Here is a 72,089-nt window from a genome sequence, read left to right as displayed (position 1 = left end):
AGGTGTCGCGATGATTCACATCATACTGATGACGATGATAATGAACAAATAGTATTAAGACCTAGAACGAACGATGAACAGATACGTACATTAATAAGAGATCAACTACAAATGTTGATGGCCACGAGTGAAAATACACCTGTCAGCCTAGAACGTCTCATAAACGAACAAAATGAATGGTTAGAAATGTCTACGGATGATAATGAAAACGATCAGATAGGACATGGTTCAGTTAGCCGGACAAATGACGATACTTTGGAGCGTAATATGGAGCTGAGTGATGATGAAATTCGTAGGTTGGTAACAGAAGGAGGTAATGTAGAAGACTATATCATAACGCCGCGTCGAAGATTTAATGGCGTAGAAATTCAAAGAACCCTAAATTTCAGGGAGATTACGGCAACTACTGATCTGGCGGCATATAACATCTTGCTACACAATGCGTTAAATGAAATTGTATCGTTATCCAGATCGCTGGCTGGCGAGAGCGGATATATTAATGTGTCTCTATCGGGGGAGAGTCTTTCAGCCCCCATTAACGCTGTTTTAACGCCTGATAATAACCACAATCCGGATTTATTCATAGGTCAAATCGAAAATTCTATGCAAAGTAATGAATCTGTGTGCAATGATGATCAACTGACTCTTAAAGTGTCTATCGTAAGAGATAAACAGGGCGGAGGACGTAGGAAATTATCAGATTTGGTTCATAATGAAGTCATAAGAAGGAATAAAATGAACTTATTCTGTCCTGTAAATGTCGAAGACAATATGTGCTTTAGTTACTGTTTAGCACACTTCATGAATCCTAATTCCACTGATCAGGAATTGAGAAAAATAGGGGCCAATATACACAGAGATGCGGGGTACACTCCACAAAGGATGATAGGTTTTAATGATATATCTGTTTTTGAACAGCTCTTGGGTGTGAAAATAGTTGTCTTTCATAGGGATTGGTCTGGAAATTTAGAAGTGCATAAAAACTATGATGCACTACATTCAAAGACTGCTCATCTATATATTCACGAAGACCATTATTATCTTATAAAAAATTTGAAAGCCTTCCTAGGATCCAATTACGTATGCTTATTCTGCTATAAAGGGTTTGATGACCTAAGACTTCATACATGCAGGTACGCGTGCAATGTGTGTAACAGCTCGGATTGTCACTCCTATCCCAAGAGTTATAGACAATGCGCAGAATGTCTCAGATATTGTAAATCTAACTTCTGTTACGACGCGCATAAACAATCACACATATCAGGTGGAAAATCACAGTGTGATGTTATAAAATATTGTGACAAATGCTGTAGATTGTACCGTTTAACAAATAAGAACAAAAAACACAAGTGTGCATCCTCTAAATGCCTACATTGCAGGGAAACTTTGGTGGAAGGCGCCGAGCACATGTGTTTCATTCAGCCTATCAAATTGGATGAACATGATGATAAGTATGTGTATTATGACCTTGAAACTATGCACATAGATGGAAAACACGTACCAAACTACGCATGTGCTATAACGCACAGCGGAGATGAGTTCATAGCAGAAGGCACAAATTGTGTGGAGCTTATGATTAAGCATTTTAGACGACCAAAATATGCTAATTACACGTTTATTGCACACAATGCCTCTGGATTCGACGCTCATATACTGTTGGAATATTTTACCGGTGTAGGTCTAGTACCAAAAATTATAATGCAGGGCTGTAAAATCATTTTCATGTATGACTCTGCTTTTAAACAGCGTTACATAGACAGCTTCAGCTTCCTCCCGATGGGGCTGGCTAAAACTACCTCTGCGTTTGACCTCGACGTAGGTGAAAAAGGGTTCTTTCCCCATCACTTCAACAGACCTGAGAATGTGAATTATGTGGGTCCGTATCCTTCTAAACATTTCTACGGATATAACACGATGAGTAACTCCGATCGCGAGAGATTTGATGAGTGGTATAATTCTTTACAAAACAAAATTTTCGATTTCAGACGAGAACTAGGATTTTACTGCCGGAATGACGTAATTATCCTGCGACAGGCGTGTATGAAGTTCAGAGACGAGTTCATGAATTGCGCACAGATTGATCCTTTCAAATGTACGACACTGGCAGGAACTTGTATGAAAGTCTTTAAGACGAACTACCTATGCAAAGATACTTTGGCATTAACACATAACAAAGCGTACATTAATCAGTTCAAGACGTACTCCAATGCGTCTATACAATGGTTAGAGTACATCAAAGAAAGTCGTGATGTTGAGGTCCGTCACGCACTGAATTATGGTGAAGTTCAGTTTGGTCCATTCCATCTCGATGGATATTATGAAAATAATAACCATAAAGTGGCATTAGAATATTTAGGGTGTTTTTTTCACGCACATTATTGTAAATTTAAACCCGATGATGTCCATCCTCTGCATAAAGTGACATTCGAAAATCTCAGGCGACAGACTGAAAACAGGCTTCAAACACTGCGCGACGTGTATTCCTTGGATGTAGTTTCAATCTGGGAATGTGAATGGGAGCGAGCGAAAAAAGACGATCCGTCAGTTATGAAATTTATGGAAAAATATGAAGCGCCCGAAAGACTGAAACCACGAGACGCATTGTTTGGGGAAAGTACAAACGCATTAAAGGTATATCACAAAATCACAGAGGATCAGAAAATTCATTATTACGATTTTACTTCCTTATACCCCCACGTGCAATCATGTAAAACATACCCCATAGGACACCCTACCATAATTTTTAAAGACTTTGGGCCTATTGATGAATACTTTGGTCTAATTAAGGCGACAGTGCTGCCCCCTAGAGGCCTCTATCATCCTGTGCTCCCTTTCAGAACCCGTCAGAAGCTGATGTTCACTCTGTGTCGTACGTGCGCGGAGGAAGAGAATCAAGCACGATGCAGTCACACAGACGAACAAAGAGCGATAAGTGGATGTTGGGTTTCCGTCGAGCTATCGCGAGCCATCAAACATGGCTATATCGTATTGAAAATAGACGAAGTCTGGCACTTTCAACAGAAGTCGGACACATTATTTACTGACTACGTTAAAACATTCCTCAAACACAAACAAGAGGCGTCGGGGTTTCCAGCACACGTAGTCACAGAGACTGACAAACAGGGTTATATTGATTCGTATCTCTTAAAAGAGGGAATCGAGTTGAACATTGACAAAATTGCTCACAATCAAGCAAAACGAGCCACAAGCAAGCTAATTCTTAATTCTTTGTGGGGGAGATTCTGTCTTCGTGAGCAATTGCCAATAACAGAGCTGGTGAGTGAACCGGAGGACTTTGCACGGTTTATATTTGGGAACAGTTATGTGATAAAACATTTCTCGTTTGTGTCGGATTCAGTAGCTCTAATACAATGGACATACCCCGACAAGTTGGCTTGCGCTAGTCGTGATGTCAATGTGTTCATAGGAGCCTTCACGACAGCATATGCGCGTTTGGAGCTTTATGATTTATTGGATAAATTAGGCGAACGGGTCATTTATGTGGACACGGACAGTGCAGTTTTTTTGTCTAAAACGAATGACTGGATGCCTGAGACCGGATCTTTTCTGGGCGATCTTACAGATGAACTGGATCCTCACGATCATATAGAAGAATTCGCTTCGGCAGGTCCTAAAAGTTACGGCTTTAGAACTGCGAAAGGGAAAGTATGTCTCAAGGCTAAAGGAATTACACTCAACGCTGAGAACGCACAAATAGTTACGCTGCAAAGTCTGATAGGGCTGATTCAGAATTATGTGAAATCACGTGACACGACGCACCTGCTAGTGCGCAGTGATACCATTGTGCGTAATAAGACAAAGCTGACATTACACAATAGATCAAACGTTAAAACCTTCAGAGTCGTTTACAACAAACGTGTGCTCTTGCCTGATTATACCACATTACCTTATGGATACTAACAATATTGTGAATCATTGTAATATGGATGATGCCGAGGACTTTGATTTTAGATTGCGTCATCCTTTTGGCGCTATTGTATCGGGACCTAGTAATAGTGGTAAAACGTATTTTGTGAAAACTTTGATGTATAATTCACACAAGATGTGTTCTGTAAAATTTGATAGATATGTTTTCATATATGCATGCTGGCAACCGATTTATGATGAATTAATGCATATGTTTGATATTAAATTTATTGATGGTTTACCTGAATCCCTGAATGATGATTCTTTATTTCCTGCCAATAAGAAGACCCTTCTCGTGATTGACGACCTGATGGATCAAGCATCTTCTAATGATGAAATTGCTCGACTCTTTACGCAGTACATACACCACAGATCCATTTCAGCCTTATTTCTAATACAAAACTTGTATTTCCAGGGGAAGAGTACTCGTACTATTAGTCTCAACGCTAGTTATTTAATTATTTTTAAAAACCCACGAGATAAACAACAAATAAGTTTTTTAGGGAGACAGATGTACCCCGGGGAGTCTAAGTTTTTTATAGATGCGTACAAAGATGCTACTGGACGTCCTTATGGATATTTACTAATAGACTATAAAGCGGATACACCTGAGAAATTTCGCCTCAGAACGGATTTACTGTCGGAGAGTCCTGTAGTGTACGTGCAGAAAAGGAAACGGTGAGACGTTATGAGTTCGAGACTATCCAGAAACCTACCTCTGTTAAAAGCTCTATATAAAGCGAGTCCTAAACAGAGGCGTCTTATTTTACAATCAGCTTCTGACGAATTTGTTCTTTCGCTGTGTGAGGTAGCTCTTAATATTCTTCACGGCATAATACCATTAACACCTAGTCAGCACAGAAGATTAAAAAAGAGAAAAAACGAAATTAAATACGTAGCTAATAAAAAAATTGATGTCAAGAGAAAAAGGCGCATGATTAATCAAAGAGGGGGATTTCTTCTACCCCTCTTAAGCGTGGCCATTCCATTTATTTCTAGTTTGATAACATCTAGACAATAAGTATGGACCATGCTGAAAAAATGTATGTAGTGTCTAAGCAGCAGATGGATAAATTGAGGATGGGGCAGCCCCGTGAGTCTATTCACAATGTTGTGGAAGATAACTTGGATAACACTATACGGAATATATTACAGAGGGACGATCTGAATTCACACGAAAAAGCTAAACTTTATACCAATGCTTTACAGAGGTTTTTAAATTTAGTGAAGCATGGTGACATGGAAAGCAATATCTTAACCCTTAAATTGCCACAGCACGCGCCCTCTGATGAGACAATGCATACTGAGACGGCTGTCAGCCGTAATGACGGTGACGTAGCCGGGGACGAGGTCGTAAATGAAGTATTAAGCAATGTACCGCAAAGGTGTCTAAAAAATATCAAATACATCATGGCTAAAATGTCCAAAGCCAAGCAGTTGTCTTCATGGACAGACTCTGGAGAATTTGTTTTTAAAGGAAAAACGATTGAAGGATCGCATATGTTAGATCTACTGAAACATATAACACAGTCTCACCATATTCGTGATGATCGCAGGCCAGAGGGGTGGCACGAATTTCTGGAGGCATTTGCAAATTTAAATATTCCTTTCTCGACAATAAGCAATCATCACGTTAGACGAACAATTGAATCTATTAAAAGAGGAACACCTACAAGAGACATGGGTGCCACACCAAAAACGTCCCTGAAGAAACGTCGAATGCAAAAGCGGTCGTATAACCAGCCGTCGAACATTTCAGGCGATAATGTGTTTAATTCACCGGCGCTGGATGCAAGTCAATGGTTGAGTTTTTAGCGCCCGTTATAAATGTTTATTTAGATGTATATGTATGCTTATTTAAATGTATGTGAATGGTTATTTAAATATGTGTGTGTGTGTGTCTGTGTGTGTGTGTGTGTGCTTATTTAGATGTATATGAATGTTTATTTAAATGTATGTGATTTACGTTAATAAAGGAAGATGAGAAAGATATTTGTTTTACGATTTCTTTTATTTATCATACATTCACATTATGATACATTATTCATTTACACAGACATCGATTAATAAGATTGAAGCATATGTCCAGCCTGTACGCACTGTATACATTTAAAGGTCTTATCATTACAGATAACCGGTTTCAATTTTTTCACAAAGAGAGAAACCATTATGTCATTTTTAAATAAATCGTCATAATACATTTTCATAATATCATCATAATCATATCCTTTTAATATATGATACAGAAAAAACACACAATGTTGTCCACAGGTGACTGCAAAGTCATTCTGCACTTGCTTGTTAGAATGCAGGATTCGGGAAGAATTGTTTTTTAGGAAATCTTGGAAGGCTGGAGGGAAACGAATAGAGTCTGGTCTATTTCCGAAGCTGTCGAAAAAATAGCTTACACGTTCTCTGTCTACGTAAATGGCGATCCAATGCATACCCGGTCTGTGTGATGGATCTGTGTTCGCTATAAAAAATACGGGTAAATCCTTTATCTGTGTTTTGGGGATATGATCGCACGGTAGAACTCCTAAAAAATTAGTGTTACATACCATCTTGTCTATTATTCTCGTCAACTGCACCGTATTCATTTTCAATAATAGTAGTCTGCAAGCACTTGTCTCCGGTTAGAAATTTCAATAACAGAATCATAAATAGCATAAGCTATAATAGTTATGGTATGTCTGAGGGGCTCTCTGAAGCGCGCTTCCAGACGGATGTTCCCCGTTCTGATTAGGGATACGTGATGACCGCATTCTTCATCAGGAGTCAAGTTAAATGCATAAAGCGTGTACCCATGAAGAAAATCCTCTCTGTCTATAGCCAGGGACTGATTTTTAAGATGCTTCCCTGTAGCTAAAGCCAGCTGATAAAATTCTCTTACTGCTGATCCATTGTCGAATTGCGGCTGGAAGGGACGCGATGGAATCTGTACCCCATCCTGACAAAGGGCCAGGAATTCCAGATTAAAATGTTTAAAAGCAAAAGGATTTCTGTCGTATGACCCTGAAAAAGCAGCGTTGTCCGTCATGGCCAGAATGATAGATTTTGGTAATGTACCCAGGAATAGATTCTCATGATTAGAAACGCGCGCACCTGCCGGTATAGACAGATTTTTAACGGACACCCTCTCAATCGCGTATTTCGCAGTTGCAGATAAAAGGGCCTGAGCGTGCCCCAGGCGAACAGGTGGCGAGACGGTGACCTTTTTTACAAAAAGGGACGCTGATACTATATCGAGTTTATAAGCTACGTCATTACCGGCCATCAGACAAAATTCGTCTTTTGCACGGGTCAATTTAAGTCTTACGTCTATTCCCGAAATGATCAACTTAGGCTGAAAAAATATATCAGAATGGATCGGAGCTAATAACTCTACAATATTGCTTGCGTTTGTGAATGCAGCCCTCTTTGTCAACCCGGCGTTCTGGCCTCCCGGGTCTGTGGCGTCCATGGATCCGGCTGTGTCCTTGTAAAAGAGCCCTGCTGTGAAGGTGCTTTCCAGAGTATCTTTACCAAAATTCATAAGAGCTTCGATGATACATCTATAGGGATACGTATTGGAACTCTGTGAGACTAGACGATCTCCTAAAGACACATCAACCTGGCTGAAAATACATGCTCCTGGGTAATTCACGAGTCCGACAGGTGCACCGTCAGGAATATCTGATCCGTCAGGATTTGTTATCTTGATGCGTGTGTATAGGAGCGTATTATTCAGATCAAGATAATCTTCACCTGTCCCTGTTATAAAAAATTCTAATGGTGATGTATCCGTAATAGCTGATAATGGGAGAATTTCAACGTAGTTATGTTTTTCAATTGCAGTTTGTGTTAAAGGCAAAGCGAATAGATCCAACTCCGATTTAACACATTCTTCTGACATACAATGCAATAAAGACATTTTTAAAAAATACTGTTCAGAGATCTTTTAAGTTTAGTAGTTTTTTTCATCCGTTTCACACGACCCCTTTGTGTCCGTCTTGCAAATGAACGTTTTTTACCAGGCCGTCTGGACTTCTTAACACGCTGGCCACTCCCCCTTCTCATCCTGGTCCCTGGGGGATTGAATCTTTTACGCGTCATAACCATTAATCCGTTACCGTTCTGTCCATTGTTGTCAGTATTATACGATTTTGTCAGAGCTGTGGTGACGACGTCACTGACTATATTTTTCGCTGCCGCTTTTAGATGAGGTTTAGCTATACTGAAACCTCTTTTTAAGAATGGCAGAGCCATTCTAAATAGGTTTTTAAAAACACCACCAATTCCTGCAAATCCCGATCCGTACATCACACCGCTACCCATAAAACCCGGCAGACCGTTCCCAGCCTGGTTCTGATAGTATGCTATATAACTTTCAGGGTCCATTTTGTACTGAGTGAGGTACGCCATTTAAAACTGATGCTGCTTCACGGGCCTAAAGTGTAGTTTAACCGTAACCTTTCCGTAGGTGAACCGAATGTTCTGGTTTCGGTCGTCTTTTACCTCTATGGTAACTTCTGTGATACTGCTTTTAAACGCGCACGTAGTGTGGCTTGTCGTACCGAACACTGATGCTCTTGTTAGGCTCACAGTCTAAATGTACCGTGCTTAATAAAGGTACATAAGCATCACCCACTGATTGGTACTCTATTATATCTGTATAAACGAAACAGGTGTAAAAACCTGCTCTTATATCAGCTTGAAATGGAGCGTAGACTACTGTCACGCCTCTGTCTTCTCGATTCTCACGGAGACTCTTCGGAGTCTCTATAGAAACACCTGGTTTGAGGCCGAGAATAATAGCCAACTGACCGTAAAACGTCAATGAGACATTCTGAGGAGCTTTTAGAAATACCTTATTCTTTATATGATCGTAACCAAGATATACACGTGGGGGGAGGGACGCATTTATTTCTCTGAGTAAAAAGGGCACATCCTCGTAATACCCCTCCTTTAAGGTATTGCGTAACACTGGTATGGCTTTAACATTATGATCAATATGTATATTAATGTCTTCTTTAACATTATAATGTTCTTCTTCGCTTTTCAGTAAGCTTTGGTCACAGTTGATAATGAAGGCTGCATCCTCTTGATAGAAAGCGTACCACGAACTAGGGTAGTCAAATTGAACCAGAGCAACCTCCCATAATCCCTTTAAATTAATTGTCCTAGATAGTCTCGTTCTGTAATTAGAGATACTGTTTTCGGGATATACGACCCTCGAGGCGTTGCAAGGTAGCGTAATGTAAAACCCCTCCTCTTCCATGATGATACTGTAGCATAAATGATAAGTGCCATAAGTTATCTACGTCTTTAAAGGTTTCTGTAAGTCCACCACCTGTTTTTCAGGCACCCAGCTGTTAAATTTTGAAGGCCACCCCCACCATTTAACAAGTACAATCATAGACTTTCCGTGGCGTTTTCTGTCTAGAATCTTTTCTATTTTAAATGATTTATCAGCACTTACAATAATTTTTTGTAGTTCCTGCTCATAAAATGTTCCTTGGATTATTTCACCATCGTAATCTTGTATTTTGTATACGGGAGGTTGTCGAGGTATACACGCTGCTATTGTGAAATATTCTTCTGTATAATTCTGCTCATAACCTTTAGAAAATACATTTCTGACTTTAGACACTCTAACCACATCCCCTATTTTAAATTTAAAAACAGGTTTTTCTTTACGCAGATCCCCATATAAGTTGTTAAACACAATTGACTCGTTCTCTTTACACACGTCCAAAGGTCTCATCCGTATAGATTTGTGATAGCTAGAATTGTATCCATCAGTCAGATCCTGTAATATGTCGCAGTAGCGCTTGGAATTGACAGCCGTTAGATACCTCCACATTCGTCCTTTCAATGTTTTATTAAATCGTTCGACCACACTCGCTTTTAAATCGCTGGCTGTAGTAAAGTGATGTATGTTATACTTTTTTGTTAATTGTTTAAAATGTCTATTTAAGAATTCCGTCCCCTTATCGGTTTGAATCTTAAGAGGAATTCTTTTATCTTTTTTGAATATAGACTCAAACGCTTTAGACACCTCCTGACCTGTTTTGTTCTTTAACACTCTAGTCCATGCATATTTGCTAAATACATCTATACACGTCAATAAGAATTTGACGTTATCATTCTCCTTTGAATAAGCGCTCATGTCTACTAGATCTGCCTGAAATTGGTGATCTTTCCCGAACACCACGACTCTGTTGCGTTTGTATTTTATCGGAGCTGTTCTATGCAATGTATACGTATCCTGAGTAGACAACCAATCATCTACATCTTTGTCTTTTAAACGTACACCATATTCATGTAGTACAGCTTGCTTTAATCTGCTTTTGCCACCCAAAGCACCTGGATTTGTTGGGTCGTAATATATTTTCTTCATGAATTCGCTCATGCTGCCCCGTCTCTTTCCACAAAATAATGACCAAACGTTTACATCAAACAGCGTTTTTATTTTCAAAGTATGTAGGGGAAAAGGGTACATTTCACACAAAAATTACAGGTCGTCCAGAAAACACAGAAATTTCATACACGTTACAGAATTTTTATTCACCATGTATTCAGCCAATGTGTTAATAATTTTACAAACATCAACAGGCTCGTTTCTTGACATTAGTTCAGAACATACGTCGGTTACATAAGTACAGATACATAATATGTTACCTATCTTAAGCGATTCAGCATTTTCAGGCATCATCTCGAGAATATTTTTGATAATAATACATGGATCACAACCAGAAGCAATAGGCATGTTTGTTATATTATTCCATTCGTCCGATAATCTTCTCACTATACACATCTGATTCTTTAATTGCGTTAAACGTTTATCATCTGTATCGTTACATGTTGTGTTATCAATCACTTTGTACAGTAAATTGGATATTTGCCGTTTCATACGTTGTTTAAAGAAGTGTTTAATCAACCATGTAGAACAGCAGCAGAGGTTCCCCATCTCACAGCGACTCGGTCTCAGGTGCAGAAGCAGGTGCGGCAGATTTCCAAGCGTCAACTGCGTCGTAAACAATCTGCTCACAGGTCTCATCCACAAGTTTCTGTCTCAGAGAGGCCAGTTGTTCCTGTATGTACATTTCATCCCTGAGTTCGCACAAAACAGTCTCAGCAGATCCTTGAATTCTCTGTAGATGTGGCGTTAAACCGAACGCTCTCAACGCTCGTGCCAGAATGTTTTTTAATTCAGGTATGAACAGAGTTTTGGTTATTTCGTTAAAAACACTGTAAAAATAATAAGCAGAGGGTTCATACAGACATGAATGTCTTGTCTGAGATGGATGGTCCACAGCGCATCCGTCGCATTCCGTCTTAAGTTTTTTGTCAATCAGATGTTCCAGGAGTACAACAATCACCGCTTTAATAAGTTTAATCCCCTCAATTCCCAAACAACCGTCTGATTCATCAAGGGTTATGTCAGACTCATCAGTGGGGGGAGAGATGTGTCCAGTAGCTCCGTAGTTTGCGAGGAAAGACAGGTTATGATAACCCAGTTCGGTACAGAGCTTGCTTAGCCAGAAGTTGGGTCTCTGATGACATCCGCTCACCGATGCTGGTGACGGGTCAGCCAGGGGGCTAAGAGGTGAAGTAGCAGGTCCGCTCTCTTGAGACATAATGCTTGAATGATGTAGACCCTCCTATCCGTGCCTATATTAATGGTTGTAAAATGTAGGCGGAGCTACACTCTGAACACCACGTCTGGTAGGTACGCACCATTCGGGGTGAAACAGTTTTACTTTGATACCATTATACCTTTCAAACGCATCGCACCACTTAAACAATTGGTCTATTTTAGCAAAAATGTCCTCCAACACAGGTATATCTTTCCACTGGAACATGAATTTAAGGTCATAGTATTTCAGGTGATCGGCCTCTGATATAGGCCATGAACATTCAGGCAGTCCCCTTCCAAAATCACTGCAGAGGATATAAACATAATCATCTGCATATTTGTTGACATGATCTCCGAGTAACCTGTATCTTGTCCCCATGGTTACCCCTTTCCATTCGGCGATGAACAACGGTTCGTCGCGTCCTTCTTTCAGATCGCGCCACACTTGTGTGTAAAACAGAATCCAATCCTTTTCTGTGAAAAGCAGATCGGGGTCGTCTGTCGAGTTCGTTGTAAATCTCTCGTCATTATCCACATTGATCAATTTGACCTCGCGGCTAATCTTATTGAAGTCGTACGTACACACGCGGTCGCCCGACAAATGAAAGTCATATCTGACTCGATCCTCGTTGCTATGCAGGAATTTGGACAAACATGGACCTCTGAAAGGCTTCCTTGGTGCAAGAGACAGATCCCCCATTGCATCATCAATGCTTCTCTCAGGAGTTTTAGGTAGAGATGCTTCAGCCATTGTTGCAGATTAGTATTCTGTTTACGTAAAATCACAAGTCTCGTATCTTGCATTTATGCATACTGCTGAATCATTTTTAAACACCCCTCCGCAAGAAAGACGCATGCGCAATCTATCGCTCTGGTGTTGGGGGGTGTGTTAGGGACGGATGACGTCGATGTTTGGAGGCGTGTTAGGGGCGGAGACTCGGGACCGATTTCGCAGGACGTTCTGATTTCATTCTGAATTTGTCACGGGCGAGATCGGACGTCTTTCATGGTAGAGTGTAAGAATTATTTATTGCTAAAACGTTAACAGTAAATTGCAGTGTTAGAAATGTTTTTGCTTTTTAAAAAAACATTTGTCTTTTAACACCTATTGTTTAATATACTTAATGCTAATGCGTTTGTTTGATACTTTTTGTTAAAATCTTGTGTTTAATTATTTAACTGGGCTTTTTAAATATACATTCTATCTTTCGGCATTGAGGTGGGCGTGTTAGGGACGGATGACGTCGATGTTTGGAGGCGTGTTAGGGGAGGAGACTCGGGTGCATTTTCACAACTCCTTCTGATTTCATTCTGTATTTGTCACGGGCGAGATCGGACGTCTTTCATGGTAGAGTGTAAGAAATATTTTTGTTAAAATACTTTAACAACAAATGTTTAATATAGTTAATGTTAACACTTTTGTTTGGTAGTTTTTTGTAAAAAATCTTGTGTTTAATTAATTAATGTCCTTTTTTTTTTAAACGTACACATTCTATCTTTCGGCGTTGAGGTGGGTCTGTTAGGTTGGATGACGTTGATGTTTGGAGGTGTGTTAGGGGCGGGGGCTCGGGGGGCATTTTCACGGACCATTTTGACTTTATTCTGAATTTGCCAGCCATGAGAAAGGATGTGTTTCATAGAGAAGCGTAAGAAGTATTTTTTGTTACAAAACTTTAACAACAAATGTTAGAAATGTTTTTGCTTGTAAAATCATTTTTGCTTTTAACAACTATTGTTTAATATAGTTAATGTTAATGCATTTGTTTTATACTTTTGTTTCAGAAAATCTAACTACATTTTAAATTATGCGTTTCATTAATGTCTTTTTAAAAAACATTCTTTAATAAAAACAACCCTTTAAAAACATGTCTGTCGTCCCGATACACTGTTTTACATTTTAAAGTTTAAGCACCGTTTTCAAACATTTTCACTTCAAAAACACACAAAGTCCAAAACACAGTCATAAATTCCTTAGTAGGGGTAATAGGGAGGGGTAGTGGGGGGAGGACAAAAACAGGTGGCCAAAACAGGTGTCCAAACAGGTGTCCAGTCCGGAGGGAGGGGTGGGAGGGAGGGGTGGGGGTGGAATATTTTTGACATAAAGTAGCCTATAACCCTCTCTAAGTACAGAAGTAATTACTCTATGAATGTAACTCAAATTGAAAAGACATTTAAAAATTCAAAACAATGTGTGAAAAGAAGCAATGCTAAAGGTTCTGAGGTAAATATTAAAACAGGGCCTTGGCACTCGGGAACAGCCTTCATGGATGTCCGGATCACACACTGCCAGAGCCCTCCAAGACTTCAGCTCTCACATCCAGCCTGAAACAGACAGTGACTTTACAAGTTGATGAGCATGATGTGGAAACATCACAAAAGCAAAACAAAACCATATGACATTGGTGATAATAACAAGTATAACGTCATCTTGTAAAGTAGCTGTCTGTTTTTTCTGTGTATTTGTGCTGTATTACCTCACAGAATAAATTATATGATTATTATCAGAATTTTTTATTTGACTGCTTTTGAAATTGTTTTAAATCAGGTACATAAGGTTGTTTGAGTATGTGTTATGTTTGACACATTTCAGGGTTTTGTGCTGCAATATCCTGCCTTGTCAAACTTTAAATAAAACGAAACTAAATTAAACTATAATTTTCTTATCATAATTAAAATATTTTAAACAAAAATAACATTCTTTAAGTAGCTGCTGGCATGAAGACTGTCATCAAAACAAAGCTCCAAAGATTTATATTCCAAAGGAATATTTTATTACCTTTTCGAAACAATCCATTAAACCGATGCGCTTTGAGGAGCGTGTACTAATATTTTCAGTTCCATTCGCTTGTGCGTTGTCTCAAGGACACGCCCACAATAGGAGGATATCATGAATATTCGCGTAAGCGCCACTCAGTGGAACAGAATATTTCAGGAACCGAATATATTGTAACACAGGACCCCCCGTATCTGAGTGCTGTCCCCCCCCCCCCACACGCTAAGTATTGTGCATAAATTATATAAACTTAAAATAATTATGTAAGTAGTAAAGCAATGCAAACGGGCGTTTTAAGTTTAGAAACATTTTGAGTCACCCCTCCCTTGCCTCACAGTGGTTTGGTCCACCGCGCAGTGTGTAGATTCTGTAGAAGTCCGGCGGCGCCGGCGGGGAGAGAACAGTTCTACAGACAGATGAGTTCCAGTAAGTCGGCTGTCAAGGCTATTTTATTCAAAAACATCGGATGAAGTGATTATTTTCTCTTTAATGCTGACGGTGCTGAGTAATTAGTCATAACAACAACAACAACAACAACAAAAAAGATGATAACTGATGATTTTTTCCCGTGAGTCCGCTATTTTAGCGATTATAATGTTACCTAGCTTGTTTACCATAGCTTGTTGGATAGAAGACTTGGGTAAAGTTGGTTTTATATTCGCACATTCGGACATCCGTATTCAATAGCCTTGTTAATCACACTACATTGGACATTCAGTGGACATTCACAAGTAAATATACCATTAAAACAATACTTGCCTATTTTGATCGACTGTGAAAAATGTTGTAAGTTGACAATCGTTGGTTGTCAATATCATGTCGCTGCTTAAAATTCGCAAACATTAATTTATTGCACATTTATTGGAAAGTCTGAATTTATCAGAAGTCCGAATGTGCGAATATAAAACCAACTTTACCCAAGTGGATATAAGTCACCCACACCAACAACAATTAACATTGTGATAAGAATATGTAAACTGTAATAAGGCTAATAGATATTAGGTATTTGTGATCTTATGTGGTGGTGGGCCGGTCTGGGCCAAAATGCCAGGGCCGATTTTTGGTCCCAGTCCATCCCTGGTCAGAAGTAACTTGCTGGTATATGTGGTAGGCATGGAATTTGGGGCATGGACCTATGGTGATTTAACCAGTAAAGGCAAAATTGAAGTGACAAAGGTGTAGAATCAGAAACAGCTGGGTATTTCTACACTGTAATGAATTGCTGTAAAAATTACAGCAATATTTTACAGCCGATGGCTGTATTTTAATAATACAGCATATTGCTGTAAATTGCAATGAATTCCGGGGGCGTGGCGGTTTGAATCAAATTTACAGAATATTGCTGTAAATTTCAAATATACAGAGGCATTATGGGATCTCCAACGGTCAAGATTCGGGTAGCAGCAACACTGAATATTTTATTACCTTTTCGAAATAATCCATCAAACCGATGCGATTTGAGGAGCGTGTACTAATATTTTCAGTTCCATTCGCTTGCGCGTTGTCTCAAGGACACGCCCACAATAGAAGGATATCATGAATATTCGTGTAAGCGCCACCCAGTGGAACAGAATATTTCAGGAACCGAATATATTGTAACACCTGTCCCCCCGCGATTTACGCCCCTGCTGCTACTGCCGAAAACATTTGTGTTTTTTGACACAAATGGTGCTGTTCAAAGATATGATTGGGCCAGTCCAGTGTAAATCAAGAAAACAACCAATGGGCCGCTGAGCTACATGTTTCATGAACCGCGTCTGTCAGAAGGAAAAAAAAACTAGCCTATGTGATATTTTTGGGCCAGCAGCCCAGTGTCAATTGAAAAAGCATTGGGCCGCCGATCTAGGCCTACCACTTTCATGGGCCGAGAGATTTTCTTTTTTTTTTTTCGGTCGGCGACCGTCGGCCCCAAAAAGCACGTCGGCCCACCGGGAAAGTGCCCGGTATGCCAGATGGCCAGTCCGCCCGTGGTCACAATTACCAAAATGAGTGGCTTAATGCACTTAAAATATTAAATACATACAAAATTATGTCAATATGCTCAGCTTGGCAATTATTCAGATAAACACAGTCAGTTTTGGATCGTTAAATAGCTAAGAGAACGCAACTCTTAAAGGGACAGCAGTCCAATATTCCTGCTGCTGTCTGACATGTTATTTAAAGAACAAAAGACAAAGAAAATCACTTTCTGCTCTTGACTGAATACGTTTTTAACTTTAATGGTAAGAATAAGTCTGTATTTAATATTTACAATAAAAAATACAGAAATTAAGGTAACCAACGTGGATGTGTTATTTTACATTTGATTACTTTAATTTCTGTAGTATTTCTTATCTAAATAAAAACCTACTTAACCTGAAAAACTTAGTTTCATTGCTCTCTATTCTATTGCATTTATTTGCTGTTTGGATTGTTTTATTTGTTCTTATTTTATTACTGAGTTTTACTTTTTTTATGAAAATAAAACTTTGTGTTGAAGAAAGGTAGATTTTTGTTTGTATATGCTGTCAATTATAGTTCTTATAAAGAAAATCAGAATCGGCAAAAATAGGTATCGGCAGATCACACTATCCAAAAATCGTAAATCGGAATCAGCCAAGAAAATTGAAATCAGCGCATGTCTAGTTCAAACAAAAGCCACAGCAGAACTGCGATTCATATCGATGTTTTGTGAACAAATCTGTGGCTGTGTAAAAACCATGAGAGTCAATGATTCAATTACCCTTTCAAAAATACATCCACTTGTGTCGTTACTGAATGAATGAATGAATGAATTGAATGACTCGATGACTCACTCATTATGACAGTGACTTACCGCCACCTACTGGCAGTTTTAGTTCAATTTAAAAGTATCACACATTATAACATCATTGCTTATTTTTCTTTTGGACATTTTTAATTTAAAACATTGATTTATTTTATAAAGGTATTTATAGAGGTAAAAAAAAGCACTGTAATGCACAATCAGTTTAAAGGGGAAAATATTGTCCTTTAATGGAAAAGGTGTGATTGCAGCAGTCTAAGTGGAAGAGAAGGGGTATGCAGAAGAATATTAAATGCCTCAGGGTGTACGCGACTGTAAAATGTTTGGGAACCACAGTTGTAGAGAATTTAAAAACGTAATAATGCAAAAAATAATAATGCAAAATTATTATTTTAGAATCTAAGATATGCTGTCTCTCACATCACATAAATTATCAATAGTTATGTACGAAGGTCTTGAAGAGGATTCTTTTTTTTCTGTCTCTGTCTTGACTGTCTCATTTGGACTCGGACTTGACTTGGACTCGAACCTTTTGGACTTGGACTTGACTTGGACTTGAACCTTTTGGACTTGGACTTGACTTGGACTCGACAAAGGTGGACTTGACTACAGCCCTACCTAATGTTTACAATGTCTGGCTCCGCCCCTGTCAGGTAACAAAACGGACAAAAAATAAAATAAATTATTTCACCCCAATGATACTAAATAAACATGGACTGACATAGATTTTTAAAATTAGGGTTACCAAACGTTTTCTCCGCGCACATGCGCAAACTGAATTTTTTACAAAGTCTTACTCCAGCCAAAGTCCCAAAGTTGGAAACCCTGCATTTATGGTCCCGATTCGTGCCTCATTCTCAGTTTGTCTTTTTCACTCATTGAATGCATAGGCCTATGGGAAAGAGTCATGAACATGAAGCCAATCCGTTCACAAAACTTCCTCCCAGACTTACTTCAGTACAGGGCTTTTAAACATGTTCAGGTGGTGGTGTAACAACTGTCCAATGAGAATATACTTTTATGATATAGGAATGTGGTACATATAGAAAAAAAACAAGTCTAAATATGGTCAACATCTGGTCCAGTGCCCCTGCCTGCCTGGGGATCCAAGAAGACCCCATCTATACTTGCAATACAAAAGACAGGGACCCTTTCTTGGCTGCTTTCCAAGAAACACACACACATATACATTGTGTACATTAAAACCAGATGTGTGACGAAACCATGACATCTAGTCTCCGTTCTACCCTTGCATCCATGAAGACCAGGTGAGAGAAAACCGGGAGAAACAGGGAAAGAAAAGTCAGGCTCATAAGAAAATCTATCAGTTAGTCATAGCGAATAGCCTACAAATAGCCTTAAATAGGCTGTGCATACAGTACAGTAGTATTACATCTTTTATAAGACAGCCAAAAACTGAGCGCTCATAACCTATTGATGATGACGTAGCACGTAGCCTAATGTGATGCCATCATTTTAACATTTTTATTTTTGCACATATTCGCTGGTCAAAAACCCGGCGTAACTGCATTTGAGTTTGACAAAAAAGCGTCTGAGTGATCCCCGTCGTCAGCTAGGTAAAATATATTTCTAAGGAATTTCTTCTTTGATTTATGATGGCTATCTGCTGATACACTTAATTCATTAACATTTAATATGGTCACACAGTATGGTTAATGTTTACGATGTTAATATGTATTTGCTCGCTAGATAATTTTTTTAATCTAGTATTGTATACTCCCCGCTCGTCTTCACATGTAACATATAGTAAAACATGGTTTTACTACAGTAATGTTGTAGGAACTAAAACACATTACAGAATCGTCAGGTCACTGTGCTTCTTTACATTATCATGCAGAATGTAATGTGTGTGTATTCATGTGTTGAGAGGGACATCCCTGGATCACAGTGAAGTCAAACAAGGGGGGGGGTGCCCTTTTTCAGTTTCAGCACATGCCCCTCAAAAGGTCTGTGCACGGCCCTGAATCTGATCAAGGAAGTAACTTTGTGGGTGCTAAGAATGAGTTGACTGAAGCCCTCAAAGAACTTGACACTGAGAAGCTGAATAATTTCTTGGCTGAGAACCAGTGTGACTTTGTCTTGAATGCACCAATTTCAAGTTATTCTGGAGGTGTATGGGAACGACAGATTAGGACTGTCAGAAGTGTTCTCCAGTCTACACTTTTAATTGCTTCTGAAAAGATTGATGAATAATCTCTAAGTGCATTCCTTTATGAAGCACTGCCAATTGTAAACAGTCGCCCACTCACTGTTGATAATTTAAATGACTCAAATAGCCTTAAACCTATAACGCCAAAAAGCCCAGTATTTTCCATACTATTTACTGATTTGATGTAGATATGTGACGGACAGATTAGTTTGGCCCGCCCATAAGAAGGACGACATTTTAGTTCTTACAGCTCTGTCAACTGCTCGCTATAAAGTTGCTTTCATTGTGTGTGCGTTCGAAAGAAGTAAGTGTGTTGTTTATATATCTTATGATTATATGATTCTAACATCTTGTTTCTTGTCTTTAGTGTGAGAATTCGAGTTCTAATCTGTTACCGGTCCATTTATCATAACTGCGTCATCTCATAAGTGCGTGAGTCTGGAGCGTATCCAGCCATCTATAACGCGCACATTTAATACAGCGAGTTTGTGTATTGCATTATAGTGATGGGAAGTTCGGTTCTTTTCCGCGAACCGGTTCTTTCGGACAGTTTATGGAAGCCCGTATCCGCCACTAAAAAAAAAAAAAAAAAAGCCACTTAAAAAAAAAAAAAAAGCCACTAAAAAAAAAAAAAAAAAAAGATTAATTGCGACTTTTTATCTCAGAATTGCGAGTTATAAAGTCAGAATTCTGAGATATAAAGTCGCAATTGCGTGATATAAAGTCAGAATTCTGAGATATAAAGTCGCAATTGCGAGTTATAAAGTCAGAATTCTGAGATATAAAGTCGCAATTGCGTGACAAAAAGTCAGAATTCTGAGATATAAAGTCGCAATTGCGAGTTATAAAGTCAGAATTCTGAGATATAAAGTCGCAATTGCGTGATATAAAGTCAGAATTCTGAGATATAAAGTCGCAATTGCGTGATATAAAGTCAGAATTCTGAGATATAAAGTCGCAATTGCGAGTTATAAAGTCAGAATTCTGAGATATAAAGTCGCAATTGCGAGTTATAAAGTCAGAATTCTGAGATATAAAGTCGCAATTGCGTGATATAAAGTCAGAATTCTGAGATATAAAGTCGCAATTGCGTGATATAAAGTCAGAATTCTGAGATATAAAGTCGCAATTGCGAGTTATAAAGTCAGAATTCTGAGATATAAAGTCGCAATTGCGAGTTATAAAGTCAGAATTCTGAGATATAAAGTCGCAATTGCGTGATATAAAGTCAGAATTCTGAGATATTAAGTCGCAATTGCGTGATAAAAAGTCAGAATTCTGAGATATAAAGTCGCAATTGCAAGTTATAAAGTCAGAATTCTGAGATATAAAGTCGCAATTGCGTGATATAAAGTCAGAATTCTGAGATATAAAGTCGCAATTGCGAGTTATAAAGTCAGAATTCTGAGATATAAAGTCGCAATTGCGAGTTATAAAGTCAGAATTCTGAGATATAAAGTCGCAATTGCGTGATATAAAGTCAGAATTCTGAGATATTAAGTCGCAATTGCGTGATAAAAAGTCAGAATTCTGACTTTTTTTTCTCGCAATTAACTGACGGTCAGTATCTCTGTCTATAACAGTGCATCAACAATAGCCGTGCTGCCGTGAAGTCTGAAGCTGTTGGATGTATTAAAATGTGCCACTTCATCTTTGTCTGATTTATTGCGCTTCCGCCACAGCTGATTCTTCTTCTTCTTATGATTATTATGATATTGTTATTATCGTGCAAAATTCATTAGTGTATCCATTCTGTTAAAAACAACTTTTATTGTCCAAATACCTCGACTGTAATTTGCAGAATTGCATGATTCTACCCTTGAGTTGCAAAGTTAATGAAACATGATAGGTATTGGTTGTTTTAGTATTAAGCCCACTAGATGGCAGTAAAAGCTGTTTTTTCTCCTTGAAACGCTGTGTACAAGGTTACCGTGGAAACATTATATATGCATATATTCCTGCATAATGCATATGTCCGGAGACTAATCTTTATGTGTCTCCTCCAGTAAAATCAATATTTCTTTATTGGTAAATCGGCGCTAAAAATAATCATTTATGATGTCCTCTATTTTATGTATAAAAATAACAAAGCAGCAATCCTGATGGTCTATTTAATGTATAATAATAATAACAAAGCAGTAATCCTGATGGTCTATTTAATGTATAATAATAATAACAAAGCAGTAATCCTGATGGTCTATTTAATGTATAATAATAATAACAAAGCAGTAATCCTGATGGTCTATTTAATGTATAATAATAACAAAGCAGTAATCCTGATGGTCTATTTAATGTATAATAATAACAAAGCAGTAATCCTGATGGTCAGTCGCAATGAAAGGAAACGCAAGCAAAGTAAGAACTGTGAGAAATAACGTTTAACAGTAGTGAGAAAAAGTCAGAAATTCTGACTTTATATCACGCAATTGCGATTTTATATCTCAGAATTCTGACTTTATAACTCGCAATTGCGACTTTATATCTCAGAATTCTGACTTTATAACTCGCAATTGCGACTTTATATCTCAGAATTCTGACTTTATAACTCGCAATTGCGACTTTATATCTCAGAATTCTGACTTTATAACTCGCAATTGCGACTTTATATCTCAGAATTCTGACTTTATAACTCGCAATTGCGACTTTATATCTCAGAATTCTGACTTTTTATCACGCAATTGCGACTTTATATCTCAGAATTCTGACTTTATATCACGCAATTGCGATTTTATATCTCAGAATTCTGACTTTATAACTCGCAATTGCGACTTTATATCTCAGAATTCTGACTTTATAACTCGCAATTGCGACTTTATATCTCAGAATTCTGACTTTTTATCACGCAATTGCGACTTTATATCTCAGAATTCTGACTTTATAACTCGCAATTCTGAGATAAAAAGTCGCAATTAATCTTTTTTTTTTTTTTTTAGTGGCGGAAACGGGCTTCCATACAGTTCGATTCAATAAACCGGTTGAAAAAACCGGTTCACCGGTTCTTTTACGCTCCGACGTAATGACGTCATCCGGGTTGAAAAAAACAAGTGATTCAAATAAATAAAGTCAGTAATCATAACATCAGTCAACTAAAACATTATAATCTGAAGCGTTTCTTACAATTTAGTTTTGCATCAAAAGCATCCAAACACATGTGCAAACAAAGTTTTACAGTTATAAAGTGAATAAATTTGTCTTCATCAGCGCAGAAACCATGATCCTCTTACATTATGATTAAATAAACTTAAGTTTCGCCAGATTGGCCCCTCATTCGAGTCCTCTCATAGCATCAGTTGTCCTAGTTAACCGGTGATGTTACTGTTCGGTAGCTTCAGATCACACGCTAAATCACGCATGCGTAGTATCATCAGCTCACCAGTTCTCAAATCGGACACGTCCGAAAGAAGCGGTTCTTCGGTTGTGTAGCTACTGATGATCCGAAAACAGTTGCAACCGATTCTACCCGAGAACGAGATTGAGTTTCGAGAACCGCGAGAGCGATTCAAAAGGAGTCGCCTGTTTGCTCTCGCTGTAGTTTGATTACGTCATTTTAAAAAAAAAAAAAAATCTTTATATCACCTTGTTTAGAAATTAAATAAGCTGTCCATGGATTATTTATGAAACAAATAAAGGTTTAGTTTGATAAATCTAATTGTTTTCAATCTTTAAAAAAAATAACTTGAAAGCACAACTGCACAACTTTTACTATATTGCTTTTTAAATAATATTAATATAGAAAAATGAATTTGTAGAACTATTTCTGAACATTAGTTTGATATGTGTACAAAATATTATGTTCATGTTGGCATGTAGTTTATTATGTACAGTATTATGTACAGTATTTTATGCTATTAATCTGCTATGGTGTATTTGGAAAAGCACAATAAACGTTATATTTTCAGTATGTTTTATATTATCACACTGTCCGATGTTCAACAAAACTTGACTAATGTGCTTTTCGTTCACTTGAAAAGTTAAACGCATGCGCAGTATCATCAGCTCACCGGTTCTCAAATCGGACATGTCCGAAAGAAGCTGTTCTCGGTTGTGTACTGATGATCCGAAAACCGTTGCAACCGGTTCTTGACTCGAGAACGAGAACGGTGACAGGCCGTGTATGTTCGTTCGTGTGCGCCGCGCATGTGCACTCATATCAGCTGCTCTGCTGCTCGTGCCCATTATCATCAGTTCTCTCTTCACAGCAGGTTAAGTCACTGTACTGTTGGAGTAACTGAATAACTCCGGGATGTTGGTTTATTTCGAGAGGTAGTGTCAGGCACGTCAAAAAGTGAGTAACTTTAGTAATTTGTGGATTCATGTTTGCTTACTGGAGATGCGAACTGTTTGGAACGATTCAGACCGATTTGGTGAACTGGTTCAACCGGTTCACTGAAAAGAACCGGTTAAAAAGAACGATTCGTTCGCGAACAGGACATCACTATTGCATTATGATTATTAAGATAATCATATGTTAATAATCATATTAATATAATCATATTAAGATATGTTAATCTGTTGGGGATAAACAGTTTAGAACCCTTGAGACCAGATATGTTGAATAAAGACCCGGAGTCAAAGTTTAAAAAAAATTTATAAATTGAAGAAAGATTTAATGAAGAATAGTTTGCAGTTTCATCAGCAGAAGCCAGCTTCAAGTGTCACAAGGAGTTCGCAGGTCGCTCTGAATACATACACATTTCCACACCAATTATACTCTAACAGAGTACTAACTATGTCATTACTAAGGTAAAAAGGATTCTGATTGGTTAAGAGAAGATAGACAAGATTAGAAGTTTTCCACACATGGTCAGATAATAAGAAGCGTATCTCCAGGCGTCAGGAATCTGACGAGGGTCCCCTAGATTTAGGTACCGGATGTCCTTTTGGGGTCATGACATGGTGTCTGCTGGTCTCAAGCAGAATGCCAGTTGTCCAGTACAAAGGGACCTGCACAAAACACTTAGCACACATACACAGATACACATGATTCACTGCTTCTTCAAGGCTGAAGTTGATCTCAGCTCTGCTCTCAGCAGGAAACTTTACCAAAACGTACTGATAACATGTTCTTTTCTCTTAGTGAAAGGTACAGAGGAAAATAGATGCTTTAACATACATTGAAGAAGTCATTCAAATAATTTAACAGAAATATAAGTGTTGATTAATAACTTAAAAGATATATATTGAAGCGGCAGTGGATTCCAGAATCCATCCCTTCAAATCAGCATATAGGGTTTTTGCTTGTGAATACACTTTTCAGTCAGTATTGTTTGGCATATTTATGGCTGTCATTTCTGCTAATGCACAGTAATGCGCCGTTAAATAATGGCGCTCTGTCTAATTGTTTTATTTAAATATTTACTGCTGTTGTTATTATGTATAGTGTATTATTTCAGTTGTGATTTATTATGTATATTTCTTTCTTTATTTTAGACACCACACACGTGCCATATGTATGTGAAAGCGTGCATAATAAACGGAGCATCAGTTGAGCACCGACCTCTGGTTTTTGTGCATTCTTACTGACGCCCCCTGGTGATCACAAATTAAAATAACAACGCCAGTACAGTCCTTTAAATCTATTCAACAGCCAAGTCATTTTCTTAGCATGAAATCAACCATTTCCTTACCTCCTCCAGGCAAGTTCACTAAAGAAGATCTTTATGCTAGGAAAAGGTGCCGCCAGGTTCAGTATCTTGCTGAACAATTTTGGAGTCGTTGGCGTAAAGAGTACCTCTCAAATATTGCTGTCAGACAGTGTTGGCACACCCCTAAGAGAAATCTTTTAATCTGGGATATAATGATCGTTATGGACAATGATCTACCTAGGCATAAATGGTCAATAGGTAGGATTGTAGAAACAACTGTATTTTGTATTTGTATTGTTTTGAAATTTCACTGTAATTTTGAAATCATTCGTTTATTATAACTTATGATTTGGTGGGAGTGTAACGGATGGCTAACCTGCAAAGGAGAGTTTTCTAGCCTTCATCGATCCATTTGAATCAAGCTTCCTTAAGGGACTTTTATTTTGATAAGCAACCTGATGCACAAAATTTGGACTGAATAAAGTGTGGCCCATTTCCGCCAGGTGTATGTGTGTGTGTGCACGCTGATTGAAGGACGCAGCTTGCAATCTGTGATGTTTTCTCTCCTATTGTATTTTTGTGCATCCGGGTTATAAGGTAAACAAGTTTATTTTCTATTATTGTGTAACTGTATTGTTTTATTGTGATGTTGGTTTTTGTGTAAGAGTTAGCGTGTTTGTTTTAGCTCTTACGGTGTCTACATGAGTGTCATGAATAAAACGCGAATGGAAACATCAGTTTAAGGAGTATCTGACCATCATTCCAGTGGGGTAGCAACAAGGCCCTCCATTTCTGTGCCAATTATCTTGCCAGAAGAGTCAGGTAATATGATTATTGTTACATGGGGATTCAGTAAGTTTCTGTCATTTATTGTGTAATGTGAAATGTTTTCTATATGTAGTTAAGGCTCATCCCACTGTACAATGTCTTTTGCAGGTCCTGGGGAACTGAATAACCCAAATGAATAAAACTATGTTATTGCATTGTTTGAAATACCATAGGAAATCTTATGAGTTCTTCCAAGTGTTTCTGAAGTGAATGGTTAATGATTAATGATTATTTCATAAGCATGTATGTTTCAATATTATTAATATATAAAGTCTATATATTAAGGGTGAAAGTAGCGCAAATATATGTTCTTCATTTAGCCAATACATTTCTACAGGTACAGACAAAAAAAGTTTATTGCAGACATGTTTTACCAGCACTGTTCTATGTATACATATTAAGAATCACAAATTCTGGTCATTCCAAACAGAGGATTGATTAAAGAAATATGTAATCTATACAATTTCTAAGCATGCCACACCTTAACTTTTTTTCAGGGCAGGGCCTAATATAATTACTGAAATTGGTGACAGGCAGTGGGATATGTGAACATTATCACAGCCTGATAACTTTAACATGGTTCGTTCAAATAAGTTAGTATCATGGCTGCACTATAGCATGTTCTTCAGTTGAGGGTCAGAGAAAGACAAAGACAGAGACGACAGCGAAGTAGATTGGTGACATTAAATGCCTTCATTAGACCGCATCAAAACCCCTTGGATATCCTTGATGACATGGCTATAATTGGCAGATACTGTCTGCCAAGGGGACAAATAGCACAACTGCTGAATAGCATCGGACCTTTCTCCACCGGAAGAAATTTTGCCTTGTCCCCTGAAGTCCAACTCTTAGCAGCCTTGAGATTTTATGCAACAGGCAGTTTACTTAAGTCCACTGATACTTGGTGATGGGCTTGGACTAAGTAAAGCATCAGTGTCAAGAGCAGTTCAAGCGGTTACCAGTTCATTACTTCCACTTGCTGTGGAACACATTAAAGGAACACTCCACTTTTTTTTAAAAAAACAGGCTCATTTTCCAACTCCCCTAGAGTTAAACAGTTGAGTTTTACCGTTTTCGAATCCATTCAGCCGATCTCCGGTTCTGGCGGTACCACTTTTAGCATAGCTTAGCATAGTTCATTTAATCTGATTAGACCGTTAGCATCTCGCTCAAAAATGACCAAAGAGTTTTGATATTTTTCCTATTTAAAACTTGACTCTTCTGTAGTTAAACTGTGTACTAAGACCGACGGAAAATGAAAAGTTGTGATTTTCTAGGCCGATAGGAACTATACTCTCATTCAGGCGTAATAATCAAGGAGCTTTGCTGCCGTACCATGAGTGCAGCAGTGCAATGATATTACGAGAGTGCCCTTACTTAACAGGGAGGAAGATAAAGAAGTGGTGGAGGAGACCACATGCTGGCCAACCGAGAAATGCCCAATACATGGCTGGTTTTCATGCACGTCAGCAAGAAGTCTTTGAAGTACATTTCCTACATTACTTCTTTTATTCATTTTGTTTTTTTGTCATTTAGATGTGTATTTATAATTTTTTTGTTTGTTTCCTGCCCTCATTTAAAAAAAAGGAAAAAAAAAAAAAAGTGTACAATAAAGTACAATCAAAACATTATATTATAATCACATTGCACTTGAATAAAGTTAAAGGTGTAATCTGCCGGTTGTCCTGTAGGTGACCTCATAACTGTCTTCTTATGATGCACTTGGGGCTTTACGATTACTCCAGAGCACTTGTAGATCTACGATCATTTTCAAGTGCTACTTAAGTTACAATGCTTTTGGGAGACAGACCGTAATATTAAGATCACTCGTACGATCATTTTACGATCAACTTAGGCTTACAATACTTTTGGGAAATGCAGCCCTGGCTTGTTCCTATAACTTAGTTCCTAGAACTATATGGTGCAATAGTGCCTTCTGACAATCTTCTTCTGCTGCTTCTACTACTCTGAAACCTCTCTGAAACACCACAACACCCTGTAGCGTATGCACACGTATCAGGATAATCAATAAACTTTGGAATGTTCAGAACGCTTTTAGCATGCTGGACTGGGTTGTAAAACCCCCCCAGAGACTGACCAGATCCACATTCCAACACCCCACACACACAGGGACACACAAAAACACACACACAGACAGACACAGAAACACACAATCATACATTTTCAACTGTATTTGTAAACTACCACTATGCTGAAATATATATTTCATATATTTTTAGGGCCTATGCATGTTTCCTAGTGTTTAAATGAGTGTATTTGTGCTAGTGTGCATTTTAACGATATAATTTTGTCTGTAAACCATAACTTCTCTCCTATGCCTTTCTGACCTATCGAGTTTGGTCTCTCCGTAAAGCTCCGGACACGAGCTATTCACTGAGATATGTCACACCGCTGATAAATGCATTTTTCTATGTGTTTAATGATACTGTGAAGAACGCACTCCATTTGGAGATCTGATCTGAGAGTCATAAATCATGCAGATTAAGTCGTGAGGCCAAACAAAGGAAAAGCTTTCCCGCCAACTTTGCACCCATGTTATTGGCTACCCCACCTCAAGGAGGTGTGTCGGCTTATCTGTCATAAAAGCAAAGACGCACAATTTCTTGTGTGTTCTCCCCCGATTGTCTCACGAGCATCTCGTGCACGTTTCCCGGACCTCTCCGGTGACCACGCGCTGCCATCGCGCTCAGCTTCGGGATCGCCATCTTCCAGCGAAACTCACTCTCGTCCTCAGTTCAAACCTTCCCGCTGAACGGAGGAAGCCAACGAACTGCACCAGCGCTAACCTGAAATTCGACACACACAACCAATGCAAGTATACTGCCGTTTCTCAATCTTAGATGATGAAACTGATTTCCGTGCTGGCTTAGGACTGGTTGTGAGTTTGCTACTTGCCTTCTCTCTCTTTCCTTCTCTAATTCTATTCTTGTACATAGGTGTGTATTTTCTTGTATATATATTTAGATGTATAACCTCTGTATTCGTAGTTTGCATATATTAAAACGTTATTCATGCTCGATTGTTCTGTTTGTTCTTTCAGCGGAAAACCCAAGTCACTTTAACGTTTTTTCGATCGCTTTATGCTTTAGTTATTTTCATGGCCAGAGAATAACTCCGTTTATAATATTCTGTGAGGGACTTAGTTTGCTGGACAAACGAGCAGTTTCTCTAAATAATTATTAAACCAGAACTAATCATATATTTAATTGATTATAATTCGTTGTAATTGATTCACAATATATGTTTAATTCCCCATTGGGTCGATATATGAATCATAATTTATTCATAACCTTATGAATTATTATATTCATATTTCATCCATAAATTGATTAATAACCGCTACATTTCGTTACAACCCACACAGTGGCACAAGTTTCAAACCACCTTCATCCAGAAGCAACATTTAAACCAAAACGATGACGTATTCCACACAAACCAAGGCCTTGTTTGTCATTGGTCATGTGATTTCTACGTTACAACATAAGTCCCAAATCAAGGTTTCATATGGTATGCCCATTAATTCTCAACACAAGCTTCGATGTCTCAGTTCAAATGTCACATCACTAGTTATTGTTATTTCATGTCAAGTTCAAGTTCTTGTTTATTTTGTATTTAGTACTTAGTTTCTAATAAAGTAACTGCACTTGGGTTCACTACACTCACCTTCAGTATCACAAATAACATCCTTTCTCCATGTGTCAGGCAATTCAGTGTCTACTAATCCATAGAGTGGTATAAATATGAAGTAAATTTGTAGGCCAACCAGCAGTTAACATCAAACTGATTCCCTCGACAAAAACCCAATAGGATTTTCCCATAGGCTTTTGGATTATCACAAAAAATATTCTTTGTGATTAACAAAAGTTTATGATACTTTCACCAAGATAATTTTGTCCATCAAGATCATTTTTATGAATTTTGAAGCCGAAAAGCAGTCGCCAGAAGCAAAAAGCTAAAGGTAGGCTATTATCAAACTACACCAGTTGCACAATTTCAATGTCACCAACACTTCTGACACTCTTTCAGCATTTATCTAAAAACATTTTCCCTGAAGTTGGAATTACAATAGTTTTAAGAGCTCAATAATAACCATACCTAGGCTGTAAAGGCGGACTGATCTTACCTGTTCGGTGTGATGACGTTTAATGTCACCGTCAGCCTCTGTTGTCCCATTTAGACACTTGTTAGCAACCATCATTTTCAAGACACAAAACGGCTTAAAAGAAAATCACGGGGAGGTCAATACTGATGTAGAATACACTGTTGTAGAATAAAATGTGAAATCACCTACCTTTTTAAGCCATTTAACCAAAAATTAATTAAAAAACCTATTGACTTGAGACAATGCAGTAAAAGTCAAGTTTGATTCATGCCAAGAAAAAAAGTGTTTCAGGTCTCCCTAACCAGCTATTAAAGAGGTCAAAACTCCTTATGCTGGTTTTAGTGGACATGAGACTTTAACTATTTGAAATTGTGTCTCTTGTGTATGCAGTGGTGATGTAGTAACATGCAGCCAAGCAGAATTAAATTCCAAAGACACTTTTAAATTTAATATTTTTATTACCATTATTGCCATTTTTACAGTGAAAGAAAGGAACTGGCCTTATAGGATTATAACTACAAGTTAATCACCTATTGTGATTAACTTGTAGAGTAGAGCCTATGGATAGATTGATGATTACTTTATTTAAAAAGAAATTGCTGTGCACTCTTCAGCACACTGATGGTCTCTTTGATAAATACTTTATTATATGCAGATGTGCTTGTGCTATTGTTAACTTGCTTGAAAATATGAAGCACTTATAATGTAAATAATTCTAAAATATAAGAAATGTATTATACTTCTCTATATATTTATTTATTTAAGGATAGCCCCTTGAGATGATCCATCTCTTTTTTAATAAATATTTATATTTATACTGCATGAGTAAATATATCTACAATATTACACATGCAGTACCATATCTGATCACATGTAAATCTATATATTATATTATAAGTGTATTGGTGAATATAAAATTACGTAATTATGATAATATTAGTAAATATATTGTCACATATTTTTCACTATATGAAAAGGGACAATTATTCAATTATTCACAAATTATTCAATATATTATAAAATATTATTCTCAATATAAATTAAATTTATAAAATAAATTTTCAAATATACCGTTAAATTATTTAATATAGCCTATTGATCATTCATATATAGAGAAATATATTTTCTTTACGTAAGAAGAGACCCAAACTTGTTGTCACCGTGGACTGTGCTCTATATAGTAAAACAGCTCTTTGAGTGACCTCAATTTCTGTGTTTCCTGATCTCCTCCCCATTGCTTCCTGTCTCTCATCTGTCCTGTCAAATGAAGCCAAAAAATGACCCTTCCCTCTTGCCATCAAAAAACAAAAAACTCTCCGCCTTCAGTTATCTAGTAAAGCTACAACTGTAAGATTGTAAGAGATCTGTAACTGTGCTTCATATTGCCTTTGTGACTAGTTTATTTCAGAGTATTCTGTGAGCTTTTCAGATGGAAATGATCAACACATTATTTGTGCTCAGTTTGTGGCATATGATTGGTGAGTTACAAGTGTTTTTCTATTATTGACAAATTTAGTCCAGTCTATCCAGCATTTGCTTTTAATTCCAGACAAAGAGTTTGAGGTCTGTGAAGATGCATTATAGACAAATATTCATTTTAAAGATTATGAGATCAGATACTGAGCAGGTTTTTGTTTCAGTCAGTAACATTTTACAATTTTGTTTCAGTGCTGTAATTTCATTGAGGTACAAATACACATCTATGTCTTTAATATCAATTGAATGGTTTTTTTTGTTTATTAGATATATAATTTGCATGTATGCTGCTGTTCTTTACAATACGTCTTTGTAGAGTCCAGTAAAATACAATCAATTAATTAATTAATACTTGATTCACTTCCTGTCAAAATAATGTAAAGCTTTATAGTACATTTAAATCATATCTGGTTTGAAATCTCAAGAAACTAAATCAGTGACGTAAACAACATTAAACTAAGTTCATCTGTGTCTTTTTTGTTCTCCAGGTGTGTTTACGTTTGCTGAGAAAAATGAAGTGAAAAGAGTTTCAGTGACGGCGGGAGATTCTGTAGTTCTACACAATGATGTTAATGAAACACAGATATATAAAAATATAGAGTGGAGGTTTGAAAAGAGTCGTATAGCTAGAATCAAGAGAGCGATCGGGAACAATCCTCAATATGAGGATGAGAGATTCAGAGACAGACTGAATCTAGATCAACAGACTGGATCTCTGACCATCAGAAACACCAGAACCACAGACTCTGGACTTTATCAACTAACTCTCACGACTGAGGATAAAGAGTCAATCAAGAGATTCAATGTTACTGTTAAAGGTGAGAAGATAATAATTTTTTTTTTTTAATATTTTTGAGTCATTCATCTCATTCTCTTCATAATATAATACTAAATCGTCCTTTAAACTTCCAGTTATATTTATGAATATACTGAGGCCATTAGTATTTTTACTAACAAAAAAATAGTTTTAAGCCATTAAGATTTTATACATTTTGCTGTAGTGTGTCAGTAGTAATCATGTTTACATTTCCAAACTTTCCTTTTGCCATTAATTGTAATAAGTGAGACTTTTGATCTGATCTCACCATTGTTGAGTCCGTCTGATTACATGAAGAAACAGAAACTGAGACAAACTAAATCCAGAAGAACTGTGGCAACGTCTTGAAGAAACCTTCCTGCAAAGCTACCTGAAAACTGTGCACAAGTGTACCTAAGACAAAAGCTGTTTTAAACAAACAGGGCTGCGTTTCCCAAAAGCATCGTAAGCCTAAGAAGTTCGTAAAACCGATCAAACGAGTATTCTTAATATTACGGTCTGTTTCCCAAAAGCATCGTACATTACTGCAGTTCCACTGTGGTACAGAGATGCCATTTTTATTTATGTATAAAAAAACATAATTTTTTCTTTTCAGAACATGAATAAGCAATATTTTACGGAAAGGGCAATAGGAAGAGTTCAGAGTTAGCTCTTCAATGTGATGAATGTGAAGATGAGTTAGCCAAATGATAGTGTGTAATAGGGATTAAATGATAGGGATCTACTTCTTTTTGTTTTGCATGAGTTCCAAGTATATAAATCCATATAAGATTTATATAAAAGTATACAAATCTTTTTTTTCAAAAATCTTTTTTGATTTGCATAATTGAAGCTATTTCATGTAATAAAAACTTATTTGAAAAAATATTTCATGGTTAGAACATCATGCGTACCATAGAGGGTTAATAGAAGTTAACTGATAAATAAAATCTTTTTATGACACTATTTTTGAAAGCATCTTCACTTTACAGCGTTTCTACACAAGTGTCTAAAACTTTTCACAGTTCTGTAGCTTTGCAAGTCGGTTTCTTCAACTACCTCGGAGACATTGCCAGTTTTTTTTCTGGATTTGTCTCAGTTGTTTTTGTTTCTTCATGTAACCCAAAACGGACTCAATGATGGTGAGATCAGATCTCTGTATGGATCACCGGCTGTTGTCAGACTCCTTGTGCATTCAAAAAGTTAATGGCAAAAGCAATGTTTGAAAATGTAAACTAAGACTTTTGTACAGTAGTGTATATATGGGTTTGTCTAATCAATACATTCCCTCTGCTCACCAGTGGCACCAACAACCACCTCACAAACCCCAATCTCAGAAACACAGACTTCACAGCCTCCAGACCTCCAGTCTCCAGTCTCTGTATATCCAGTAGTGTTGATCTCTGCTGCTGCTGGATCTCTGCTGACTGTAGCTGCAGTTGGGATCTTCTGCATCTGCAGGAGACAAAGAAAAACAGAACAGGGCAAGTGTTTATATATCAACACAAAGCTGTCAGTGATGATTGAGAGTTTTGCTGTTTTAACATGTCTGTCATTATTATTGAAACAGTCCAGAACCATGATGGAGAAATAACTTATGCTGATCCAACATTCTACACACGAAATGCACACAAAGTGGTAAGATAATTCATGTTAAGATTTACACTCTACAGTCTGAACATACACTCTAAAAAACAGGGTAAATACAGGACAGAACACATGTTGGGTTAATTTACCCAGCAAATTGGGTCTTGCTTTTTACTTTTTACATGAATTCATATTTACAGATTAACTTAAATGCTTTAAAGCAGTGGTCACCAACCTTTTTATGGTTTATGGTTTTATATTCACACATTCAGACTTCTGATAAATTCTGACTTTCCAATAAATGTGCAATAAATTAATGTTTGCGAATTTTAAGCAGCGACATGATATTGACAACCAATGACTGTCAACTTACAACATTTTTCACAGTCGATCAAAATAGGCAAGCATTGTTTTAATGGCATATTTACTTGTGAATGTCCACTGAATGTCCAATGTAGTGTGATTAACAAGGCTATTGAATACGGATGTCCGAATGTGCGAATATAAAACCAACTTTACCGAAGTACTTTTTATGCCCAAGATCCCTGACCTCGACCTTTTTGAAAGACAAGATCTACTTGATAGAAAAAGACAGCCCAGATTGTATTTAGTATTTTTTTCTGGCCAATGTAGATTCTGATTTATTTATTTATTTATTTTTACAAGCAAATTGGCCGATTCTGATACTGGTTGCAGATGTTTATTATTAATATTAATTTAATAAACAAAAATACATAGCCATTTCAAATTAGAGCCACTGCTTTTTAATGAATTAGATTTAATTTCAAGATTTAAAACAAAAACAGAACGGTCTGACTTTATCTTTGTGAAATTATAAATGCTACACAAAAAAAGCATGAAACAAAAACAGCAGACAGAATGAGACGTAAATTCACTCTCTGACAGCAGGTGGCGCTTATGGAGCAGCAGTGATACTGTGTTTCCTTAAGAGTTAGTTCACCCAAAAATTATGTCATTAATGACTCACTCTCATGTCGTTCCAAACCCGTAAGACCTCCGTTCATCTTCAGAACACAGTTTAAGATATTTTAGATTTAGTCCGAGAGCTTTCAGTCCCTCCATTGAAAATGTATGTACGGTATACTGTCCATGTCCAGAAAGGTAATAAAAACATCATCAAAGTAGTCCATGTGACATCAGTGGGATTAGTTAGAATTTGTTAAAGCATTGAAAATACATTTTGGTCCAAAAATAACAAAAACTATGACTTTATTCAGCATTGTCTTCTCTTCCGGGTCTGTTGACAATCCGATGCTGCTGCTGCTTCTTTCCTGTTTTACAGTGGTTGGCATCCAGCTTATTGGTGCATTACTGCCCCCTTCTGCTCCGGACAGTGACGCTGCTGACCAGAGGTTGCGTTAGATTGTAATCAAAATGACGGACAGGGTCATAAAAAATCCGTCATAATCTATTATTACCCGTCATTTTAATTTTCATCTTTTAATTATAATAACACATTTAATTGCTTTTATTTTTGTTCACATTTAGGCTACGTGTTGGTAGCCATTAAAGAACGTGGTTTCATATTTATGTTTAAATAGTCCTATGTTATGTTTTAAATTCATCTATTTGATTATGAAAAGTGAAGAGCATGAGTAAGATGCATTATAAGATGCGCAGTATGTCAGACATGATTTTGACCACTTCATGAAGTTTTATTTTGTAGAAAACCTTTCTTTGAAGTGAATTTCGTTTTGTAAAAATTGGATCTTAATTTTAATCAATGTTTCATCAACCAATTGCCTGGATGTAATAAATAAGAAGCAAATATAATAGAAAATATCATGACATAATCATGACATGGAAGCGCAGGCGCGATCACTGGAGCGTGAACTGGAACGCGTCTTACATGAATGAACCGAAACTCAGTGAATAGGCTGCTTGCCTCAGAGACATGAGAAATATCTCTATAGAAAGCATGAAATATCTACTTTAACGAAAACAAAATAATTAAAAATGAAAAGAGATAGGCTACTCTGTTTATGTAGAATAAACCGAATGAAATGTGCATTCTCCCTCTAGGCGCGTCCATAAGGAGATGAGGAGAGTCAATGTCAACTTTATCTTTGCTGCCGACACTGATAATGAAAACATTACTTTACTAATAAACAATTAAAATGTCTACTTGCTGTTTTGGTCATATTCATAAGACCAATATCGATTCGTAAATCCCGTACGCCTTTTTCAGTTGATGAATAAACAGTGCATAGTGCGCCTCCCACCCAATAAATCGCAATAGGCTTAAAGCTTTGTGTTGCTTTTGATTTGGAACAAAGTCTCAGATTTAAAATTCTGTCCATTTCATTCACTTCAAGAAAGGCTTTCTACAAAACAAAACTTCATGAAGTGGTCAAAATCATGTCTGACCCACTCCATGTCTCCGGATATACTGCGCATCTTATGATGCATCTTACTCATGCTGTTCACTTTTCATAATCAAATAGATGAATTTAAAACATAACATAGGACTATTTAAACATAAATATGAAACCACATTTTCTTTAATGGCTACCAACACGTACAGAGAAATTTCATGTGTGAATTACCAATTCAAAAGTGAACAAAAATAAAAGCAATTAAATGTGTTATTATAATTAAAAGGTGAAAATAAAAATGGCGGGTAATAATAGATTATGACGGATTTTTTACGACCCTGTCCGTCATTTTGATTACAGTCTAACGCAACCTCTGGTCAGCAGCGTCACTGTCCGGAGCAGAAGGGGGCAGTAATGCACCAATAAGCTGGATGCCAACCACTGTAAAACCGGAAAGAAGCAGCAGCAGCATCGGATTGTCAACAGACCCGGAAGAGAAGACAATGCTGAATAAAGTCGTAGTTTTTGTAATTTTTGGACCAAAATGTATTTTTGATGCTTCAAAAAATTCTAACTAATTCCACTGATGTCACATGGACTACTTTGATGATGTTTTTATTACCTTTCTGGACATGGACAGCCTACCGTACATACATTTTCAATGGAGGGACAGAAAGCTCTCGGACTAAATCTAAACTATCTTAAACTGTGATCCGAAGATGAACGGAGGTCTTACGGGTTTGGAACGACATGAGGGTGAGTCATTAATTTTTGGGTGTACTAACCCTTTAGTTACCGCTGTAAACAAATGAAACGTGCTAATAAAATAATAAAATAAATAAATGCCATTGCCATCGAAATCTTTCTGAAGACTGATCTCCTTTTAGATATGCATTCATATAACCCTTCACCCCTAATTCAATATTTATATTTTCTTCCTATATTTCGAGCATCGTGAACAGTGAGCTGTCCTGCCTTCTACAGAATTGTGTCCTTTTCGCGTCCGTCTTCAGCTTCTCTGGCCTCTTGTTAACGGCCGTTTACAGACTCAGACATGATGTGGGCTATTTACCTTTATCACTGTCCCAGTAGCTCCAGAAAATAACATAAAAATTAATACAAAAATACTGTACAAAGACTGGAGAAATGTAATATATTTTTGTACTCAAATTTCTGTTATTTCGCGAGCTACTGGAACAGTGATAAAGATCGACCAGTCGATTGCGATCAATGGGTTGGCGACCACTGCCTTAAAGTAATGTAAAATAGTCCACACAATCATGGTTTGATAACTTTTTTGGATCATGTTACAGTCGCACATTTTATATTGTTTTTAATAATGTTTTAAATGTAGTTTATGTATATTCCAGTGTTCACTCATAGCCGAAATATGATGTGACTGACTTCATAACCTGCCCATGAACAGCTCTAAGGACACATTTAACATCCAACCATTTAGATATCTTTTTTTTTCAACTGCTTACATTTTCAAAACTTTGCCTCTTTTTTTCAAAACTTTATACACAAATCCAAGAATTGCACAAACTAAATGCAAAATGCCTCACATCTCTTGCAAAATGAAGCACTGCATTCAAAAAAAGCAAACATTTGTCTTAGGTTGAAAACACCTTTGCCATAATATTCTGTTTATGGAGAGATCATATACACAGTTATTCAAAACCTAAAGCCCTTCTTTCATGAGTTTCTATGTACATTTCTGTACAAAACTGAAAGTAATCAGCAGAGAGATGTTGAAAAATTCACAGTAAACACGAAAGCAAGATTGAAACCAAACTTTGTTTTTTTTACTGTAAGCATTTGTGGTTGTGAATACAGAATTACACAGTACAAAATAAGAGAAATACATCAACCATGTGTAGTTGGACAGAAACAACGGTTGTGTTTGAAAAAGGAAATCAAGATACTTACTGTTAGATTTTTGTGTTACATAGAGAATTGTGTGTTGTGCTTTGCAAAAAGTGTTCAATGAAATTAAAGGCTGACAATTAAAAAATGACCGTGATTTTAACAGTAAAAGACTGTAAAAATGCTGCGGTGAATCAGTTTATGTACATTAGGGTTTTATGTTACATCTAATGTTGTTAAATTAATGTTTATTGCATTTTTAAAATTTCATGCATGTTACCATGATGGTGTTTAGTGTGTGTGTGAATGACACTGTGTGCACCTTCTATATATCAGTACTGTCCTCCTCAGCTTGTGGAAAAGCTGCTTGTGATGAAATTTTAATTCATCATGTGACTCTTATCACTGTGTTTGGTGACTGTCAGTGTATTACAAAGGTACAAAACAGATATTAGTACTTCATTAGGTTGGTAAATTAACATTATATCAGTTAATGAAATACATAATTTTACTGTAAATTTAACAGATTTTTTTTTTACGTTGCTACTGTATTTTTTACGGTAAAGTTCTGGTAACCACAGCTGCTGTTTTTTTACCGTTAATTTTACTGGGATTTTTTTTAAAGTGTGCAGATTTGGTGTGCGGTTCTGGTGTTTGGGTGTCAGGTTTCAGAAATTTTCACTGAAAAAACGCAAAACACTATTGTCTTTTTTATCACTGCTGTACAGCAGAACTGAATTCTGTTTGCATCATTATTTTCCTGTTTATCACTGTAAAGCTGCTCAACCCCCTCTGCAAATCAGGTTTATTGGCAAAATTTACAGCTGTTTGCAATGAACAAATCAAAAAAATCTAGTAATTAAAATAGCTCAACACAACGAATGTTTCAAGTGGCTTTCCCAAATTCAGCTGAAAATTCAACTTTTAATGACTTCTGAAGTGTCAAAGTTATTCAATCCCTTCATGAAAAGCATTTTTGAACACAGTAGAGCACCCTTTTGTAATGAATCTTATTCCATTCCTCATGAGCGATGGTCTCCAGTTCAGTAATATTCTTGGTTTTACGTGCTGCAACCACCTTCTTCAAATCCCACCAGAGATTATCAGGTTCAGGTCAGGTGACTCTGATGGCCACTGTAGAATCTTCCAGGACTTCTTCTGCAAGCCTTGGTAGAGTTTGAAGTGTGCTTGGGATCATTGTCGTGTTGGAAGGTCCAATGACGGCCAAGATTCAGCTTCCTCACAGACGGCATGATGTTTTCCTGATACTTCAGTGACTTTATCTTGCCTTTCACACTCTGCAGGTTTCCAGTGCCAGGGACAAAAAGTTTTGTTTCATCGCTCCACAGAGTAGATTTGCAAAAATTCTGTGACTTATTTATAGGATTTATTTGAGCAAATTGGAGCTGACTTTTCTTTGCTTTTGGGTCAGTAGTTTTGTATGTTTTGGAGTTCTGCCATGGAAACCGTCTGCATTTAATGCGTGCCTTACTGTGCAAACTGAAACCTCAGTGCCTGTTTCCACCAATTCTTGCAACAGGTCTTTTTTAATCACTTGAGGGTTTTTCTGAATCTGCTTTCTCAGAAGTCTGGTGGCAGCCGGTGATAGCTTCCTTTTTTTTTGCCCCTGTCCAGTAGTGTATCCACTATTCCTTGCAACTTGCAAAGTATGCTAATGAAGCCCTTGATTTGTTGCATCAGGTGCACTTGAGACAACGTTTTGCAGATTTGTGCTGTTGTGAGGGATTCTGTTCAGGGGGTTGAATAATTTGCAGACATAAGTCATTTAATGTTGTATTTTCAGTTGAATTTGAGGAAATAACTTAAAACATTCACTGTGTTGAGCTATTTCAATTATAGCTCAGGGGTGTATCTGCTAAAAATCAACAACAACAACAAAAAAACACTTCTGTTAAAAACATGAGTTTCCTGTAATACTGAAAGCCAAAGATAGTTATACAAATTTGAAAACATTTGCTTTCAAAATTCTAATATTAAAATTTATTCTATCTCATTAAACTACAGTGCCAAAATTAACATAAAACTGAAAACCATAAATTAGTTGTTAATTTTCATTTGTCAATTGTAATTTTTATAGCTTTCTATCTAAAAACTATGCATGAGGAGAGTTAGTCTTCAGATAGTTGAGATTGTTCTGCCTGTTAAAGAGGTTCAGTTGTTGAATGACCAACACCCCTCTTTGTTGGATCAGCTAGTAAAAGCATCTATCTACAATCCCTCTTTATAGTTCTTTTTGCCTGCCGTGTTATGTAGTTCACAACATGCAAGGTATAAAATAGTGATGTAGTACTCAGGACTGAACTTGGAGTCCAAGACCAAATTTTTTTATGACTATAGTCATACATGTTTTTTTTATTTTTTATGTGTGGCTGTGAAAATGTGTCCACTATAAAAAACTCAAACACAGCAAGTCAACTAAAAAAAAGAGATTCTTTATTTTTGACTGCATATGAGAAAGATGCAGCGTTAATGTCTGAGGTTTCCGTTTGTGGGTAGGTGTATAAACAAAATGTATACAGTGGAAAACATCAGAAGAAAACACGTTCAAATAAACAGTTCACCATGCATCTCCCTTTTGGTGTTCTTATAATTCAGGGGCCGTATTCACAAAACATTTTATCTTACCACTAAGAGTTCTCCTAAATAGCAGTAAAAGTTCTTAGCTAAGAGTTTTCTCTTAAAACCTAACTGCTGAGACAAACTTTTACTAAGGAATCGACTGAAGTCTTAAGCTAAGAGTAAGGGCGGGGTTGACCTCGTTGCTATGGAGTAAACACACAGTGATTGGCTGATGGGGGAGGAGTCAGCGATTTAATCATAGAAATATTGTAGATGAAGTGTCATGTTTCCATATTAAAATAAAGGTTTAAAAATACAAATGTTTGCCATAGTCAAAATAAAATGTTACCATATTGTTGCCATAAAGGTTTTAAAACTAGTATATACAGTTAATAAATACACACATATATATATATATATATATATATATATATATATATATATATATATATATATATATATATATATATATATATATATATATATATTATGTATGTGTGTGTGTTTTTTTTTTTACTCTATTCAATCATTTGTAAGTGTGAACTAATGAAAACCACTGGCACAGGTAATCAGACAATCTTTATTTATTTGTTAAAGATTTTTTTTGGCGTCTCATCGTAGATTCAAATCTATAAATCAAAATGTATTGCATTTAGGAAGAAAAGGTTCAGCACCTAAGGCTCTGTCGCTATTGCCTCAATGGTGTTCAGTGTCTTTGGGTGGATTAGGACTGTTTGTGATTTGGTCTTACCCACGTAGAAGGCAACGTTCTCAGGACCTTGCGCAACGTTCCCTAAAAGTTCTCAAAAGGTGATGAAATTTCTGAACCTTTACAGAACATTCGGGACGTTCCTAAAACGTCCTCTTTTGGTAATGAAAGTGCTGCAGTTCAAGGTTCCTTATATGACTTTAGGGGGACGTTCCATTTTGGTTATTTTATGGTCAAAAAAAGAACGTTACAAAGAGGATATTTGGGACATTAACAGAACGTTCCCACACGGTCCTCTGTTGATCATTTAATAACGTTCCCGATATGAGTTTAGGGGAACATTCCATTTTGGTTATTTTATGGTCATGCATGAATGTTACAAAGAGGACATTTGGGAAGTTAACAGAACGTCCCATAGTAATAGTCCCCTCAACATTCCCAGAACGTCCTGAATGTTCCCTGAAGGTCCACCAAATAACGTCCCCCAAACCTTATAAGAACTCCACATCGTGACCATCTCTGAACGTTCTGGGAACGTTACTAGCTGATAGCCTCGCTAGAAATTTTACGTTCCCAGAAAATTCTCAGAACGTCCCCACTGGTGTTGAGTAACGTTCCCATTTATGTTCACAGACGGTCACGATGTGGAGTTCTTATAAGGTTTGGGGGACGTTATTTGGCGGACCTTCAGGGAACATTCAAGACGTTCTCTGAACGTTTAAGGAACCATACTTTATTTGGAAATGTTCTCAGAATGTCCCTGCTGCCCTTTTCAAAAAAATGAATTGAAAATTAGAGCTAAATTGACTAATAAAAGTGGCTGTTTAAACGAAAACTACTTTTTCTTAAAGGTCTTCATAGGTTATTCCTTTATTAATATTATGAAACCGTTTCTTTAAATTGCAAATCTCTTGCATTAAGTCATTAGCTGCAGCACATGCATGAGCTAATGTAACTGCTGTATCACTGCATCAGTAACTACACAGTTACTGTCTTTAAATAAAGAAACATGCAGCAGAACATCAGTGTTTCAGCATCATCACTGACTGAAGCACAGGAGCTACCCTTCAGCACAATGGTGACACATAAAACTCAGATAACAGAAACAACATTAAACTCTAACAGATCTCTCTAGATCTCTGCATATGTTTTATCAAAATTTATAAATGTCACCGTTATGGAGGTAAGCGCTTGTTTTAGTTGGGCTCCTGACCCTTGACAATTTGACTTTAGTTTTTCTCCAGTTGTTGTAACTGTGTTTTTCTAAAGCATTTGGTGCAATAAAAAAATTGTGAGAAAATTAAAATCTGATCAAATGGGTTTGGATGCTTGATCATTGTATTAAATGTCAGTTTTGCATCAACTTTTTTCCCCTTCTTTATTACTTTTTTTTTTTTTTTTTTTTTTTTAATACTTTATGCAGAGTTTTGAGCGGTGTCTTTTAAACTCACACAAACATCACGAATCAGCGTATGATCCTCAACAATGGTGACACTAAAAAAATTTTTTTTTGTGACTTTAGTAGCTTGTTTTGTGATGTTCAGTTAATCTGTTTATCTTAAAATGTTGTCACCAATGTTGAGGATCATACGCAGAATCTTGATGTCTGTGTGAATCTACGTGATGCTGTCTGAATAATTTCTGCATAAGGATAAAAACTTTCAAAGGAGGACAGGATCTTATGCATTATCATATGTCTACATAAAAGAAAACACAATATTCAAAGATCAGTGAATAAGGTCACTGTATGATGATCAAATCAACAACAATGACTAAGCATCCAAACCCAATTGATTATATTTTTTTCTCAATTTCTCACAATTTTTTTATTGCACCAAATGCTTTAGAAAAACACAGTTACAACAATTGGAGAAAAACTAAAGTCAAATTGTCAAGGGTTAGGAGCTCAACTAAAACAAGTGCTTACTTCCATAACGGTGATATCTATAAATTTTGATAAAACATCAACACCTCATTAAGAAGATTTGTAGGAAAGAAACACAGTCAGAGTGGTTTGTAATAAGTGAAGATGCAGATATCTAGAGAGATCAGGGGCCGTATTCACAAAACATCTTAAGGCTAAAAGTAGCTCCTAAATTGCCGATTTAGGAGAAACTCTTAAAAATAATGGGCGTGTCAGTCCTAATTTTAGGAGTCCTAAATTTTTGCTCTAAGAGTATTTCACAAAGCATTTTAGCACTAAAACTAGCTCCTAAATCTGTGAAACGTTAGGAGTAGTCAAGAGGACTCCTAAGTCACTAAGACCAAATCACAAACGGTCCTAATCCACCCAAAGACACTGAACACCATTGAGGGAATAGCGACAGAGCCTTAGGTGCTGAACCTTTTCTTCATAAATGCAATAAAATGCAATGCAATAAAAAAAAAATTGATTTATAGATTTGAATCTATGATGAGATACCAAAAATTAATCTTTAACAAATAAATAAATATTGTCTGATTACCTGTGGCAGTAGTTTTCATGGGTTCACACTTACAAATAATTTAATAGAGTAAAAAAAAAAAAAAAAAAAATATATATATATATATATATATCTCGTCTGTGTATGCTGATTAGAAAGACCATTTGAATGTGTTTCTCCCAAAGTTTGTTTATAAAACATTATTTGTCGGTTGAATTCTGCATCCAAAAGGGTGGACAATAGGTTGTTTGCACATGACGTCACAGCAGCAGCGCGAATGAGTCTGGAGGGCAGGGAGTGGTGTTTCTATATAGGAATCCTATCAAAAACTTAAAATTCGCGTGTTTTGCGTCGTTTATGGTTGCTCAAATCGATAAAATCGAGAACCCAGAAGGTGTTTATATCGTTTACATAAGTTATAAAAAACGGTATAAGTTATTTCGTTTTTTAAAGTCGCCTTTTATAGCGGTTTGCGTCTGCTGATACTACCTGCTTACATTTTTGACTTGGTTAAATATTCACATTCTTCATGCTATCGTTTGCAGGGAGGAGAAGATATTTTATCCTATTAAATTATAATTTGGTATTTTCAAAAATATGTAAACATTTTATTTTGACTGTGGGAACATTTTTATTAAAAAAACATTTATTTGAATAGGGCAACATTTGTATTTTAAAACCTTTATTTTAATATGGAAACATGACACCTCATTCTACAATATTTCTTTGCAGGGCCGTGCACAGACCTTTTGAGGGGCATGTGCTGAAACTGAAAAAGGGCACCCCCCCCCCCCATATATATACATATATACACAGGGTTTCAGGGCTTCTTTAAAAATAATTACAACAGCAGTCTTGTGTGAGCCATGTGTCTGAAGATGTTTGACTTCACTGTGATCCAGGGATGTCCCTCTCAACACATGAATACACACACATTACATTCTGCATGATAATGTAAAGAAGCACAGTGACCTGACGATTCCGTAATGTTTTTTAGTTCCTACAACATTACTGTAGTAAAACCATGTTTTACTATATGTTACATGTGAAGACGAGCGGGGAGTATACAATACTAGATTAAAAAAATTATCTAGCGAGCAAATACATATTAACATCGTAAACATTAACCATACTGTGTGACCATATTAAATGTTAATGAATTAAGTGTATCAGCAGATAGCCATCATAAATCAAAGAAGAAATTCCTTAGAAATATATTTTACCTAGCTGACGACGGGGATCACTCAGACGCTTTTTTGTCAAACTCAAATGCAGTTACGCCGGGTTTTTGACCAGCGAATATGTGCAAAAATAAAAATGTTAAAATGATGGCATCACATTAGGCTACGTGCTACGTCATCATCAATAGGTTATGAGCGCTCAGTTTTTGGCTGTCTTATAAAAGATGTAATACTACTGTACTGTATGCACAGCCTATTTAAGGCTATTTGTAGGCTATTCGCTATGACTAACTTAGAAGGCAAATGCTAACGTTAGCCCCCTCCCTCTCTCTCCGCCACCGGTCTCAGGCCTCAAATGCATAAAATATGAAACTTTATAGACATACCAATGTTTCTTTCATAAAGACAACGTTGTAGCCTACTTATTCAAACAACAAGATGATATTTATTTACCGTTGCAAGACGTTCAGCTGCTCTGCTGTGGAACTTCATTTCGCTGAACTCAGGGGGCGGAGTTAAGAGGTATGAGTCAGGGCGGCGCTACCGTGGGCTAAGGGGGCTGGAGCCGCGAATGTTTTCCCAAGAGCCCCGAATCTTTCAGGTTTGAGGTTTCTTAACAGTGTTGTAAAAATATAGTTTTCTAAACATATCTCTCTATTAAAATACGCAGCAGTTCGCTTTTCTACAGTATCCATACACCGGCAGCGCTTTCTCTCTTCTCTCCGACAGCGCGTTCACGCACACCGCAGCTGAACACGCGCCTCCTGTCACTCACTCAGAGCAGCGGCAGGCCTCGAGACTCTCGTTCGGTCCGGTTGAAGGGTTTTTGTTATGATATAACTGATATGACAACTTTAGCACATGTGTCAGCTAAACATTCATTTAGTGTTTCCCATCAATGACCCTGTGCTGCCGCCATTGTTTCATAATGAACCGAAAATTTAAAACATACATAGCTGGTCTGTAACGTTGTATTTTGCCAACGAACTAAAATCGACACCGTGATATGGCTTTGTGCCTTTATAAAACAGCAAAATACAGCGATTAAGTATACAGTCTGTTTGTGCTGCGTGTTTTAAAGAGAAGTACGCACATTTGCTCGAGATCAAAATAAAAGCGCAAGGATTTATCTTATTAATTACTACAAAAGTAGGCTATTGTAATTTCCCTATTCTGTTGTGTAAAGTAACTTTTGTGAAAAATAATTTTTGTGTATACTGTTGTGTAATTTTTTATTTTTAAATTTAATTTAGAGTGCATTTGTTACAATATGTGGATATAACTGTCATGAATAATTATATAGGCCTAAAACACTATTATATTATTATTTTTATTAATTGCTTGGCATCCTAAAACACAATGTAGACTGAGACTATCACAACTAAAAAGATGTTTGAACCCTCTTTCATGTCCAGGTACAATGCTGTTTCTTCAGTCAATTTGCATACTGTACATGGGTTGAAGCTCTTAATTTTGAGCTCTCAAAGTGCACCAGATTGATGCATTTAACCTTAAAATGTACAAAATATTGGGGCTAAGCCCCGAATGTTCACAACGTCTGGCTCCGCCCTCGACTGACAGTTAGTTTGAGCGGATCCAAAATGATTTTGTCACAAGCTCTTTTTAATACCTTTATTAGGCTAAATATATTTGTAAATCAGACAGACAGACGTAAAGGGTGACCAATACCATGATTTATTCAAGAAAATAAATAAATTAAATAAAACACCTCCCCAAAAAAAAGGGCACTTCGGAGTGTAAGGACAAAAAGGGCATGTGCTCTGCACAGGTTGAGCCCTACCTGTGCACGTGCCTGTTTCTATGATTCAATCGCTGACTCCTCCCCCATCAGCCAATCACTGTGTGTTTACCTCATAGCAACGAGGTCAACCCCGCCCTTACTCTTAGCTTAAGACTTCAGTCGATTCCTTGGTAAAAGTTGGTCTCAGCAGCTTTGTGAATAGGTTTTAAGAGAAAACTCTTAGCTAAGAACTTTTACTGCTATTTAGGAGAACTCTTAGTGGTAAGATAAAATTTTTTGTGAATACAGCCCCTGTTATTGTTTAATGTTGTTTTATGTGTCACCATTGTGCTGAAGGGTAGCTCCTGTGCTTCAGTCAGTGATGATGCTGAAACACTGATGTTCTGCTGCATGTTTCTTTATTTAAAGACAGTAACTGTGTAGTTACTGATGCAGTGATACAGCAGTTACATTAGCTCATGCATGTGCTGCAGCTAATGACTTAATGCAAGAGATTTGCAATTTAAAGAAACGGTTTCATAATATTAATAAAGGAATAACCTATGAAGACCTTTAAGAAAAAGTAGTTTTCGTTTAAACAGCCACTTTTATTAGTCAATTTAGCTCTAATTTTCAATTCATTTTTTTGAAAAGGGCAGCAGGGACATTCTGAGAACATTTCCAAATAAAGTATGGTTCCTTAAACGTTCAGAGAACGTCTTGAATGTTCCCTGAAGGTCCGCCAAATAACGTCCCCCAAACCTTATAAGAACTCCACATCGTGACCGTCTGTGAACATAAATGGGAACGTTACTCAACACCAGTGGGGACGTTCTGAGAATTTTCTGGGAACGTAAAATTTCTAGCGAGGCTGTCAGCTAGTAACGTTCCCAGAACGTTCAGAGACGGTCACGATGTGGAGTTCTTATAAGGTTTGGGGGACGTTATTTGGTGGACCTTCAGGGAACATTCAGGACGTTCTGGGAATGTTGAGGGGACTATTACTATGGGACGTTCTGTTAACTTCCCAAATGTCCTCTTTGTAACATTCATGCATGACCATAAAATAACCAAAATGGAACGTTCCCCTAAACTCATATCGGGAACGTTATTAAATGATCAACAGAGGACCATGTGGGAACGTTCTGTTAATGTCCCAAATATCCTCTTTGTAACGTTCTTTTTTTGACCATAAAATAACCAAAATGGAACGTCCCCCTAAAGTCATATAAGGAACCTTGAACTGCAGCACTTTCATTACCAAAAGAGGACGTTTTAGGAACGTCCCGAATGTTCTGTAAAGGTTCAGAAATTTCATCACCTTTTGAGAACTTTTAGGGAACGTTGCGCAAGGTCCTGAGAACGTTGCCTTCTACGTGGGTAAGACCAAATCACAAACAGTCCTAATCCACCCAAAGACACTGAACACCATTGAGGCAATAGCGACAGAGCCTTAGGTGCTGAACCTTTTCTTCCTAAATGCAATACATTTTGATTTATAGATTTGAATCTACGATGAGACGCCCAAAAAAAACTTTTAACAAATAAATCAAGATTGTCTGATTACCTGTGCCAGTGGTTTTCATTAGTTCACACTTACAAATGATCGAATAGAGTAAAAAAAAACACACACACACACACATACATAATATATATATATATATATATATATATATATATATATGTGTGTGTATTTATTAACTGTATATACTAGTTTAATTAGTGACACTTAGCCTATATTTTAAAACCTTTATGGTAACAATATGGCAACATTTTATTTTGAATAGGGCAACATTTGTATTTTTAAACCTTTATTTTAATATGGAAACATGACACCTCATTCTACAATATTTCTATGATTAAATCGCTGACTCCTCCCCCATCAGCCAATCACTGTGTGTTTACTCCATAGCAACGAGGTCAACCCCGCCCTTACTCTTAGCTTACAGTTTTTCTCGATTGCTTACACACATTTTCTGAAAGCATGCCTCATACTCTCAGAACTCTACACACAAATCAAAAAACACACACACAATTGGCAAAACTCCTCAGTTCTCCTGCAAAATGAAACTTTACATTCAAAACAATGTTCTTTCTTCTCAAAATGGTATTTTGTTTTCAAATGACACACACAAACCATCATATGAATAGACATTTATAAGAACCAGTTGAACACTGATGTGCTCTATGTAAAACACTATGATGAATGGAAAACACTTCTCCATTCATCATAATGACTTTGGTCTTTATTTGGTTCAATGTTACACTTACTACAGACAGTACATACATAAGTGTGTTGTAAAATATTTGTAGTGTATATATATATATATATATATATTTATATATACACACACACACACACACTACAAATATTTTACAACACACTCATGTATGTAAGTGTAAATATATATATATATATATATATATATATATATATATATATATATATATATATATATATATATATTACAAATATTTTACAACACACTTATGTATGTACTGTCTGTAGTAAGTGTAACATTGAACCAAATAAAGACCAAAGTCATTATGATGAATGGAGAAGTGTTTTCCATTCATCATAGTGTTTTACATAGAGCACATCAGTGTTCAACTGGTTGGATATATATATATAAAATAGTTTTTATAGACAGAACACACAAATACACGGTAACAAATATATTTTATTTTTTCAACAAAAACAATGTACAGTGCACATCCAAACCAATGCAAAGTTGCACATACAGTGGTATACATAAAAAACAACACTGTAAAAAAAATCCCGTTGTTTCTACGGAAAAATAATGGCAGCTGTGGTTACCAGAACAATACTGTAAAAATGACATCAAACCGTAAACATACTTACGGAGTTACATGTGAATTTTACATTTTAAATCTGTTAAATTTACGGTAAAATAACGTATTTCATTAACTGATATAATGTTAATTTACCAACCTAATGAACTAATATCTGTTTTGTACCTTTATAATACACTGACAGTCACCAAACACAGTGGTGATAAGAGTCACATGATGAATCAAAGTTCATCACAAGCAGCTGTTCCACAAGCTGTCTGAGGAGGACAACACTAACATATAGAAGGTGCACACAGTGTCATTCACACACACACTAAACACCATCATGGTAACATGCATGAAATTTTAAAAATGCAATAAACATTAATTTAACAACATTAGATGTAACATAAAACCCTAATGTACATAACTGATTAGAAAAAAATGAGAAAAACTAAGAAGAAACAGATTTATTTCAACGAAAATATATCAAATGTGAAGTATCACGCAGGGAATTGTGGGAATGTCAATATACGGTTTTTCACTGTAAATTTTACAATGAATTGTTATTTTTCACTTCCAAAAACTGTGAATTTAACGGTATTTTACCGTAAAATTACATTAAATGTACCATTAGATCTATTACAGTTATTCATCGTATATAGTACGGAAACTTTCTGTAAACCAATCAACAGTTTTTCACCGCAGCATTTTTACAGTCTTTTACTGTTAAAATCACGGTCATTTTTTACAGTGAACAGAATAATTTACTGTATACAGTAATACATTTTACTGTTTACAGTATAAAAACAAACTACAGTATGCTGCTCTGCCTCTGTTTCCATTGTTGGCATCCAAATCAGAAGAGCTCACCTGTTGCCCTTTTATGCTAAAGCTCTGTTTGCTAATTGTAAAAATGTGTGACAGGTGTTTGCCCATGTGATGAGTCAGTGTGCATATTTGAATGGCAGTGTGTTCCTTGTGAAAACAAGAGACTTTTCTGCCCGAAAATTGTGCCAAATGCAGAGAATTGTGTGTAGTGTTTTGAAAAAAGTGTGTTTTAGAACTGCAATGTGAGTGTAAAGCAGGAATTGTGCTTGTAGTTTAGCAGAATTGGTTCAGGGGGTTGGTGCATTAGTTACATGTTGTGGTCATTGTGTCTCAAGTACCAATATTTGTGTGTAAACAATTGAGAAAAACTGTAAACTCTGGACTAGACCAAGTCTAGGACTATTTTAAACCATGACAGAGAAAACAGATTTCTGTTATTCTGGTTTAAAGGGCCATTTTATTCTAGGACTAGGCTTAATCTCTGTCCGGGAAACCACCCCTAAGTGTTTATCTGCCAAAATATTGAATCTGTTTGTGTCTTTCACATTTTATCATTAAAGCTTTTTTTTTGGCATTTGTCAAAAGATACTGTTCATGTTAATATTAAATAATTATTAATTAATAAAACGTATTGTTTTCAGGCATGAAAGAAATGCAGAAATGCCATGACTTAAGAGTCAACAGTTTTTGTTTTAAGATGATTATTTGTTGTTTGCATGTTTTAAATACGTTTTAAACATTATTTTAGAAATATTTTTAAATATCCTTTTTGTTTTCATACAGAGAAACACACGTTTCACTTTTTCAAGGCTTTGTATTAAATGGCTATTTTTATTTAACATACGTCACATACTTGGTGTCTATTAAGGAAATAATTCGATCAAATATACAGTCAAATGGGAAACACTTTACAAAATGTTACACATTTATTAATATATATTGTTTTAAATAAGTAACTAACAATAAACTACAGTCATTTTATCCATTAACATTAAATCTTCTCATACTCTGTCATTATTAACATAAACGTGAAGGAAATAATAATCACATATGTATACAGCACTGTTTGCATTTTTTTTAGATTCTGCACTCTTAAAACAAATGTGTTGAAAACAACACGTGTTATTTTTAACATGTTCTGAGTGTGCTCAGGTTAAATTGATCAATTCAACACAAAACGTGTTATAAAATGTAACACATAAATGTGCAGCTTAAGTTAACACATTGAGGTGTTTTTTGTTTGTACTTAACACTGTATGTTACTAAGAAATTGTTTGATATTTTAATATAAAATTTATTACAAATGTTAGATCAATTAACAATTTGTGTACATTTATTATGAAATCTCATAGAAAACACTGCTCACATACTGTTTATTTGTTCAGAAACGGAGGTAACAAGTTTTGTGTTAGTATTTTTCTGTCTTTCCTGTTTTATCCGTTGCTCCGTTACGTTTAGGATGTTATTCTCTTTAAATAGTTTAAAAAGTAAATAGTTTCTGCAGGCTGAAACAGACACATTTCCACAGGAAACTGGACTTCCGGAGAAAAAAAAAAAACGGTAACACTTTAGAATAATGGTCCTTCATTAATAAGTAACTATGCAGAAAGTAATGCAGGACTAATGAGTATTAACACTTCAGCTATACTATTAACTAATATAGAAATAACCTTTACTAATCAGTAAGTACTATTAAATTTAGGACTAAGATAGTTCCTTATTAGCTAATCAGTAATTACAGAAGGAGATTGGCATCATTAAGAACTAATAGGTAACTATGACAAATTATAAAGAATTACTAATTAATTAATAATCAATAAACATTAAAGTGTCTGAGATGTGAGCAATTATTTTTTTACTCTCAATGTGGCCATGAAATGCATCATTAATTACTCAACTGTTACCTTGTCACTATGCAGGAACTACTAGCGATCTGGACCATTACAAACATCTTTTTCACTTTAAAATAATGGTCCAGATCAATAGTAGTTCTTGAAGATTGTCCTTTTTACTCTCAATGTGGTCATAAAATGCATCACTTATTACTCAAGCACCTAGTCATTCCTCAAGAAATACTAGTGATCTGGAGCATTATTTTGAAGTGGAAAAGATGTTTTTCACTTTAAAATAATGGTCCTCATCACTAGTAGTTCCTGCATACTGACTAGGTAACACTTGAGTAATTAATGATGCATTTTATGACTGTATTCAGAGTAAAAATGATGATTGATTACATCTCAGACACACGATAATGTTCTTTACAATTTGTCCGTTAGTTAATAGTTATTTAATAGTTAGTTAATAGTTAGTACATAGTTACTTATTAATGATGGATCATTATTCTAAAGTGTTACCAAAAAAACTCTGAAGATACTGCTCTGTCTGTGTCTGTGAGAAAGATAGAGTGTCAATATTCCAGCTTTTATTAGAAATAATGACTCTTAATCAAACATTAATGAAACCACTAACCCAAAAAAATGAGTAAAATGCATTATAGCCTAATGTTCAATAGTGTGATATTGGACTGCTGTCATAATGTGAAAGTGAATATTTTGAATGTTTAATTTCTGTATAATGTACAGTAATATAATAATAATAATGTTTGTTTTGAATGTGCATGTATTAAAAATACAGTTTTTAAATGTTTAAAATTATGTTTTTATGACTGTTGTGGTATGAAGGTGATTTCTTTGATTTTCTTTAGTGGTAAAAGACTGTTATTCAAAAATATCTCAATCTGATACTGAAGAATTTTGCGTCTTCATAACTTTTGTGTTTGTGTTTTCTTTCAGAGTGTTAAACAGGAGGATGAGGTGGTGTACGGTGTCGTCATGAAACGTTAATCAAATTCCTCTGAATAAGTGTGTCTTGTTTTGTATAGTGATTAAATCCACATACACACTGCAGCTAAATTCAGATTCGTGTTGCTTCATCTCTGCTTTTTTTTTGACATGACAATGTTATTTCTGCTTAAAAAATAAAACTGTGTGTTTGTGTGTAGTTGTGTCTTTCTCACAACTATGCATAAGTACAATCATCATATCGACTAACAGAAGACATCTTAGCGGGTTTCTTGTGAAAAAATGATTCCATTAAATATATTTTTACCCTCTACAAGTTCAGTTTCGAGTCAGAACGAAACCTCACGTGGCCCAAGTTCTTTAGATCTGTAAGGAAATGTGGTTTTGGTCTGATAGATGGACAAACGCACTGTAGAGAGTTTCTGTGAGCCTCTTCCTGTCCTGCTAACCACACTGATTTCTGACTGATTTCCTTTTACATGCCAAATACTGTAGTGTTAAATGGGTCAACAACATGCATCTTCATTTGCTGAAAATAATAAAGCTATAATGAATAATGAACTACATTTCAGAATCAGAATCAGAAAGAGCTTTATTGCCAGGTATGTAGTTTACACATACTAGGAATTTGTTTTAGTGACAAAAGCTCCACGGTGCAACAGAATAACAGCGACAAGACAAGACACATAATAAAAAGAATAATATAATAATATACAAATTTACAAGATAGACAAAGCACAAAATAAAACAAAAAACAATATATAATATACACAATTTGTATGTACAGTTATGTGTGCAAATTTGAAATATAATGTTTTAAGTTGCTGATCATTTGTTGAAGAACAAAGTTGTGTGAGATGTGTAATTTGTCATTTTGTGAAATTGATAGATTATATAATGCTTTTCATTATATGTTTTTATGTGTTTATGTATCTATTCCTTCTGTTATGTTGTTGGTCTTGTTGTTGGGTCTAGAGCCTGTAATAAAGTTATATATATATATGCTTCAACATTATTCAGTGAAAACTGCAGAACTCAGACGCTGATAGACTCAAACAGGATATGTTCTTCTGCACGTTGTAGGACATGTGGTCTAGGTGTGATTTCAAGATTTTCTGCTAACCTGGGCTAGAAATAACTACTGTAACTAGAATCAAAAGGTCAATATAAAATTATAAAAAATATATAATTACATTTTTATAATTATTTTTAAGAGATTAACTAACCTTTACACACATTCCAGGGGGTCTACAGGCGACCTATCTGTGATGTCATATCTTGGCTGTCACATTACAAAAAGAATAGCAAACCCTGGAGCCCCCAGCACTGCACATTTTGCATGTCTCCTTTGTCTGATTTGTCAGTCCATTTCAGGGGCCTCATGTACAATAAAACTTTCCCTAGATTTCATCCTAAATGTGTGCATACCCATAAAAGCCAGATTTTCCATATGCACAAAAGTTTTCAAATTTATAAAACCATTCCAGAACCTGCGCAAAATTCCCTTTATAAAACCCGGTCAGCTTAAGATTGTGCTTACATTAATCTCCGCCCCGTCTCTGCCCCGAAATCACCATATATGGAGCGTACAACACCTAGTTTTACTATGCGTTCAGTCATCTGCATATAATTTCCATGCATATTTACATTCACGTGACACCATGTTTAACAGTACAAGACATTAGGAAAATATGACAATAAATGCTGTCACATTACATTGCTAAAAATCATCCATTATCCTTTTTTTCCTAAAAAAAAAAAATAAATAAATAAAAATAGTATAACACTGTTCAGAGAAACTTTTAAATGAAGAGTTATTCTCATTCTTGTCTGATTTTTTTTGTGCTTATGCAACTTTTATACATCAGGCCCCAGGTCCTTGGAGTCTGATGAGCTGAATCAGGTGTGTTTGATTATGAGACATGGAAAACATGCAGTGTGGGGGAGGCTCCAGGAATGTGTTTGGGAACACCTGGCTAGAGGACCTGATTGGCTTGTTTCAGATGCCCTTTATTAACCCACTGGAGTTAATAAAATGGATTACTTTAATGATGAATGGATGCGCTTTTTGGAGCTTTAAAATCTTGGACACCATTTAGTGCCATACAAAGCTGGGAAGACCACGCCCCTCATTTATAAAATTTTATATAGATTTCATCCTAAAATTGTACGTACACACAAATGTTTTCAGATTTATAAAACTATGCCTAGCCTACGCCAGAACCTGCGCAAAAAAATCCCTTTATAAATCTATAAATAAAGTCAGCGGAAGATTGTGCATCTCCATACTGTCTCCTCCCTGAAATCACCATATATGGAGCTTACAACGCCTAGTTTTACTATACAATAACCTCATATCATACCTCATCTGCATATCATTTCCATATATATTCCCATCCATGCAACACCAAGGTTAACACCGTCAAAGGTACTAGACATTGAAAAATATTAGATACGGACTATAAATGCCATTTGTGCCATACACATTACAATGCTAAAAATAATCCAATATCCTTGTTATGTTTCATAATAAATATATCAAAATATCCATACAAACAAAATTGCATAAAATACTTCTCAAATAAGGTTTTTAGAATAGAGTTGATTCATTCATTTCCATTTCAAATAGCATTTTAATTATTTAAAAAAAATGCTAATCAAATGTCTGCCTTTTTGCCTCTTTTCGGATGTTTATAGGCTATTTTTAGTGAAAACTGACACCTACTTGTTTATTGAAATGTAAATACAGTTGTCTGACTCAGTGCTTCACTGACAAAGTTTTTTTTTTTTAAAGGAAACGTGCAAATCTTACCATTTTCTTCAAGCTGTATCCTTTAAATACAGTGGTATTTTTCATAATTGTTTGAAGAGATACTTTCACACGACATCAACACCGTGCAGCTGCAGGTGTACAGTAAGATATTATTATTGGACCTATTCAAACTGGACTATTGGACAGACTCCAGTATCTGCCATAATATCGGAGTAAGTGTGCATCTGTAACCGTGTGGATAATTAGGATGGTGTAGGGGGTAGGGCTTACGTTTATTTTGCCCTATAAATGGCGCAAAGGTCGGCAGGTGGCGTAACTTCCTGGTATGAGCATAGAGACACGCCCACCGGGGTGGAAAACAATCCAACCGTCTCCATTGACTTTGTATTGCGTGATGCTGCCTCCTTGTCATTTCTGACTTATTACAAAAAAACAGATCAATGTCTAAAAGCTACTATAAGTGACATGGTGTAGGCCTACAGCAAACAAGCCAAAAAACCCAGAACTAAGTTTTTATAACCTCAAAAAACGAATGTTTAAGGACACAAAATGGATACATAATGCTCGTATACCAGATGAAACTGTGGTATAAATACTCAAATGCTTTTACATTATTAATTTCAGGGTTCATGCAAGCTTTTGAGTGAAATTCAAGCACTTTTCAAGGACATTTTAGAGTGATTCACAATTTTTCCAGCACTTAAAACCTCTAAATATGATCCTATTTTAATGTGATGATTTGTAAAACTAAAAGTTTAAAGATTAAGGAAAACTAACACTTCTAGGCAAACAAAACTTTATTTTTTATTTATTATTATTTTTAATTTTTTTAAGACATGAGATTACCACTAGATGGCGGCAGAGAAGCACTTATGGCATTTACACTGTATTATTGGGGTATTTATTGCCTACTCTTTATTTGAATACAGGTTTCGGACATAATACTCTTTGCACGTACTGTTTAAGGTGTTTTAAGTGTCACATCAGCTTCATAATAAATGAAAGCACATTTCTCTGATTATGCCAAATCAAATGATATTCTCACTTATTTCACAAGTCAAAAGTGCATATCGGTTAAAGGTACAGTTTGTAAAATTTTTGCAGTAAAATATCCAAAAACCACTAGGCTAGTGTTATATATTTTGTCCAGCTGATGACTAACAATATCTCTAATGTTTTCAACTACTTGTAAATCATGAGAAAATTCCCATTCTAAACAGTGACACGGGGCAGTGCAGTCGCCTGTCAATGACGTCAGTTACCTTTGTTACCGCCTTTACCGACGTAGAATCCACATGACAACAGTGCCGTGGACAAATGCGGAAGTAGAGTCTAGCGTCCAGCAATCCACTAGCTTGCTTCAAGCAGTTCCTTATTTACTTCTTGCACGTTTTATGGTGGATTGTGTTAATTATTTATGGAATATAATTACTGTTTACCATCTGCCGCTGGTTCTGTCGACAAGGACAGCTCCCGTAAACTCATGACCGGAAAAGCGGAAGCGGCGCCAGCGACTGTGTCATAATAAAAGTCCCGCTGCTCGTGAGGCGTGTGTTGATCAATCGCTCCAGCTCCTCGTTCAGCTCCACAACACTTGGTCCTGATCTGCTTCATACTACAGTAACGTTAATAATCGCATCCACGAACATGAATTCTTCCAGACTCCAATCCCTATTCTTTTGCACTGTCCGTTGAGATGGAGACCACATGTCCCAAGTTTCCACTCTAAAACGTGGCGTCATCAAACTACGCCTTTGTTTTGAATAGGCTTCTAGTGACCTCTAGCGGAAAAAAATATTACAAATTGTACCTTTAACTTCAAACACTGTTAATGCTTTCAGTTCCTTGACCAGCATTAGCATCTGTAATATTCTGAAATCTGAAAATATAGAAGTATGGAATTAAAAAAAGAAAAAACACAGACAAAAACATGAAAAAATTAATAATTAAAACCAGATCAAGGTCATTTCTGTCATTATATTTGTATTAATAAAGTTCATTGTTCTTCAGAAGAATCAAGATCAGTACCTACAGCCTTTAAAATGTCTATATTGATGGTGTTTCTTGTCGAGGTTATTAATATCTGAATAAACTTGATGAAATCACACAAAATACACAAACACTATACTGCAAATGCTGCTGAAATAAAAGACAGATCATATCTGCGATAACGGAGTTTGATGTTTCTACAGACAGATGAAGCTCGTCAGTGACAGTCTTCTGTTATTCTTCATTAAAAACAGAAACACTGTTCATTACAGCTTGTGGAAACAAAATAAATAAAAAATGGTCTAGTCCCTACACAAGTAAACCAAAAAGTAATAAAGGTTTTAAAGAGATATTTTGTGGCTGTGCCCATGAAGGGTCTTTCATGCAAATGGTCTTCTGTCCTTGTGTAAACTACCCAAATCTGGGACCTTGATTAATGCAAATTCCCATTTTTAACTCACATCTCCTTTGGAGGAGGTTTCTGTCTTGGTCTGATATTTAAAGAAATGCTGCAAAGGGTTCAGGGTGTGATTCTGTAGCAGATTTCTGACTAACTGCTTGACTTTAAATAAATTGTTATGCAGTCGCATTCAATATATGGGGCTAAACAAACGTAAGTACTGCTCATAACCTCTGGACATTGCTTCTGCTTTTATTAAGTTGTTATATAGTTATATCATTAACTATATGGGGCATTACCTCATAGTGTCATAACCCCAGATTATTGTTGGAGCTTTAATTAAGTTGTTATATAGGTGATTGTATGGGGCTACATGGGTAACTTTTAACAATAGCAAGCATGGGCAGCATTGATAAATCGCTTTAGCCATAACCTCTGGTTGGTGAGTTTGTGATCGTGGGTCTGTATAATGAAGGGCCGGTGCGACTGCGAGGACCCGGTGCAACTCTGAGATCTGAATGAACAAGTACAATAAGAGTAAAGAGTTAAATAGAATAATCAGATGTCTTGATTATCATATAAATTGTCAATAATAAATTGGCATTCTAATCTAAATTTGAGGTCATAACAAAATGGAGTCAAATAAATTGGATTTAAACTACTTTGACCGAACACACAGGAAACCTTCACCTGCTCTATTAGAAACTGTTGTTGGGCCGTTTGGGCGGCCTTATAGATTCATTGTCACATGTCTGCTGTTTTGTGTTTCCTATTTGACCTAGTTTCTTTCTGCCTGTTAATTATATCATTAGTTTTCACCTGTATCTAATTATCTTATCAGCTCCATCATTTGTTCTAGTATTTATACTCTGTTTCTTTCAGTAGTTGTCCGCTCTTGTCAATGTATGTGTCTTTGTTATTGTGTTTGTAAAGTTTCATTAATAAAGATCCTGTTTCCTCTTCATTCTCGTCATCATGAGCTTCATAGAGTGCCCCAGGGATGACGTGTTTTTGTAGGCCAACCCGGAAGTTAGCGGCGCACGGGTTCCCTTGATTGAAAGCCTATGCATTTTCCCCATAGACTTTTGGAAAATCGCAGAAAATAAGCTCTGTGTTTAACAAAGGGTTATGACACTTACACGTTTTGTCTATCAAGATAATCTTTACAAGTTAACACAACATTTATAGATTTTGAAGCCTAAATAAAGTCGTCAGATATAAAAGCGTCCTCAAACTTTATTTAGAAAACAACTTTATTTATGAACATGCTCACTGATTATGATCTGCGCTGTGTATGAATACTTTTCCACTTTTTCATGAGAAATGTCCCGTTTTTAATGATGACGTTTAAAGTCCCCGAATTTGTTAGCAACCGCTGATTTTAAGACACAGTAAATTTTAAAAAAAATCACAAGTGGGTTATAACTGGTGTGTTTTATGTCATAGATCAAAACGTGAAAGTATTTAGAGGCTTTGTTAACCACAGACCTTATTTCAGGCGATTTAGCAAAAACCCATTCAAAAATCCCATAGTCCTAAAATGCTAACTCGCTTCCGGGTCTTGCCTACAAAAATGCGTCATCCCTGAGGTACTCTATAAGACACGCTATGTGACATGCATATTAATTAATCAATTTAAATAATTTAGAATATGAGTCTGAGAGACTTTATAATAATTGATATTGAGTTTTTATTAAGAAAAAAATATTTTTATGATAATGCCAAAGTCACTTTTCATATTTCAATAAACACACAAAAAATGTAGTTTTGACCAAATGTTGATAATATCAGTCTAAAAGAAACCAAAAAGCAGAAACACTGGTTATTTCTGTCACTTCACCCTTTTTAAGTTCGTTAAGATTGTGTTCCCACATCATTAGCAAGTTTGGGTTGTTAAATCTTGAATGACTGAATGAATGAGAGTCACGTCCCGCTTGTTTCCTTCGAAACCGGAAGACACTCACACTTTTGACACGAGACATCATGGGGCGTATTTTCCATTGTGCATACTTTTTTTTTTGATCATTGATCTGTGATGAAACACGTGTAAACCACCTCCGTCATTTCAGATTTCTGTAAGAAACAGAAACAAAAAAGGTCAGAGACATTTGATTTTTCAGAAGCAAAACCTACAGAAGCTCTTAAAGAATAAACAGAAATTTGCTACAGATTCATCAATAGATGCTGATTATGAGTCAGTGTTTCTCACACTGAACGATGATCTTGTGTTTGTGTATAATAGAGGATTTTCTGTCTTTTATATGCTTAGGACTTTTATTATGATATTTAAGTATGAGAGAGTGACTTTGTGCGACACTGACAAAAACTATTTCTTAAACATTTTTGGCATGTGGTATTAAATATGCAGTATGACCTGATACACATTTAATATGATAATGTGATATTGCTATATATGCTATGCAGTTATTTTACATTGTTCTTTAAAGGAATAGTTCACCATAAAATGAAAAGAACAATTTAAAGAAATGTGTCCCTTAAATGTATGATCCAATGCAAAATGTGTTCTGAGGGAATAGGACTTGGTTAATGAAAATCCTGACCTTGGCTGTTGGTTTTCTGTTCTTGATCACTGTGATAAAGGTCTATTGAACACTCCTGAGCAGCTAATCAAGGTCTAACTAGTAATCTCCAAACAGGAGTGTTTAGGTAAGTTGTAATTGATTCAAACATATAGTAATGCACCAATTCATAAAATGAATCAAACATTGGTTCTGTCTTATATTTACTCAGCCCTTTACCCAAACTGAGTTTTTTTTAACCCTGTGTTTTTAGAGAGTACAAACATGAATTGTCTCACCGCAATTTGTGTGTAGAATGTTCGATCAGCAAAAGTTATTTCTTCATCATGGTTCTGGACTGTTTCAATAATAATGACAGACATGTTAAAACAGCAACACATCACTGACAGCTTTGTGTTGATATCAGTAGGTTGATGATAAACACTTGCCCTTTTCTGTTTTTCTTTGTCTCCAGCAGATGCAGAAGATCCAAACTGCAGCTACAGTCAGCAGAGATCCAGCAGCAGCAGCAGAGATCAACACTATTGGATTTACAGAGACTGGAGACTGGAGGTCTGGAAGCAGTGTAGTCTGTGTTTCTGAGATTGGTGTTTGTGAGGTGGTTGTTGGTGCCACTGGTGAGCAGAGGGAATATATTGATTAGACAAACCCATATAAACACTACTGTACACAAGTCTCAGTTTACATTTTCAAACATTGCTTTTGCCATTAATTGTAATAATCCAGTGAGATTTTTGAATGCACAAGGAGTCTGACAACATCCGGTGATCCATACAGAGATCTGATCTCACCATCATTGAGTCTGTTTTTGGGTCACATGAAGAAACTGAAACAACTGAGACAAACTAAATCCAGGAAAAACTGTGGCAATGTCTCTGAGACGCTTGAAGAAACTGACATGCAAAGCCACAGTACTGTGAAAAGTTTTAGGCACTTGAGGATGCTTTCAAAAATAGTGTCATAAAAAGATTTTATCAATTAACTTCTATAACTAAATCAAATCAATATTTGCTGTGACCATCCTGTGTGTTTAAAACAGCTTTTGTCTTAGGTACAGTTATGCATAGTTTTCAGGTAGCTTTGCAGGAAGGTTTCTTCAAGATGTTGCCACAGTTCTTCTGGATTTAGTTTGTCTCAGTTGTTTCTGTTTCTTCATGTAATCACAGACAGATACAGCCATGGTGAGATCAGATCAAAAATCTCATTTATTACAATTAATGGCAAAAGGAAATTTTGGAAATGTAAACTGATATTTCCTACTGACACACGACAGCAAAATATTATATATTCATAAATATAACTGGAAGTTTAAAGGATGATTTAGTATTATGTTATGAAGAGAATGAGATGATTGATGCTTTAATTTTCTTCTCACCTTTAACAGTAACATTGAATCTCTTGATTGAATCTTTATCCTCAGTCATGAGAGTTAGTTGATAAAGTCCAGAGTCTGTGGTTCTGGTGTTTCTGATGGTCAGAGATCCAGACTGTTGATCTAGATTCAGTCTGTCTCTGAATCTCTCATCCTCATATTGAGGATTGTTCATGATCGCTCTCCTGATTCTAGCTATACGGCTCTTTTCAAACCTCCACTCTATATTTTCATATGTCTGTGCTTCATTAACATCACTGTGTAGAACTACAGAATCTCCCGCCGTCACTGAAACTCTTTTCACTTCATTTGTCTCAGCAAACGTAAACACACCTGGAGAACAAAAGCACCAACAGACACAGATGAACTTAATTTAATGTTGAACAGATTTAGTTTCTTGAGCTTTATATGATTTAAATGTACTGTAAAGCTTTGCATTATTTTTACTGGAGGTGAATCAAGATTCTTAGTAAAAAAAAAAAAAAAGCAGGAGTAGAGTAGGAGACAGCGAAGTGTAAGACTAAATCTTAAGTGCTGACTGAGGTGACACTTAAAGGATTAGTTCACTTTCAAATACAATTTTCCTCACCCCCATGTCATCCAAGATGTTCTTGTCTTTCTTTCGTCAGTCGAAAAGAAATGAAGGTTTTTGAGGAAAACATTCCAGGATTATTCTCCATATAGTGGACTTCAATGGCCTCCAGACGGTTGAAGGTCAAAATTACAGTTTCAGTGCAGCTTTAAACGATACCAGACGAGGAATAAGCGGCAGAGACATTGCCTTCCCTATTCTATTTATGGAAAAAAACTAAACTGGCGCCATGTTCATTCCGTAAGTAGAATAGGGAAGGCGTAGAACATACAGCGTAAGTGTTTTGAAGAATGCGAAAACCGGAAATACGTTCATGGAGATATTTTGTGTTTATAAAGCATACAGTTTTTTTTTTTTTTCAAAAATGACAGAAGGTTTCACTAGATTAGACTCTTATTCCTCGTCTGGTATCGTTTAAAGCCCTTTGAAGCTGCACTGAAACTAATTTTGACCTTCAACCGTTTGGAAGCCATTGAAGTCCACTATAAGGAAAAAAATCCTGGAATGTTTTTTCATCAAAAACCTTAATTTCTTTTCGACTGACGAAAGAAAGACATCTTGGATGACATGGGGGTGAGTAAATTATCAGGAAAAGTTTATTTAAAAATGGACTAATCCTTTAAGTGTTGTGAACTAAGGACTACAACGATGTCAACCCAAAATGTCCGCTCTCAACCTCTGAATCGGCCAATAGTGAGTGTACAGGGGTGAAGTCACTGCAGCACCACACCAATCATTTAATGTAATTATAATAAAATCATTCATGAAGACACTGAAACTTCAATATTTAGAATTGCAGTTTGCATTGCACAAAATTTTCACAAATTAGTATTGATGCTGTAGAATCCTTTTCTATTGATAAATGTCATAAGACTCCAACAAAGGAAGCCTGAAATCCTCATAAAAGTGGCTTGCTTTTGCTGCATGGTTTGACGGTCAGTTGGAAATTCAATGAACTGACATACAGTAATGGCCAAAAGTGATGTTCAGACTAGGAAAATGTACATATTCACCCTTTATTCAAATAATCTTAAAAATGTTTTAAAAATTTTGTAAGCATATTGTGTAGTTGTGCTCGGAGTCAACTGTTTTATTTGTGATAACAGTGAAACGTCACATTGTGCGGACATCATTTTAGGCAAAGAAATTATGAACACATGCAAAATCAAGAGAGGACCAATGAAATATTAATAACTGATTAAGTTGCAGTCAATGCATGCTTTTTTCCCGTGAGCTTCTTTTGTTTTATTGTATGTTTGGTGTGGTTAGAGCCACAATAGTGCTGTTTAAGACCCTGCTTCCTGTGGACTGACAGGCTCAAGTCATCACTGATGCACTGCTGCATTTTTACAGTCACCAAAAGTGTAATTACTTCTGCAGATAGAGTATTTATTTAGAGTGGGGTTTCTTACTAGGTCAGTTACAAGAAGAAAAAAAAAAAAAAACCTTGACGATCAAGCTTATAGTTTTCTTGACTCCCTGTCATCAACTCCACTGCAATGTCTTTGTTGGAAAGTGTGTGGTCTCCTCCTCTCTGCTGCCATCTTGTGACTCGTAACTAGGTTATGGAGACCTCTCCAGCACTGAAATAATTTAGTAAAACTAGTATTAATGTCCCCCTGTAGTCAATAATTTTATCCCTTAAAACTCATCTTTGATCACCAAAATGACACATTTTTTTTTCACATTTCCTGTGAAAAAATTGTTCATGCCTTAAAATAGCTAGAATGTAGCTCTATACCCTTGCCTCATTTATTATATGTGGATCTATGAATATGTTAATTAGCCCCGCCTCCACTCACTTTTTACAACACCAGAAACATAACAGCAATTAATATGATTAGCCTTTTGCTTGACTACAATATCAAACAGCTAATAATGTATTGCTAATGTTACACAAACCATGTTCCCGTTCGCAATTCAGACAGCTGCCTTCAACAATCAGTGTCCTTACAAACACTTTGAACAACTCAGAACATCATTGGAGAAAGGCATGTAATTCATCATAACATCACTATATACATCATACACCCATATATTGCCAAATATACCATTTTATATCAACAGAAGAATATACTGTGATATTCTCTAGAGACTCTCCAGCTTCAGATCAGTCATGATTAATGATATGCTAAACCCTGTCGGCACGTTGACATGATTGGATACAAGATTGTGACGTCAGAAATGCTAGCGATTTCAAACTGTCTTTTTGTCAATGCAGTTTTAAATACAAAATACTCAGAAATGGTGCTGAATTTGCACATAGTTTATCTTAAAGCATATTAAAAACACCACATGGACATATAAACAACATTAAAAACTTGATTTTCACCACAGGGTGAAACTGTGGAAACTTTTATGAATCACGTATTCTTAAGTCTAGAAATATGAGTAAAATTACGTCATTCTTAGAATTTTGACACACTTAAGACTGATCTCATAATCTTTAAAATGAATATTTGTCTATAATGCAGCTTCACAGACCTCAAACTCTTTGTCTGTAATGAACAGCAAATGCTGATTTAAATAGTGAGACTGCACTAATACTTTTTTATAATAGAAAAACACTTGTAACTCACCAATCATATGCCACAAACTGAGCACAAATAATGCGTTGACCATTTCCATCTGAAAAGCTCACAGAATACTAATATTAACTATATAAATAATAAAATTAACACTCTACAGTTCTAAACTAGTCACAAAGGAAACATGTAGCGCAGTTACAGATCTCTTAGCTTTAGTAGAGATAACTGAAGGCAGAGAGTTTGTTGTTGTTTTTTGATGGCAAGAGGGGAGGGTCATTTTTTGCCTTTATTTGACAGGACAGAGGAGAGACAGGAAGTAACGGGGAGGAGATCAAAAAACAAAGCGCTAAGAGTAATGCTAGTGCCAAGTGGGGCAAGCTTATGTGCCGCTGGCCAACAGATTGAAAGGAATTAACTCTCGGACAACACAGACAATAGGTGACTAATTTGTAGTCATAAGGCCAGTTCCTTTCTTTCACTGTAAAAATGGCAATAATAGTAATACAAATATTAAATGAGAAAGTGTTTTTGGAACTTTATTCTGCATGGCCGCACATTACTACAACACCACTGCATACACAAGAGACACAATTTCAAATAGTTAAAGTAAATATATAAAGTGAAATGTTTTTGTCCATTAAAACCAACCTGAGAAGTTTTGACCTTTTACTGTGTACTCTGTACTCACATGAACTGATTTAAATATGTTTTTAGTACATTAATGGATCTTGAGAGAGGAAATGTCATTGCTGGCTATGCAGGCCTCACTGAGCCATCGGTGTGCGAGCGTAAGGGGCGCTCTAAGGGTTCGTTTAGGCACTAGTAGAAATGGTGTTTGGAGTTTCCGGTTAGAGAAACTGGAGCGAGAGAGCGGGTCCAATTTGAAGAATTTTATTCAAATTACAGCTGCAGGTATGAAGCATTATAGGCATTTGCCCATAGGGGTATGTGTGGTCTACAATGAACAAAGAAAACAAAATACAATATAAATTTACTGATATAAACAGAATTACAAATAACATAAAGAAAAATTAACCTTAATACAGTAGTAGTATCATTAAATAAATTATAAAGTATCAAACATGAGGTAAACCACAGCTTCACATTATGAGAATATAACGATCATTATTAAACTAGTAAAGTTCACTAATGACTATAACAGAATGTGCAAATATCTAAATTGAACAGCTTAGAATGTAAAAACAATAACTTACTTCTTAATCATTCACTCACAGGAACAACAAACATGCAGATGTACAAATTCTGGTGCAAAGAATAAGTCAGCTTTCCCACCGATGCAATGCCTCCTGATACTGACATGTCCCGACTTGTCCAGGCAATAATAAAGGATACATACATAAAGATACCTCTAGGGGGCATTGTTGGGCTTTCATACATAGCCGCCCCCAAATGTTACTTGGAACATTTGAACATGGTGGAAAGCCCTACCTAAGTGGCAGGATTAGAGTTGTCGTCCATAAGCTTGGGAAGTGGGATCAACCGGGCCACTGATCTAACATAAGTTCGATCTTGAACCTGAACTGTAACTGTCCTTATACGTCCATCTGGTCCAGGAAAGGTGCAGGTCACCTTGCCCACTGGCCAGAGGGCTCGTGGAAGTTGTGGATCCATGATGGTCAATCCTGAGTTCGTCACTGTCCCTTTGCCATTTTTGTCTTTCCTGTAGACTTGGCAGGTAGTGAGTAATAAATCTAGCCCAGAATTGATCTGCAAGTATTTGACTATGCCTCCACCTCCTGGTTCCCAAAAGATTGCTGGAGTCATACATTACTTGTGGGAGAGAGGAGTCATGGCGACCCATAAGCAGGATGTTAGGTGTGATTGGGTCTGGGTCTGCGATATCGGATGAAACATAGCCTAAAGGCTTAGCATTCATGATGCCCTCCACCTCAATGAGAACAGTGCGGAGGACTGTCTCAGGGACTGTCTGTTCCTTCAGAATGACTTTCAAGGCTTGTTTCACTGATTTTACTTCCCTCTCCCAAATGCCACCAAAATGCGGAGCACTGGGAGGAATGAAGCTGAAAGAGATTTTTTGTTCAGCTAATTGCTCCTTTAATTGAGGTGCCATAGTTTCGAATGCCTCTTTAATCTCTCTGTTCCCTCCAACAAAATTGGTGCCATTATCAGAGAAGAGCTCGAATGGCTTGCCTCTTCTAGCTATAAATCTCCGTAAAGACATTAAGAAGGCATCAGTGTCGAGACTTTCAAGTAGGTCCAGATGGAGGCATCGGGTGGTCATACATTTGAACACTATTCCCCATCTCTTTTCAGTGCGTCGTCCTATTTTTACTGTAAATGGGCCAAAACAGTCCATTCCAGTGGAATAGAAGGGGGGCTTATAAATCCTAAGACGAGCTGGTGGGAGATCTGCCATCATGGGGATGTTAGGTTGGGCACGCCACTTTTGACATTCAATACAGGCGAGTTGATGTTTTTTGATGGCCGCTCTACCTCGCAAAATCCAATAGTGACGTCGGAGCTCTGCAAGCACTCTTTCTGGCCCGGGGTGAAGTAGATTGGCATCATATTCCTTAATAAGGAGTTTAGTTAGATGTTGATGGGGATCAAGAACTATAGGATGTAGGGCATTCATGTCTATATGTTCAGCATGACGTAGTCTCCCTCCAACCCTAATTAGCCCAGCATCTTCATCATATTCAGGAGACAGGGACACTAACCGGCTATTAGATGGTAAGGGTCGGTTTGCTGAGAGAGCCTTAGTCTCTTCTGGAAAGGAATCTCTTTGGGCTCGTTGGAGGAGGAGCTTTTCTGCTGTAACATAATGCTCAGCTTCATCCATTTGTGCGGGAGATTTAGCCGCCCCGTGTAAGCACGCCACTGTGGCCTTTACCAAGTCCTTCCAGGTGTCATACTGATTTGCATATGGGAGTTGTAAATCAGGACTGGTACTCAGGTGGAGGCAGAGTGCTGACTTCTTTAATTCAGCATCTGGTTCAGGGTCAGCAGCCGGCATGGTTGGCCAAGAGGCTTCAGATTGATACAAGAAGTCTGGTCCATCAGCCCAACGGCATGATTGAATCAACTCCTTTAAGGACTTTTTACGCGTTATGTCGTCTGCTGGGTTATTTCCTGAATCCACATACCTCCAGGAATTAATGTCTGTGAGGGACTGAATTTCAGCGACTCGAGTTCCTACAAAGACCTTATACCTGCAGGAGTCAGACAACAGCCAGCGAAGGACAGTGGTGGAATCTGACCAGAGAACGACTTGCCTGATGGTGACTGTGAGTTCTGTTTGGAGGACTTTTGCTATTTGTGCACCAGTAAGTGCTGCACTCAGTTCAAGTCGTGGCATCGACATTTGTTTCCTGGGTGCTACACGGGAACGAGCCAGCACAAATGAAATGTGTACATGGCCATCTTTGTCTTCTGTGCGCATATATGATACTGAGCCATAGGCTCTCTCTGAGGCATCACAGAAAATATGTAGGTCTCTGGTACATGCCTCATCAAGTACCTGAGATGGAGTGTAGCATCTGGGAACCTCTAGATGCTCCAAATCAGGTAGTTCCTGTACCCAGGTTTGCCATCTATTTCGTAGGCTGTCAGACTCAATGAGGTCATCCCATCCCACATGAATTTTCCACAGATCCTGAATGAGTATCTTAGCTTGGGTGGTGAATGGAATCAGGAAACCAAGAGGGTCATACTGCGATGCCAGTACCTTGTAGATATTTCTTAAGGTTGGTTTGAAACATTCCACTTGGCGAGGTTTGTATCCTAGGGAATCATTGAGACAGTTCCATTGTAATCCAAGTGTGCCCTCTAAAAGATCTGGACTCTTTTGGGATAACCATAGCTCACTGTTCTGTGACCTTGCTTCTGATGGAAGGTGCTCAATGACTTCTGGTTTGTTGCTCGCCCATTGGCGAAGATCGAACCCTCCATTAAGCAGCAATTGGCGTAGACCATCTACTAGAACTCTGGCCTTTTCAGTAGATTGTGTAATTTGAAGACAATTGTCTACGTAGAATGACTGCGTCACTGATTCGACTAGAATGGGATCAATTTCGCTGTTGTCATGGGCTACTTGTTGCAGTGCATATATAGCACAACAAGGACTGCACGTCGTGCCGAACGGTAGCACTTGCCACTTATAGATCTTTGGCTGCTCAGTCCTTTGCATGTTTCTCCAGAGGAAGCGCAAGATCGCCTTGTCATCTGGCAGTAGGCGAACTTGGTGAAACATACCTTTCACATCGCCGCTTACAGCCACGGTATGCTGTCTGAACCGAAGCAGAACTCCAAGCAGAGATGGACCAAGTATGGGACCAGGAATAAGGTGTTCATTTAATGACTGACCCTGATACTGGAAAGAACAGTTAAACACAATCCTGTTTTTGCCATTGTGTTTCACCATATGGTGAGGAATGTACCAGGATTCAGTGGACTTCTCAGCTTCCTGAGGGGAGATTTCTGCCACGTAGCCAGACTGTTCTAATTTGTCCATCTCAGTACAGTATGCTTCAGAGAGGTTCGGGTCTTTGGCGAGTCTCCGTTCAGTGCTGCGAAGGGATGCCAGTACTGCTTCCTTTGGGGCTTTAAGGGTGACAGCATTTGGTCGTCTGAGCAAAGGAGTGGCATATCGTAGAGTGCCATCTACCTCTACCCTCGTAGTGTGGGATTGGAGCAGTGCGAGAGCGTGCTGGTCCTCTTTGGAACGTGTGGCTGTTGTTTCGTTAATGTAAGGTAGAGTGTCAATCTGCCAAAGACGCTCGACGTTCTTAAGTAGCTCAACATTCTGAGTATCTATAGAAATGTTCAGACATTCTTGGTCACAAGGAGCAGTTTGATTGTACCCAACAGGGCCTTGGAGAGTCCAACCGAGTCTGGTGTGAACAGCTATGGGTGCATTAGGAGGTCCCATTCGTATGGGCTGGACTGGCACGAGTAGGTGAGGCATGTCTGACCCAATGAGTAGCAAGGGTTGTGCTCGCTCAATCTGTGGCAATGGTAAGGACTGGATATGGGCATATTTTCGTTGGAGAGCAGCTACTGGATAAGAGTGTTCAGACAGTCTCAGATTCTCTGCAGTGAAGGCATGATTAATCTGGAACTTCTTAGTTGGTCTATTTAAAGGTGACACAGAGAGGGAAACAGATGCTCCATTCAAGTGAAGTACATCCTGACGTATTGTACGTAAGGTGAGTGTTTCAGGCACTGTGGTAAGGTTTAACTCTTCCACAGCCTGTGGCAGTACGATGCTACGTTCAGAGCCATCGTCCAACACGGCATATGTCTCCATGGCTTTATCTCTGTGATGAAGCAGGACCTTAACTACCTTTAGCATCACCTTTGGAGATCGATTGGGACGATCTAAGTTCACCTGGGAAGGGGGAACATTGACCAGAAGAACACTCTTGTGTGACTGCAAGGCCACTTCATGGAGAGCAGTAAGGTGAACCTCTTTGCATGTTTTGCATCCTCGCTTCAGAGTGCAGTTGTCTGTAGCATGTGCTCTTCCACATTTCCAACACCGCTTTCCTTCCGTTATCCACTTCATTATTTGCTCTGTGGTTAGTAACTTAAATTTAGAGCAAGAGTTCAGGAAATGGTCCTTATTATTGCAATAAGGACAATATGGTTGAAACTTGGGTGTCTTCACTCCTGCTTGTCCTTGAACAGGTGAGGTGCTGTTAGTGGAGTAAAGGATTGAAGTGGATCTGTCCTTAGGGTGAGAAGGTGGGCATGAATCTTTCTTGGTAGTCCTGGTTACCTCACTTTGATAGAGTGCTGCTGCCCTGTTTGAAATACGCTTAGCCTGAGATTTCAGCTGTAGCCAGGCAGAGAAATCAGGCAGGGTGTAAGTACGGTCTGTGCCAGTTTGGAGAATACCATGGCTAAAGCAGTACTCAACAAAACTGTAACGGTATGATGGTGGCATTTTGCTCAGTAGGCGATCAACATGAGATCCACACCTTAACTCATAGCCATTTGGACCCTCTAGTGTTCTGAGCATCCCTACCAATGAATGGATGGTGTTGCGGCAAAAATGAATTAGCTGACATCACTAGTAAGAGACAAACCTCAGGAGAATTCACTTTATAAAGATTTTATTTCTTGCAAGAAAGAGTCCACAGTCGACACAACCATACAATGTCTGCCCCGAGTGTGAACTAAGGACACAGAGATCCCACAAACATTTATACCCACCCCAATGTTTAAGCAACTCAGTACTTTTCCATACAGGGGAAAAGTGACAATACACACAAATGGCTAGTGACAATACACAAACACAATGGTCCCCCTTCTGTCTTAGAACTTATTTAAATTATCCGACACCCTAGGTTCGGGAAAGCTCTCAGTTTGGGTGTCTCACCGTTACCCCCCTGGGTTTCAGCAGACACTGTGTCTGTTGAGCTCAGAGAGGTGTTTTGCATAGCTTGAAGCAGATATTGACATTAAATTTTTCCCCAACAATTCCCCCTTTTATCATTCTTTGATAACTCACAAGAAAAATTTAAAATGTGTAGATATGAATATAATAATAATAAAAAGTAATAATAAAACAAGCAATTTTAAGTTACTCATCACTCTTACTTAAAATTGGCAACACAGTGTAACATAGCCAATATCCCCAAACTCTCAGATTTGTTACCCACATTCATTAAAGCTGGGTAACATCAATGTGTCCAATCTTTCTGTGGCATGAAATTATATCCTCAATCACCACAACCCCAAACTGCCGCAGGTGAAGTGTCACCTAGTTTGCTAAACGGGCAGGTAAAGTCTGTTTTGATATCGTTGAATTCTTGAAGTCAATTCTGACTCTGCAGTCAGACCACCCTATGTTCACGTTCAGCTTCAGTCTCTGTGAGCACATGCACACATCTCCTTTAACATGCATCACTCTCAAAGGTGGAATCAACATTTCTGTGTGATTGTACCGTTGCGTTCTCTTGCAGGCAGACGTTGGATGTTTTGTTGGAATCTTCCCTTGCT

General features: G+C 36.9%; 1 protein-coding gene across 1 annotated transcript; it reads left to right on the top strand.

Annotated features, from left to right (window-relative positions):
* The first annotated feature begins 31,087 nt into the window (after window positions 1-31,087).
* LOC137022980 (uncharacterized) lies at window positions 31,088-54,206 on the top strand. The gene is made up of 5 exons (XM_067389464.1): window positions 31,088-31,266; window positions 31,753-32,082; window positions 33,362-33,544; window positions 33,631-33,698; window positions 52,900-54,206. Exons 1-5 carry the CDS (start codon window positions 31,218-31,220, stop codon window positions 52,948-52,950), a joined length of 681 nt encoding a protein of 226 aa, XP_067245565.1. The 5' UTR covers window positions 31,088-31,217; the 3' UTR covers window positions 52,951-54,206.
* Window positions 54,207-72,089: the final 17,883 nt, after the last annotated feature.

Source organism: Chanodichthys erythropterus, chromosome 7 (genome assembly GCF_024489055.1).
Source record: "Chanodichthys erythropterus isolate Z2021 chromosome 7, ASM2448905v1, whole genome shotgun sequence".
NCBI classification, from domain to species: Eukaryota; Metazoa; Chordata; class Actinopteri; order Cypriniformes; family Xenocyprididae; genus Chanodichthys; species Chanodichthys erythropterus.
This window is presented reverse-complemented; position numbering and strand designations above follow the sequence as displayed.

Coding starts and splice junctions, on each gene's coding strand:
- LOC137022980 (XM_067389464.1), top strand. CDS start 31,218: ATGGAAATGATCAACACATTATTTGTGCTCAGTTTGTGGCATATGATT. Junction 31,267..31,752: donor CAGTTTGTGGCATATGATTG/GTGAGTTACAAG, acceptor TTTGTTCTCCAG/GTGTGTTTACGTTTGCTGAG. Junction 32,083..33,361: donor ATTCAATGTTACTGTTAAAG/GTGAGAAGATAA, acceptor TCTGCTCACCAG/TGGCACCAACAACCACCTCA.